General features: G+C 40.3%; 2 protein-coding genes and 1 pseudogene across 3 annotated transcripts; all 3 read left to right on the top strand.

The window, feature by feature from the left end:
• Nucleotides 1–4,253: 4,253 nt before the first annotated feature.
• On the top strand, nucleotides 4,254–4,732 carry LOC142173686 (ubiquitin-conjugating enzyme E2 20-like; annotated as a pseudogene).
• Nucleotides 4,733–29,503: 24,771 nt separating this feature from the next.
• On the top strand, nucleotides 29,504–29,881 carry LOC142173685 (uncharacterized). The gene has a single exon (XM_075239304.1). It carries the CDS (start codon nucleotides 29,504–29,506, stop codon nucleotides 29,879–29,881), a length of 378 nt encoding a protein of 125 aa, XP_075095405.1.
• A 7,909-nt stretch (nucleotides 29,882–37,790) lies between these two features.
• On the top strand, nucleotides 37,791–40,846 carry LOC107787025 (acetylajmalan esterase 2-like). 2 transcript variants are annotated; one of them, XM_016608543.2, is made up of 5 exons: nucleotides 37,791–38,171; nucleotides 38,822–38,950; nucleotides 39,043–39,191; nucleotides 39,967–40,240; nucleotides 40,493–40,846. In XM_016608543.2, the coding sequence occupies exons 1-5, from the start codon at nucleotides 37,868–37,870 to the stop codon at nucleotides 40,708–40,710; spliced, it is 1,074 nt and encodes a 357-aa protein (XP_016464029.1). In that variant the 5' UTR covers nucleotides 37,791–37,867; the 3' UTR covers nucleotides 40,711–40,846. The 2 variants fall into 2 exon arrangements, with proteins under 2 accessions (XP_016464029.1, XP_016464028.1); XM_016608542.2 differs by having other exon boundaries at nucleotides 37,792–38,171; nucleotides 38,744–38,950.
• The last annotated feature ends 31,243 nt before the right edge of the window (nucleotides 40,847–72,089 follow it).

The raw sequence follows: 72,089 nt of genomic DNA, 5'->3' as shown, positions 1-72,089 counted from the left end.
AACATATAGCCACTAGTGGAGCTAACTTCATCATTGTCAGTAATCCAGTTTACATCACAAAAATCTTCTAAAACAACAGAAAATTTATTTAAATGCAAACACCAATCCATAGTACCTCTCAAATACCTTAGCAAACTATGAAGAGCATTCCAGTGTTCACTACTAGGGTTGTGATTATATCTACTCAATCTACTAACAACATAAGCAATGTCATGTCATGTATAATTCATGAGAAATATTACACTACCAATTATCTTAGCATACTCAGTTTGAGAAATACTAGATTCCTTATTTTTTTCAAGTGTATGCTAGGATCATAAGGAGTTCTCACAGGTGCTACATCAAAACAATTAAATATTTTCAACATTTTCTCAATATAATGAGACTGAGACAATGAAAAACTATTTGAAGTTCTTTTGATTTTAACCCCTAAAATCACATCTGCTTCTTCAAGATCTTTCATTTCAAATTTAGAAGACAAAAAATTCTTAGTCTCATTAACGACATTCACATTAGGGCCAAAGATTAACATGTCATCCACATACAAACATATAATAACACAATCTGATCTTATCATCTTGGAATAAACACAAGTATCAGATGCATTAACAACAAAAATATTACCCACTAATGTGCTATTAAACTTTTCATACCATTACTTAGGTGTCTGCTTTAGACCATACAGAGACTTTCTCAATTTGCATACTTTATTCTCCTGTCCTTGGATCACAAATCCCTCAGGTTGAGAGATATAGATCTCTTCCTCTAAATAACTATTTAGGAAAGCCGGTTTAACATCCATTTGATGTATCACTAAATTATGAATAGCGGCTAAAGCAACAACAGTTCTAAAAGTCGCTATCTTAGTCACAGGAGAATAAGTGTCAAAGTAATCAATGTCTTCATTTTGATTAAAACCCCTAATAACAGGTCTAGCCTTATATTTCTCAATTGTACCATCATGTCTCAATTTCTTCTTAAATATCCACTTGCTACTTATGGGTTTACAATCTTTAGGAAAATCAGACAAGTCCCAAGTATGATTAGAAACTATAGAGTCTAATTCACTTTTAAAGGCCTCTTTCCAAAAACTAGAATCTATTGACCTCATTGCTTCATTATAAGTCTTAGGGTCTTCTTCTATTAAAATGATTAACACTAATTCATCACTCAAAACATCAAGTTCAATATTTTCAGTCAAGAAAGTAGTGATAAAGTCAAGACCAAAGCTAGCTTCAATTTTACGCCTCTTACTCCTTCTAAGTTCATTTTCATACTCATTAGCAGTAATACTAGAAGAATGTACAATATGAGAATTAACAGGCATAGATGTAGAAGCATTATTAAGCACATCACTAGGCACATTATTTTTCAATAGTAAAATATGCTCAAAAAATTCTACATCTCTAGATTCACAAATAGAATTGTCATTGAAAGACATAAATCTATATGCATCACTATGTTTAGCAATGAAAATAGCATCAAAACTCTTGGGTCCAACAGTTACTTGTTTAAAATCAGGTAGACCAACCTTAGTCAAACACCCCCACACTTTCAGAATTTTCAAGTTAGGGGCAAACCTTTTCCATAACTCATACGGGATTTTATCTAACTTCTTATGAGGGACCTTATTAAGAACATAGCATGCAGATAAAATAACTTCCCTCCACATATTATCAGATAAACCCAAACTCGAAAGCATAGAATTCATCATTTTCTTAAGGGTTCTATTTTTTCGTCCGGCTACACTATTTTGTTGGGTAGTATAGGGAGCACTAACCTCATGTATAATACCATTTTTCTCACAAAATACTTCTAGAGTATTAGTACTATATTCACCACGCCTGTTAAACATAAGTCTCTTGATTTTTCTGTATAATTGATTCTCTACTTCTGCCTTGTATTTCAAAAACATGCTTTCAGCCTCATCTTTTGACTTAAGAAGATATACCTTAGTGTATCTAGAAAAGTCATCTACAAAGGTGATGTAGTATTTCTTTCTACCCTTATTAACAGTGTTTTTGAAATCTGCTAAGTCTGAATGCACTAGTTCAAGCAATTCTGTCTTTCTACTAGTTACATTCTTAAAAGGCTTTTTGGTATGTTTTGCTTCTACACAAATAGGACACTTAGAAAAATTATCAACATTAACTGCAGGAATTAATTCTATTTTTCTAAGTCTTCTAATAGAAGCAATATTAATATGACCTAGTCTACTAAGCCACAAATCAATAGACTCAGCAATATAAGCAGAATTGAAAGTACTAGCATTATTAGTAATCTCTTGAGCGATTTTCAGTACAAATAAACCCCCACTAAGGTAACCCTTCCCAACAAAGTCTCCCCGACGAGAAATAACAACTTTATTAGATTTAAAAATAAGTTTAAGACCTGTTTTGTTGAGAAACGCACCAGAAACTAAGTTTCTACGAAGGGAGGGTACACACAGAATATTGTTCAAAGCTAAGGTTTTTCCAGAAGTTAACTTAAGGAGAATTTTTCCTTTATCCATAACTCCAATTGTAGTGGAGTTACCCATGTAGATACACTTGCCATCGGCAGATTCCTCAAAGTCATGAAACAACTCCTTATTGGCACAAAGGTGCCTTGAAGCGCCTGTGTCCAGTATCCAGTCAGTCTTGTTAGCCACCATGTTCGCCTCAACGACCACAGTAGCAATGACGTCATCACCCTCAGTAAGGTTAGCTTGGACTGGAGCTTTTCCTCCCTGCTTAGAGCTCTGTCCTTGTCTCTGGTTGCACTGAAAGGCCTTGTGACCAATTTTGTCGCAGACACAGCAAGGTCCTTTCGACTTTTGAATATGGTCCTCTGGCTTATTAAAGTAATTCTGCTTCTTCACATGTCCTTTCTTCTGTTTTTCTTTAAACCTGTCTTTCACAAAAGTACTAGAAGATTCCACAAGGTTATCTTTAGAAGAATTAAGAGAGAGAGATTTCATCTCACTACTACAAAAAAGGCCTTTGGCAAAAATAAAATATAGCATTGGTGGCAATAATAATGGCCGTTATATCATTTACCAGCAATTGGTGTTTAGCCGCTGAAGCCGGAGTCGGTAAAGCCTTTAGCCGCGTTTCTCACAAAAGCTAGTAAAGGGTATTATTTATTGTCGGTAAAACACATTTGATTTAGCGGCAAATATTTGCGGCAATTATGATGGCTGCTAAATCCAGTCTAAAAACGGCTAATCATGCTCCTTTAACGTCCATTTCTATAGCCGCTAAAGGTAAAACAATTGACGCTAAAAGTCCATACCTTTAGCGGTAATTATTTTATGGCAACAATATCTCTTCTAATAACGTATTATTATGCCCCCTTAGCATCCATTTTAACGGCTAGTAAATTAAATTAAATTGCCGCTAAAAGTCATCTTTAATAGCAATATAATAGCCACAATATTCCTGTATAAACGTCTTTATTTTTCCTTTTATCGTTCATTTTGTAGCCGGTATATCCTGTTAAATTGGCGCTAAAAGTCACAAGCTATAACGCTAAGTTTAGCCACCATGAATAATAGCTACTACATTCGATCAAAAACTAATGCAAATAACAAAACATATCAATAATAATTCATCAAACCATAATATATTTCGTTAAATCTTAACAAACAAAAGGAAGTACTTCCAAAATATTAATATCACAGTAACTTAAAAAATAAACTTAACTTGCTTGAACTAAATAGCTAATGTCGTCATATATAACTAATCTTAACGAATAACAATCTTCAAATGATTTCTGCAACTCTTAATCACATTGAAATCTTCCACCCGCTAAATTATCGAACGTCAGACTGTATGACCTGAAATTATAAAATAACTATGTCAATAGATGAAATACAATAATGCCGATCCAAGTAACCATTGTGTGATAATGGAGAAATAACTAGCAGGAGTAATTTATATGTTACCATCTCAAGAAAAAACTAGCAGGAGTTATTTTTGCTTTCTATCAGCCAAAGCATATATTTAACCATTTAAGCACTTCATAACACTACCGTAATGTTAGCGATCTTTGAGATATCACATAATTCTGATCTTGGCAATAGCTATGATGACTAATGCATAGTGACAATAAAATAAATTATACTTCTTCTATGGTTTTCATCTCCAAATATATACTTCCATTTTTATCAATTTATTTATAACTCTTTTGTTTACTGAGCGTCAGTTTAACTAGTTCATTTTCTGTTATATAAAAAAAGATATTCTTGAAATTAGAAAACATTAAAATTTTACATGGCTACAATGAACAATGGAAACAACAATACTCCAGCAACTGCTTAAGTTATGTTTTCACCTAAACAAACTTTGCCTACTCGAAAAACTGTCGATACACTATTTGTTCTTAAAAGGTTGTAATCTGAATTGACGACTCTAATGATAAGTGGTGATTCTGGGATATATATCTACATTTCCTAAAGAAGACAACATATTTGTTTGGAAAGGGACAATATCTGGTATCAAGGATAAAACTTTTGAAGGAACAAAATACAAGCCTATCTTTCATTTCCTCCTGATTACCTTTTCAGACCCTCATCTGCTTAGACATTTTTCAGTCATCTGCTTATGACGTGAGGACTATACTTATTTCAATTCAGAGTTTGTTTGGAGAGCCAAACATAATCTCACCTATAAATACTCAAGTTGCTGCTCTTAGGATCAATCCGGAAGAATATAGATAGATGGTTGAGAAGCTATGCAAGCCTAGTGCCTAGAGTTAGCTACTAGTGCATCAGATTTATGAAAGGACAGGATATTTTCAAGATGATGTCTGATGAGTTTGGAATAGAGCCTAGGCTAGAGCATTTTGCGTGCATGGTAGATAAGTTCGATCGTGCTGGAAAACTCTATGAAGAAAAAGAGTTTATCGAGTCAGTAGCAAATCGTGTTGATCATGGTCTGTGTTTGTGGCGTATCTTGCTAAATTCTTACAGGAACTATAGAAACTATGAATTAGGTGCATATACAGGAGAGAAGTTAATGGAATTGGAGCCGACTGCGCGTTGTTTTTTCTATTTTTTTGTGTTGAGAAGCGACCGAGGGCCGATATGTGTTTGTTTGATCGTAATTGATCATGACCTTTCATTAAATCGCGGCCGAGGGCCGGTAGATGTTTGTTCGAGTGGGTTCGATCATAACCTTTTATTAGTTTTGCGACTGAAGGCCGATAGGTGTTTGTTCGAGCGGGGTCGAACGTAACCTTTTGTTAGTTTGCGGTCGAAGGCCGATAGTTGTTTGTTCGAGTGGGGTCCATCATAACTTTTTATTAGTTTTGTGGCCGAAGGCCGATAGATGTTTGTTCGAGCGGGGTCGAACGTAACCTTTCATTAGTATTGCGACCGAGGGCCTAGAGGTGTTTGTTCGAACGGGGTCGAACGCAACCTTAACATGTAGAAGGCGTGCTGATAAGCATAAATTTCTTATTGCTTTGACATTGTTGCTTTGGTGACATGCTTGGAGAAATATACAGATTTTTAGGTGTTGGCCGGCGTTCCAGTCCCAGTCTATCTAGTTCCTTCATTGGTTGACCTGGAGAGTACTGAGAGGTCGAGCAATGAAATAGCAATCACGACCCTGCCTTTGCATACTTCGACTCGAAGTGTTCCCTTCAACACCTTGTTAAAAACCTTATTGAGAAAATCCAACTAGGACAAAACTCAAGTGAGGGAAAAAAGAGTACGACTTGAGGAACGCTTTTTCTCTTAGAAGTTGAAGTATTTGAGGTGGTTGATATTCCAGTTATTTGGTAGTAGCTTTCCTTCCATTGTTTCTAGTTGGAATGAACCCTTATTTGTTTTTGCTGTGATTTTGTACTCACCGTCCCAGTTCGTTCCTAGCTTGCCTTCTCGGGGATCTTTGCTCGCTAGAGTTTTGGCTTTTAGTATGTAGTCCCCCACTTTAAGCGGCCTGACCTTTGTTTTTTTGTTGTAATAGCGTTATGTTTGTTGTTTTTGGGTATCCATTCTTATGTAGGCCATATCTCTTTGCTCGCTGGAGTATCTTAGGCTGGGTTCTCTGACCTCAACTGCTATTACTGCCTCGGTCCCATAGACCAAAGAGTATGGTGTCTCTCATATGCTTGTTTTCAGAGTGGTTCGGTAGGCCCATAATGCTTTTGGTAGTATTTTCGGCCACTTTCCCTTGGCGTCTTTGAGCTTCTGCTTCATGATGTTTAGTAACGACTTGTTGGAGGACTCTGCTTGTCCGTTACCTGCGGGATGATACGGGGTCGAGAGTATCCTCTTGATATGCCATTTTTGAAGAACCCATCGGTTTTCTTTCATGTGAACTGGGGTCCGTTTTCGCAGTTGATTTCTTTGGGAAGGCTAAACCGGCATATGATGTTTCTCTATATAAAGGTGATTACCTCCTGTTCCCGCATTTGGGCGAATGCTCGTTCTTTCACCCACTTAGAGTAATAGTCAGTTAAAACCAAAAGGAATCGTACGTTACCTCGCCCTGCTGGGAGGGGGCCTACGATATCCATTCTACATTTGATGAATGGCCAAGGTGAGGTGACCGAGTGTAGATGTTCGCCCGCTTGGTGAATCATTGGGGCGTACTTTTAGCACTGGTCGCATCTCCTCACAAAGTCGACATCCTTCTTCATGGTAGGCCAGTGATATCCCGCTCGTATGAGGCATCTGACCAGTGCTTGATTGCCAGAGTGAGCCCCGCAATGGTCTTCGTGGACCTCTTTGAGGAGGCGCTGAGTTTGGTTTGGGCCCAGGCACTTCGCTAAAGGGCCACTGTAAGTCCTCTTATATAGGTCGTTATGGAGGATACTATATCTGGCCGCTTCCATTCTTAGTTTCTTGGCCTCTTTTTTATCGCCAGAGAGTGTGCCGTCCTGAAAGTATGTGATAATACGATTGTGCCGGTCCAAGTTAATTTTATGGTTCTTACCTCGACTTGGTCTAGTTTTTGTGCTCGTGGGATTTAGTCGAGCTGACATTTGTTGAACTCAGGCAGTAGCTTGCAGATTTCGGTCTAGTATTTTTTAAATCTATCCTTGATTTGGAAAGTCCGTGTGACTTGGTTGACTACGAGATGGGAATCACAACGTAGTTTTAATCGTTTTGCTCCATATTTGAGCGCTAGTTTTAAACCTGCAATTATGGCCTCATACTCGGCCTCGTTGTTAGTCATATTCGGGAACCTTATGGATTAGCGAATCACTTCGCCTGTCGGGACTTCGAGTACGAGTCCCAGTACGAACCCCGACGCGTTGGATGTGCCATCAGTATATAGGACCCAAAGGTCTTGCGTTTGGAGGGAAGTTTTGATGGCTTCCCTTTTGACTTGAGGCATTATTTTTGCGTTGATGTCGGCAACGAAGCTAGCGAGCACTTGCGACTTTATCGTAGTTCATGGCTGGTACGTGATATTATGCTCACTCAGCTCGATGGCCCATTTGGCCAGCCTTCCTGACAGCTCGGGTTTATGTAAAATGCTTCTTAGGGGGGAAAGTTGTGATGACCGAGATGGGGTGACACTGGAAATATGGTCTAAGCTTTCGTGAAGCTACGACTAAGGCCAAAGCTAAATTTTCAAGGTGCGGGTACCTCATCTCGGCATTGACGAGTGTTTTGCTAATGTAATAGATGGGAGATTTTTTGAGGTGCGGGTACCTCGTCTCTGCGCTTACATCTACCTCGGATACGGCCAGGTAGACGAGGAGACACTCCCCCCGGCTCGTGTTTTGAAAGCAAGGGCGACGATGACAGGTATGGCTTTAGTTCTCACAGAGCCTGGACGCACTCGGAAGTCCATTCAAGGCCGTTGTCTTTCTTGAGTATGCCAAAGAATTTATGGCACTTATCCGATGACCGCGAGATAAACCTTGATAGGGCGACAATGCGACCAGTCAACCTTTAGACTTGTTTTTTGGTGGTCAAGAGTTCCGGTATCCTTTCGATGGCTTTGATTTGGTCTAGGTTGACCTTGATCCCTCGCTGTGATACCAGAAAATCCAGGAACTTACCCGAGGCTACGCCGAATGCGCATTTCTCCTGGTTCAGCTTCATTCCGTACCGTCTGAGTATGTCGAAGGTCTCTTTTAGATGATCGATGTGATATTCTCCCCTTTTGGACTTGACCACCATGTCGTCTATATATACTTCCATTATTTTGCCGAGCTTGTCCTTGAACATATTTATTACCAACCTTTGATAAGTAGCTCTTGAGTTCTTTATTCCAAAAGGCATAACCCTCTAGCAATACGTTCCTTGGTGGGTGATGAACGTGGTTTTCTCCTGATCCTCTTCTTCCATTAGGATCTGATTACAACCTGAGTAAGCGTCCAAGAAACTTAGTAGCTCATGTCCGGCCGTTGTGTCTATGAGTTGGTCGATATAAGGAAACGAGATCGAATCCTTCGGACATGCTTTGTTTAAATCTGTGAAATCCACGCACATCCGCCATTCCCCATTCTTCTTTTTGACCATCATTACATTGGCAACCCACTTGGGGTACTTCGATTCCCTGATGGAACCATTTTCTAACAGTTTTCCACCTCCTCGCGCACTACGTCATTAATTGTGAAGTTGAATTAACGCCTGACCTGTCTCATTGGGGGGGGTGGAATGGGTCGACATTTAATTTGTGTGTGGCGATTTCCTTTGGGATGCCCGACATATCTGCATGGCGCAAAGCAAATAAATCTACGCTAGCTCTTAAGAATTGACTGAATTTACCTGGTTCCAGAAGCTTGCATTCGATATAGGCTTTCTTGCTGTGGTCGTTGGGGTCTAGTTGAATGGGTTCGAGGTGTTCTATGGCCGATCCTATAGCTTCAACCATGCCGGGGTCTTTGATACCGTCCCCGATCTCATCGCACTCCGACCTCAACCCTCCTCATTGCTATGCCTCTTTTTCTTTATCCTTTCTTTGCTGGGTGGCCGTGCTGTCTAAGGCAATGCGGTAGCATTCCCGGGAGGTACGATGTTCCCCTCGTATACTGAATATTCCCCATGGATTTGGGAATTTTATGACTTGGTATAAGCTGGAGGGGACGACCTTCATGGGGTGTATCCACGGCCATCCCACTATGGCATTTTATGTGGTGTCCTGGTCTATGATGTGGAATGTTGTTTCCAAAGTTACGCCGCTGGCCAAAACGGGGAGTGTAATTTCTCTGGATGTCCGTTCAACTGCATTGTTAAAACCAGTTAGGGTGATGAAGTGCGACGCTATCTTATCTTCGAGTCTCATTTGGGTAAGTACTCGGGGATGGATAATGCACGCATTGCTCCCGTCATCTACCATAATACGTTTAACATAGGTATCTAAAATTTGTAAAGAAATAATGAGGGCTTCATTATAAGGAAAAGTCAAACCGTCGGAATACAACTTGTTGAAGATGATACTTTCTCCGAGTTCGCAATACTGTTCGGGTGATAGATCGCTTGAGTTTGTGGGTGGTGATGAACTTTACATTTATTGGCCAATGATCATGCTAATGGTACGAGCCGGTGAGGGTGGCTTTGGCGGTACTTGGAGTTTGCATCCTATGGAAAAATTGGTTCTTCCTCTGTCGCTTAGCAACTCTTTGAGGTGCCCTTGTCGCAACATGTTTACGACTTCCCGCCTTAGGGTGATGCAATCTTTAGTTTTGTGCCCTTGTTCCTAGTGGAACTCACAGAGGGGGTCAGACTTTCTGGTGCTCGGGTCTATCTCATCTTTGGCGGCCACTTCAATTTTGGTCTGAGCTTCTCCAAAGCACAGACTATCTCTGTAGGTGACACACAAAAATTGTGAGCATATAATATGGGAGGCATACCTCTTTCGTTCCGATGAGTTCCTGTCCTTGGTATGGATAGGCCTTCTTCGTAGCGGGGGGAGGGCGCAACGACTGTTCTGACATATGGTTGATGTTTTTCCCTGTTAGATCGTGAAATTGCATAATCTATTCTGGCGTTGTCTCTTTGGTCTTTTCTGGATATGACTTGTACCGAGGCCAATCGATGAGTTGGCCCGTTGACGTTGTCCTTATCTGCTCGGACCTCGGCACAATAAGCATTGTGGATTTTGTACCAAGTGGTTGGTGGATACTTCATCAGTCGATTCAACAGTTTCCTAGTTACTCTTAAACCATCTCTATTCAGCCCGTTCTGAAAGGCTGCGACCGCCATCCCTTCTGATACATTTGGCAGAGTAATCCTTACTCGGTTGAACCGAGTGAGGAAGTCCTTCAATCCCTCTCCCAGGGACTGTTTAATAGCAACTATGTCATTCACTCTCGCCTCGATCTTCTTGGCTCTGGCGTGGGCCGTTATGAACTTGTCGACCATTTCTTCGAAAGTGTCTATGGAGCGTGATGGTAGCTGCGAATACCATGTTAATGACCCTCCTGTGAGGGTTTCGCTAAAATTCTTCAGTAAAATGGAGGATACTTATTCTTTAGAGAGGTCATTGCCTTTCACAGCGGTGACGTAATGAGTCACATGAGTCCCTGAGATAGGGCGACATTTTGAAGGTTTTTGGTATGGCATGCGGAGCTGCGTCATCACTGTACAGCTGCTCGACGAACCGGTCGGCGTCCCTTTTTGGCAGCAGCTTTGGAGCGCCTTATTTTTATTCTCCATTTCTTCCATCCTTTTTAGAATGGCTGCGAGGGTGTTGTCACTTGCACTATTAATGACATTGTGAGTTATCCCTATCATTAAAGGGTGGGGTTGGTTGCACTACTCATCTGTTTGTTTTATCGTGTAAGTCGTTCCTGGAGCGAGCTTGTTGAGGACGCTTTTTAGCGTGTCAGTTAGCCATGCCTCAAGGAGTTTCTTCACAGCTGGGGGCGTCCCTTCCTCTACAGACGTGGAGGCTCCTTTACCACGGGGTTTTGTTATGTTGCAGTGTGGAGGCGGTGATCCATCTCGCCTAGGGGATGCACTGGGCATCGTGTCTTCACCCACCGTTTCACAGCTTTTGTTGATGACATTCATGTGGTTGGTTGGGAAGTTATTTGTTATTCTCACCCTTTATTCTCGGTTACCTTCCATGTAGGGTTTTGTGCACACAGAGAACATAAGATATTGGATTTTTTTTCTTTACGTTAGTGACTTGCGTTAGTTGTAGATCTAGAGAAAACTAAAAATTTAACTAAGAAATCCCCACAGACGGTGCCAAATTGTTTGACCAAAAAGTATAAATCTTGGTTCAAATAATTACATTTATGTGAATAGAGTTCATTTTAGCTAACAATAATATTCTTAGATGGGGTCTTAAAATAGGCAATGACTATTGTGTAGATTTGGTTGAAAAGTGGTAATATCGCATAATAAATGTTCTAGAAATCAGGAGCAATAATGTAGCATTCAACAATAAATGGCATTCAAGTAAATTAATAAAGAATGGAATCGGTGGATCTTTCTCCTGACAGCGAATGATAGACAGATTCTTGAATATTCGAGTTATTCTCGGATCTAATGGAATAATCTCGACCAGAATCTTAGAGAAAAAAGTTATGTTTGTATGCTAGTAAGCGAGAGACGAATCTTTTAGTCAAAATGTCTTTTTTACAATGAATATCTCATGCCCCTATCATTCTCTCTTTTTCTATTTATATTGGACATATTCCTAAGAAACCCTACTAGTACAAGTGCAGAGAATATCTACTAGAATATTCTCTTTAATATCCTATCTTGAAAACTGGTCGTCACAGCTCTGTCAATGGTACCTGACCTTGAACTCGACCTCGACCCTTGCTGACATCTCTACTACGACTCTCGTGGACTTTTCGACCACAGGCTTCGCTGCTTCTTGGGCCATCTCGTCCAAAGACGAATTGGGAACTCTCCCTTTAGTATTATCTTGGCATAAATACTCTAAAGATATATTTTGACCCATACAGTATCATGCAAGCAATTCTAACTATCATTTAGGTAAACCGATTATCATTATTATTATTATTACTGTATATACTGTATTATTTATTTACTTAGTAGTATTATCATTAAAATATTTTAATCGTGAGCTTTCTGTAGGAAAAAAACTATACTAATAAACCTGTTATTTGAGATTGCATGTGTAGTATTTAGCCCGTAAATACTAGATTAGGAGACTTACCGGTTTCTCCTTAGCGGAAGGGTATCTGCAATAACCACGGGTTGTCTCACCAGTCGTCGAAAATCCTCACGAAACGGATGAATTTCTTCTGTCCATAGCCTACTATCCATCTCTAAGATGCAGAGAATCAATCCTAGTCGCTCCCCTCTTATTAATAAGTGAGTCTCCCCAACACCCAGTAGTGGTGTTTATATAAACTGCACTAATTGACACAACAAACAAACAATTGGTTGGCAAGATGGCTCATTGATGATATGTTACCCTAATTCATGAACTGCCACGTTTAAGTTTGAACTCTTCATTTCTTAGCAAAGTGCACATAATAAGGAACTAATCTACTTAAACATTCCAAGAGCGTTTTTCGATTAACTGATAGGTTTACCTTCAACGTTTTTTTTTATAGATTTTACTTCTCAGGGTTAAGGAGTTGCTTCTGGAAAAGTATTCATCTTTCATAAAGAGTGTGCAAACCGCCATTAAGTTCAGCCTATATTTCACGTTGCGAAATTTTAAGGGGTTCATGTCAAAAGTTCAGATGTGATTAGAAATCAAAGTTCAGTTAGTTTTTTTATTTATTTTATCTCTTGGATATAGCTAGCCTTTTTTCTTGATCTATCTAGTTTTATAGAAACAACAACAACATCCTAGTATAATCCCACAAGTAGGGTATGGGCAGGGTAGTGTGTACGCAGACCTTACCCCTACCCTAGGGTAGAGAGGTTGTTTCCGATAGACCCTCGGTACAAGAAGATGAAATGCGACAATAGAATAATAACAACAACATAACCAGAAAGATACTACCAGCGAGCTAAGAATTAGAAAATATACCTGAAAAAGCAATATCAATAATCAGTGCAGTGACAAGGTCCTAGAAAATAGTACGAGCACAACATGTACCACTAGCATACTAAAATACGACAGAGACCGACTAGACTTACACACAGAGCGGAGTAAAAAAATGCTTAGCTACCTACTAACCTTCAACTCTAATGCTCTCCCTCCATACCTTCCTATCAAGGGCCATGTCCTCGGTGAGCTGGAGTCGCGCCATGTCCTGTCTAATCACCTCTCCCCAATACTTCTTAGGCCGCCCTCTACCTCTTCTTATACCCGTCAGAGCCAACTGCTCGCACCTCCTAACCGGGGCATCTAGGCTTCTCCTCTGCACGTGCTCAAACTATCTAAGCCTTACTTCTCGTATTTTGTCTTCCATGGGAGCGACGTGCACCCTTGCCCGAATATTTTCATTCTTAATCTTACCCAACATCATGTGCTCGCACATCTATCTCAACATCCTTATTTCTTCTACTTTCATCTTCTGCATATGGGCAATATTGAGTGGGCCAACATTCTGCCCTATACAACATGTCCGGTCTAACCACCATTTTGTAGAACTTGCCTTTAAGTTCCAGGGGTACCTTCTTGTCACAGAAAACGCTAGATGCTAACCTCCATTTCATCTAATTTGCCCCTATACAATGTGTGACATCTTCGTCGATCTCCTCGTTCCCCTGGATAATCGACCCAAGGCACTTAAAACTTTCTTTCTTGGGGATGACTTGCGAATCAAGCCTCACGTCGCTGTCCACTCCCCCCGTGACATCGTTGAACTTGCACTCCAAGTACTCAGTCTTAGTCCTGCTCAACTTGAAACCTTTAGACTCAAGGGTCTGTCTCCAAATCTTTAGCCTGTCGCCAACACCTCCTCGCGTCTCATCAATCAGAACTATATCATCAAATAATATAAATCATGGCACCTCCCCTTGAATATGGTGCATCAGTGCATCATCAGCAAATCAGTTCGCTTGTCTATAAATCACGTAACAAATTCAACAGTACCGTTTTACAGGTAAATAGTTAAGCACCCATCGTGGGGCTTAGACAATTTCGTATTTGCTTTGATCCTTACGTTTATTACTAACTTGTTTTCATCCTTTCCTTAGTGAAAAAAGAAATGGTAGATAATGATGTCAACATTGCTTATAACGTTGAGGGGTACGAAGAATCGTCCCAACATGATGATTCAATCAATGACACCCGTAATGAGGGCAATGAAACAATCACGGTTCGTGAAGGACTATAATCTCAGTATATGCAGGATCCAACTACTGATGATGCGAAGGAGGAACATGTCGCGAAAACAATAAAAATCTTAAGAGAACGGCAAAAAGCAATCATGAAGCACCTCCCAAGGCAGGATCGGGTGATGACAGAGTTGAAAGAATCTTTGTCAGGTGACTCCAATAACGCAAATGAAAGGGTCCTGGTTCCTCCTAGTACTCCTGCAAACCAAATGGCTTAGAGAGTCAACAACAACACTCCAAAAGGTGAAGACAGTTTCGGTTAAGCCAGAGGGACTGGTAGCGGAGTTGGGAACAACAACGGGAGTGATCCCTTCAAAATCGAGCTCATGAGGTTTATGAGGGAAATGAACGAACGATGGATCAAAATGTGAAGGAGTTTCACGCTCGCGTGGATCAGATTCTAGGTGCACCACCAATATTAAAAGGCCTAGATTCAAACAAATACACAATTTCCATTTAAACCGAGCGTAACACCAGAGTTAATTTCGAAAAGGTTCAAGATATTGGACATACAAAAATACGATGGGACTTCGGATCCACATGAGCATATTACAACCTACACCACAGGTGTGAAAGGGAACGATTTGGCTCAACATGAGATCGAATCGGTCTTACTAAAGAAGTTTGGTGAAACCCTCACAAAATGGGCCTTGACATGGTATTCTCTCTTACCCAAGCATTCGATTATCCCTTTTGAGATGCTTGCAGATTCATTCATTAAGGGCCATGCTGGGAGAAGGAAGGTCCAAGCCAGAAAGGCATACATATTCAAGATTGCACAAAGTGAGTCCGAACTGCTGCGAGAATTCATGATCTGGTTCCATAAAGAAAGGATATTGCTACCGGTTGTACCGAATGAGTAGGGAACGGAGGCGTTCATAAAGGGTTTGAATCCACGAAGCTCTGACGTGTCTCAGAAGTTGAAAGAAAGCCTTCTCAAATTCCAAGTAACCACATGGGCAGATGCCCATAACCATTATAAGTCTAAAATAAGGATAAAGGATGATCAGCTTGGGTTCTGGTATCAACCAAGGGACAAGATCAAGACAAAAATCAGGATAAAGTTAAAAGCGACTTTGATGCGGATCGACGATATTCTAGAGGTCATTTTTTGATGTATGAAAGAAGTGAGGGTCGCAGCAGCAAAGGGTTTTGGTCCTCGGATAGGTTCGCTCTCAATAGAAAAACTGATTGGGGCTGGAACAACAGGTCATTGCAAGAGAATGAGGTACCAGCAGCCTAGGACTCCACGTATCCGAGGTTATTAGATTACAACTTCAACAATAGCTTGGTAGAGTTGGTATCGATAATGAGGAATATTAAAGAAGCACGATTTTCGAAGATGATTAGATTCGATCCAATCCATAGGGACCCGGTTTATGGTGTGAATACCATTGGACTGACGACCATAGAACTAGGGACTGCCGACATTTACGTGAATAGGTGGATATATTATTAAATAATGGTCACCTCAAGAAATTCCTAAGTAATCGAGTCAAGAACAATTACCGAAGTCGGGACAATGTCGAGCCTTCGAAGGGAATAGAAGGCTCCCCTCGGTTGACTATCAACATGATTTTTAGGGAGAATGAAGTCAACGGTGTGACCTTCTCAATGGCCAAGAAAACAAAGATATTAGTAACTCACAACAAGAGACTACGGAAAGCCGCGGAAGATGATATCACCTTCACGGAGAAAGATGCTGACGGACTTCTCCTGCCACACAACAACGATGTGGTAATCTCTCTCAATGTTTTAGATTTCAAAATTAAACGTGTTTTGGTTGACCCAGGAAGCTCATCCAACATCATCCAATGGAGAGTGCTGGAGCAAACGAATATGACCGGAAGCATCATTCCAATGACAAAACTCTTAGCTGGATTCAACTTGACAAGTGTGACAACTCGATGAGATATTTTGTTGTCCACAAACGTTGAAGGAATGATCAAAACCACTCTCTTAAAAGTGGTAGATGGCAATATGGGTTACAATATAATCTTCGAAAGGCCATGGATACACGAGATGAAGGTTGTGCCCTCAATATATCACCAATTGTTGACATTCCCAAGGCCGAAAGGAGTTAAGCAAATAAGGGGAGATCAACAGGCAGCAAGGGAGATGAATGCGATAACTATTTCCAACAGCAAGAGAAAGGAGTCCACCAAATAGCAATTACAGGAACCGATGCATCCCCCCTTTTTGAACGAAAGCAATAAAGGCGAAGAGTCATCGGAATCCTATCAAGTTCCAAAATATTTCCAGGTATCGAAAAATATGGATGCGACCAAGTCGACCGCGGAAGAGCTCGAGAAAGTGGCCCTGTTCGAAGAGTTTTTGGAAAGGAAGTTTCACTTGGGAACATGACTCAATCCCAAACTCAAGTTAGAGTTTATAAATTTTCTTAAAGCTAACACAAATTGCTTTGCTTGGTCGCACTCGAATATTACAGGTATCCAAACTTCCCACCGGTGAGGCAAAAGAAATGCCCGATAGTCGAGGTCAGGAACAAGTTTGTTAAAGAAGAGGTAACCCAATTACTCAACATTGGTTCAATCCGAGAGGTAAAATATCCAGAATAGTTAGGCAACATAGTCGTAGTAGCTAAAAAGAATAACAAGTTTAGAATGTGCGTAGATTATAAGGACTTAAATAAAGCATGTCCTAAAGACTAGTTCTCGTTACCAAACATTGATCAAATGATTGATGCTATAGTCGGGCACGAGTTAATGAGTTTCCTCGATACTTACTCCGGGTACAATCAAAGCAAGATGAACCGGAGGATCAGGAAAAAGCTTCTTTCATAACAAACTTTGGTACATATTGCTATAATGTGAAGCTATTTGGGCTTAAGAATGCCAGAGCCACTTATCAAAGGCTCGTTAATAAAATATTTGAAAATGAGATAGGCAAAACAATGGAAGTTTAACATTGATGACATGTTAGACGAGTCTTTGAAGGCAGGAGATCATTTGAAACATGTCACTACCCAATTCTATTTTAGGTCGAGATGGCGCCCAACACCTTTGCTAGGCAAGCCAACCTTAAGCAATCTAGTGATTTCCCATTTTGATAAGTTTTTTTTTTCAAGAAAATAACTTTCCTTAATTTAAAAGATTTAATAAATAATAGATTTAGAATAATTAAAACAGAAGCAGCTAAATGCAGTCATAACCATAGAAATAAAGCCAAAACCACAAGTCTACTAGTGTGTACCAAGACCTGGTGTCACAAGTGTATGGACTACTAGTAGAATATAAAAAAGAGTACTATACAGATGTTTGAAACAAAATAGACAGAGAAATAAGGCAAAAAGAAGACTTCAACTGCTGCAGGACGGGCTCAGAAGACAACTCACCGCAAAGTCTCGCAGTAGTAATCAAGCGTGCGCGCTGGACTGATATCCAAAAGTACCTACCTCAGATCCTGCACATCAATGCAGAAGTGTAGCGTGAGTACATAAATAATATGTACCCAGTAAGTATCCAGTCTAACCTCGAAGAAGTAGTGACGAGGGGTCGACTTTGACCCTTACTGTGGGCTAAAAATAATATGCCAAAATTTACAATGAGCATGGATTTCGTGAATAATACTGAAAACCCAATAACAGGAAATCATAAATAATCCTTTCACAAGTACTAAGTCCCGAATTTATTTTTCATCATTTAAAAACTTATATCTCAAGCCAATAAAGCAATATCGATTATAAAAGAATCCAAAGATGTATCATGCGCAAATTATACCAAGGTCGTACGGCCCGATCCAACATAAATATTTAAAATGTGCACTGCCGAGGGTCGAACGGCTCGAACCATAGATGCATCTATCTACTACCGAGGCGTTCGGCCCGCTCCACAAAGAAAAATACTTTAAAGAAACACAAATTCCCAATAACAGTCAAGTATTCTATTCACAACTTCAAGTAAGAGAAATTTAACCTTTTTAATTTTTTTTTATAAGTTTCCAATCTAACTTAAGCAATTACATTAACATTTAAGGGTGCAAACATCTCAAGTATAACATGATATGGGTCCTAGACTACCCAGACAATAGCATAATTAGTAGCTATGTATGGACTCTCATCACCTCGTGCGTACGTAGCCCCCACAAATAGAAATACATGTTAATTAGTTCACCTATGGGGATAATTCCCTCTTACAAGGTTAGAAAAGAGACTTACCTCGTCTCAAAGCCTACTTTCCGGTCCAAGAATGTGTTCAAACCCTTAATTTAGTGCCAAACGACTCGAAACTATTCAATTATTATATAAAATGATCAATACATGTTCAAAACTTCATATATTAACTATCAAAGTGATTTCCCAAGCCTATTTGAAAAATCCCTAAAACTGACCCCCGGGCCCACGTGCCCAGATTCCGAAAATTTAGGAGAAAGTTGTTACCCATAACATTATGAACTCAAATATATGATTTTCACTAGATTCCATAACAAATTTTGTGGTTAAATCTCCTCTTTATCAAAACCTAGGTTTTCACCTAAACCCCAAGATTTTCACTAATTTGCATGTTATAATCTACCCATAAACTATGTATTTAATTCACATTTGATAGGAATTACTTACCTCAATTAGTTGATGAAAATCTCTTCTTTAACCAACTCCAAAATCTCCCCCAAGAAGTGTAAGAAGTGGGCAAAATGCCTAAGTCCCGTATCTAAAACAGCCCCACTGCCCATCGAATCTCGCACCTGCGAGGCCACTGCCGCACCTGCGGTGCCGCTTCTGTAGAGGAAATCTCGCAGGTGAGGTCCTCCCTCAGCCGGCCAACATTCGCATCTGTGGAGCTAGAGCCTCTCCTATACGACCGCTCCTGCGACCACTGACGCGCGCCTGCGGACATAGCCGTTTCTGCGGTTTCCCCCATTGCACCTGCGCGTTCGCAGGTGCGCAAACTCGCACGCATCTGTGATCCATGGCCAAATGCTCCTAGCCACTTCTGCGGCATGAACCACGCATCTGCGGGCTTGCACCTGCGGCCCAAGGCTCACAGGTGCGATTACACCAGAACGGGTGCAACCAGCAACCCTTTAAGGTTTAAAACTCAATTCGCGCATCGTCCGAACGGCATTCGGGGCCCCCGAGGCCCCATTCAAACATAACAACACATTTGGAATCATGAAATGGACTCGCTCAAACTTTCGGAATGTACAAACAAAATCAAAACTAAGAATCACACCCCAAACCAATTGAATCAAAATATAAACTTCAAGTTCTTTAATTTACTCCAACGTGCCGAAACGTACTTAAACTACTCGGAATGACACCAAATTTTGCGTGCAAGTCTTAAATGACGTTACGGAACTATTCCCAGTCTCAGAATTCTATTTGGACCATAATAACACCAAAACCTACTTCAAACCAAATTTAAAGAACTTCAAAAAAAACCTTCAAAGAACCAACTTTCATTATTAGGTGCCGAAATTCTCCCGGGTCATCCAAAACCTGATCCGAACATACGCCCAAGTCCAAAATCATCATACGAACCTATTGAAACCGTCAAAACCCGACTCCGAGGTCATTTATTCAAAATGTTAACCGAATTCAAACTTAGCCTCTTTGGCCAACCTTAAGGAACCAAGCGCTCTGATTTCAACCCGAACCCTTTCAAATCCTGAACTAACCATCCCCGCAAGCCATAAAATAGTAGAAGCACGTACGGGGAGTCTTATTTAGGGGAACGGGGTTCTAAAAAGTAAAATGACTGGTCGGGTCGTTACATTCTCCACCTCTTAAACAAACGTTCGTCCTCGAACAGGTTTAGAATCATACCTGGAGTGCCGAATAAGTGTGGATATATACTCCGCATGTCCTCCTCGGACTCCCAAGTCGCCTCCTTGACTGGTTGGCCCCTCCACTGAACCTTTACCGTGGAAATCCCCTTGGACCTCAACTGGCGAACCTATCTATCAATAATGGTAACTGATTTCTCCTCAAAACCTAGGTTCTCATCTAACTGAATCGTGCTGAACTCTAACACATGTGATAGGTCGACATGATACTTTCGAAGCATGGATACATGGAAAACAAGATGAACTCCTGATAGACTGGGCGGCAAAGCAAGCTTGTAACCAACCTCCCCAAATCGTTTCAACACCTCAAATGGGCCTAAAAACCTTGGGCTCAACTTGCCCTTCTTCCCGAACCTCATGATTCCCTTCATCAGCGAAACCTTCAAGAGTACTTTCTCACCCACCATAAATGATATATCATGCGCCTTCTGATCCGCGTAACTCTTTTGTCTGGACTGTGCCGTGCGAAGTCACTCTTGAATCAACTTTACTTTTTCCAAGGCATCCTTCACCAAATCAGTACTATATAAATTAGCCTCACCGGGCTCAAACCATCCGATGGGAGAACGACATCGCCGACCATATAAAGCCTCGAATGGAGCCATCTCGATGCTAGACTTATAACTGTTGTTGTAAGTAAACTCGGCCAAGGGCGAGAACCGATCCCACTGCCCTCCAAAGTCAAGCACACATGCTCTGAGCATGTCCTCCATGATTTGAACTGTCCGCTCCGATTGTCCATTGGTCTGTGGATGAAATGTTGTGTTGATCTCTACACGGGTCCCCAACTCACTCTGTACTTCTCTCCAGAAATATGAGGTGAACTGAGGGCCTCTGTCTTATATGATGGAAACAGGCACACCATGCAACAGAGCTATCTCCTGAATATAAATTTGGGCCAACCTCTATGAAGTATACGTAGTCACAACTGGGATGAAGTGCGCCGACTTGGTCAATCTGTCAACAATGACCCAAACTGCATCGAACTTCCGCAAAGTCCGCGGCAACCAAACTACGAAATTCATAGTAATGCGCTCCCACTTCCACTCAGGTATAGTCATCTGCTGAAGTAGGCCACCTGACCTCTGGTGCTCATACTTAACCTGCTGGCAATTTAGGCATTTAGATACATACTTGACTATGTCTTTCTTCATCCACCGCCACCAATAGTGTTGTATCAGGTCACGATACATCTTCGTAGCACCTAGATGAATGGAATACCAAGAGTTGTGTGCTTCCTCTATAATCGTCTTCCTCAATCTATCGATATTGGGAACACATAGATGACCCTGGAGTCGCAGAACACCATCATTGCCGATAGTAACCTCCTTGGCACCACCCTATAGTACCTTCTCTCTGAGAACCATTAAGTGCGGATCATCAAACTACCGGGCCCTAATACGCTACAATAGTGAAGATCGAGCAACGACATATACAAGAACTCAGCTGGGCTCTGAAATATCCAACCTCACCTGTCTGTTAGCCAAGGACTGAATGCCCAAAGCTAGTGGCCTCTCCTCTGCTGAAATGGATGCCAAGCTACCCATACTCTCTGCCTTTCTGCTCAAGGCATCCGCGACTACATTCACCTTGCCCGAATGATAAAGAATGGTGATATCATAGTCCTTCAGTAACTCAAGCCATCTGCGCTGCCTCAAATTGAGATCACTTTGCCTGAACAAATGCCGCAAGCTGTGATGATCAGTGTAAACCTCACAGGACACTCCATAAACATCCAGATCTTAAGAGCATGAACAATCGCGGCCAACTCCAAATCGTGCACAAGATAATTCTTCTCATGGAACTTTAGCTGACGCGAAGCATATGCAATAACTCACCCCTCATGCATCAATACACAACCCAAACCAATGCGTGAAGCATCGCAATATACAATATACATCCCCAAGCCGGAAGGTAACACTAGAACGGACGCGGTAGTAAAAGCTGTCTTGAGCTTCTAGAAGCTCACCTCACAATCATCAAACCAACGGAACGAAGCACCCTTCTGGGTCAATAATAGCATGCTAACCCCAAGAAGCTCCTGATCTCAGTCGCCATAGTAGTACGAGGCCAACTCTAAACTGCCTCAATCTTCTTAGGGTCCACCTTAATACCCTCGCCTGATACAACATGCCCCAGGAATGCTACATAATCTAGCCAAAACTCACATTTGGAGAACTTAGCATATAGCTTCTGCTCCCTCAAGGTCTGAAGCACCACTCTCAAATGTTGCTCGTGCTCCTCCATGCTATGTGAGTAAATCAAAATGTCATCAATAAAGACAATGACAAACGAATCAATGTAAGGCCTGAACACCCTGTTCATCAAATACATAAATGTCACTGGGGTATTAGTCAAGCCGAAGGACATCACTAGGAACTCATAATGGCCATATCTAGTACGGAAAACAGTCTTCGGAACATCCGAGTCCCGAATCTTCAACTGATGGTACCTTGATTTCAAGTCGATTTTAGAGAACACCCTAGTACCCTACAACTGGTCAAACAAATCATCAATACGCGGCAACAGGTACTTGTTCTTAATGGTGACTTTGTTCAACTGGCGGTAGTCAATGCACATCCGCATAGTCCCATCTTTCTTCTTCACAAACAGCACTGGTGCACCCCAAGGAAATACACCCGGCCTGACAAACCCATTTGCTAGCAACTTCTCAAGCTGCTCCTTCAACTCTTTCGGAGCCATACGGTATGGTAGGATAGATATAGGCTGGGTACCTGGAGCTAAATCAATATAGAAATCGATATCACAATCTGGTGGCATGCCTGGAAGGTCAGAAGGAAACACATCGGAGAACTCCCAAACTACTGGTACTTAATCAATCGCCGGAGACTCTGCGGTAGTATCCCGCACATAGGCTAGGTAAGCCAAATAACCCTTCTAGACCAAGTGTCGAGCCTTCATAAGAGATATGATCCGACTAGGTGTGCTGACGAGCAAACCTTTCCACTCCAATCTAGGCAACTCTGGCATCGCCAAGGTAACAGTCTTGGCATGGTAATCAAGGATGGCATGATACGGAGATAACCAGTCCATGCCCAGGATAACCTCAAAGTCGGTCATATCGAGCAACAGGAGATCCGCTCTAGTCTCATAACCACAGAATGTGACCACACAGGATTGATAGATCCGATCCACAACAACAGAATCGCCCACAGGAGTGGACACGTAAACAGGAGTACCCAAGGACTTACGAGGAATATCCAGGAAATGGGCAAACTGAGATGACACATATAAATAGGTAGATCCTAGATCAAACAATACTGAAGTTTCCCTACCACAGATGGAAATAGTACCTGTGATCACAGAATCTGAGGCCACTACATCTGGTTTGGCCGAAAAAGCATAGAACCTAGCTGGAGCGCCGACTGGCTGGCCTCCGCCTGTCTGAACAGTAGCTGGCTGACCTCCCCTTGCCTGGCCTCCACCTCTAGGATGGCCCCTACCCGCCTGCCCTCTGCCTCTAGGCGGCTGGACGGTTGGTGTTGTAACCATGGGTTGATGACCCTACTGTACTGCCTTGCCCCGAAGCTTGGGGCAGAACCTCCGTACATGACCGGGATCCCCGCACTCGAAACAACCTCTCGGTGCGGTGATCTGCTATCTTGAAGTCTGACCTTGATGGCCTGAATACCTACTGTAAGAAACCCTGAATGGTTAGTGGGCGGTAAGAACTCTCTGGCATGGCACTAAACTAGGAACTGGAAGAACCCTTAATAGCTGGTGGGCTGTAAGAACTCTCCGGCATGGCACTGAAATAGGGTCGCACTGGAGCACCCTGAGGAGGCGGTGGTGCTGGATATGTGGGCCTGCTGGGCTGACCCCTTATGAACTGACCTCTGCACCAAGTCGGGGCACCTCTAAACTCTCCGGAATAACGGAACCTCTTGTCCCGCTGCATCTGCTCTCTACCCCTCTAACGGTAACCCTCAATCCTCCGAGAAATCTCTACTACTAGCTGATAGGAAGTCCCTATCTCAACCTCCCGGGCCATAGTAGCCTGAATACCTGAGTGCAACCCCGCAACAAACCTCCGAACTCACTCCACCTCAGTTGGAAGTATCATAGGTGCAGGCGAGACAACTCAGAGAATCTTGACTCATAATCGGTCACTGACATCTAACCCTGCTGGAGCTGCTCAAACTGGAACCGCAATTCTTCCCTCTGAGAGGGTGGGATATACCTGTCCAATAATAGATGTGTAAACTGGTCCCATGTCATGGGAGGAGAACCTACTGGTCTGCTAAGAAGATAAGACTACCACCACCTACGGTCCCTGCCCTTCAGCTGGAAAGTAGTGAAATCCACCCCATGGGACTCCAATATCCTCATGTTGTGCAGTCTGTCCCTGCACCGATCAATGAAGTCTTTGGGATCCTTATGTCGCTCACCTCCGAATACATGAGGATGTAGCCTAGTCCATCTGTCAAATAGCTTCTACGGCTCGCCGGCCGCAGCTTGTCTAGGCTTAGCTGTCGCTGCTACAACTGGTTGGGCACCACCCACGGGTAGTGCACCTGGGGTCTGATATACGATAGCCGTATGCCCTGGAGCCTGAGCAGTAGGGGTCTATGCTCCCCCTCCGGCCTGAGATGTGGCTGGGTCAGCTGGAAATAAACCAGCCTGGGTCATAGTATCCATGAACCGTAGCATATGACCTATAACCTCCTGAAAGCCCGGTGCTGACATGAAATCTACCGGGGATGGCTCTGCTCAGCCACCCCACCCTGCTCCTCCACATTAAGATCCTCTACTAGATCTGCCGGTGGTGCAACTGGGGCAACTTTGGGACGTCCTCGTTCCCTACCTCGGGCAGGTGCCCTTCCCTGGCCTCTGTCTCAGCCTCTAGCAATATGGGAGCAGCCTCTCCCGGGCCAGGAACATCTTCCGTGCGCGTTCTCACCATCTGTGAGAGAATAAGATAAAGAAACTTAGTACACCATCAACTGCACGATAGAAGCTGAATAAAGAGTAATTTCCTAACACCCTACAGCCTCTCGAAGATAAGTACGGACGTCTCCGCACCGATCTTCAAGACTCTATTAGGCCTGCCCATAACTTGTGAGACTTACGTGAACCTAGTGCTCTGATACCATGTTGTCACGACCCAATTTTATTTTAGGTCGAGATGGCGCCCAACACCGTTGCTAGGCAAGCCAATCTTAAGCAATCTAGTGATTTTCCATTTTAATAAGTTTTTTTTCAAGTAAATAACTTTTCTTAATTTAAAAGATTTAATAAATAATAGATTTAGAATAATTAAAACAGAAGCAGCTAAATGCAGTCATAACCGTAGAAATACAGCCAAAACCATAAGTCTACTAGTGTATGCCAAGACCTGGTGTCACAAGTGTATGGGCTACTAGTAGAATATACAAAAGAGAACTATACAACTGTATGAAACAAAATAGACAGAGAAAAAAGGCAAAAAGAAGACTTCGGCTACTGCAGGACGGGCTCGGAAGACAACTCACCGTAAAGTCTCGTAGTAGCAATCAAGCGTGTGCATCAGACTGATATCCAAAAGTACCTACCTTAGATCATGCACATCAAGTACAGAAGTGTAGCGTGAGTACATAAACAACATGTACCCAGTAAGTATCCATTCTAACCTCGAATACGTAGTGACGAGGGGTCGACATTGACCCTTATTATGGGCTAAAACTAATATGCCAAAATTTACAATGGGAATGGATTTCGTGAATAATACTGAAAACCCAATAACAGGAAATCATAAATAATCCTCTCACAAGTACTAAGTCCCGAATTTATTTTTCATCATTTAACAACTTATATCTCAAGCCAATGAAGCAATATCGATTATAAAAGATTCCAAAGATGTATCATGCCCAAATTATACCAAGGTCATACGGCCCGATCCAAGGTTAATCAATTCACCTATGGGGATAATTCCCTCTTACAAGGTTAGAAAAGAGACTTACCTCATCTCAAAGCCTACTTTTCGGTCCAAGATTGTGCTCAAACACTCAATTTGGTGCCAAACGACTCGAAACTAGACAAATATTATATAAAATGATCAATACCTATTCAAAACTTCATATCTTAACTATCAAAGTGATCTCCCAAGCCTATTTTAAAAATCCCCAGAACTCACCGGGCCCACGTGCCCGAATTCTAAAATTTTTCGGAGCAAGCTGTTACCCATAATATTATGAACTCAAATATATGATTTTTACTAGATTCCATAACAAATTTCATGGTTAAATATCCTCTTTATCAAAACCTAGGTTTTCACCTAAACCCCAAGATTTTTACTAATTTAATTCACATTTGATAGGAATTACTTACCTAAATTAGTTTATGAAAATCCCCTCTTTAATCAGCTCCAAAATCGCCCCCAAGAAGTGTAAGAATTGGGCAAAATGCCTAAGTCCTATATTTAAAACAACCTCACTGCCCAGCGAATCTCGCATGCCATTTCCGCACCTGTGGTGCCGCTTCTGCGGAGGAAACCTCGCAGGTGCGGTCCTCTCCCAACCGTCCAATGATCGCATCTGTGGACCTAGATCCGCTCCTGCGCGACCGCTCTTTCGACCACCGACGCGCGCCTGCGGACATGGTCGCTTCTGCGGTTTCCCCTATCGCACATGCGCGTTCGCAGGTGCGCAAACTCGCACGCATCTATGGTCCATGTCCAAATTCTCCCAGCCACTTCTGCGGCACGAACCACGCATATGTGGGCTCGCACCTGCGGCTCAAGGCTCACAGGTGCGGTTACACCAGAACTGGTGCAACCAGCAACCTTCTTTAGTTTAAAACTCAATCTGCGCATTGTCTGAACGGCATCCGAGTCCCCCGAGGCCCCGTCCAAACATACCAACAAGTTTGGAATCATGAAATTGACTCGCTCAAACTCTCAGAACGTACAAAATAATATCAAAACTAAGGATCACACCTCAAACCAATTGAATCAAAATATGAACTTCAAGTTCTTTAATTTACTCCCAACGCGCCAAAATATACTTAAACTACTCGGAATGACACCAAATTTTGCGTGCAAGTCTTAAATGACATTACAGAACTATTCCCGATCTCAGAATTCCATTTTGACCCTGATAACACCAAAACCTAATTCAAACCAAATTTAAAGAACTTAAAAAACACCTTCAAAGAACCAACTTTCACTATTAAGCGTCGAAATGCTTCTGGGTCATCCAAAACCCGATCCGAACATACGTCCAAGTCCAAAATCATCATACAAACCTATTGGAATCATCAAATCCCGATTCTGGGGTCGTTTACTCAAAACCTTGACCGAAGTCAAACTTAGCCTCTTTAACCAACCTTAAGGAACCAAGCGTTCCGATTTCAACCCGAACCCTTCCAAATCCCGAACTAACCATCCCCGCAAGCCATAAAACAGTAAAAGCATGTTCATGGAGTCTTATTTAGGGGAACGGGGTTCTAAAAATCAAAATGACCATTCAGGTCATTACAAAACACCTCCAAGAGACTTTCGACGTCCTAAGAAAACATAACATGAATCTCAACAAAGAAAAATATGTGTTCGGGGTTAGTTCCGACAAGTTCTTAGGGTTCCTAGTCTCACAAAGAGGGATCGAGGTAAATCTCGACAAAATAAAAGCTATCAAGGACATTCCGGACCAGTTGACAAATGTAAATGAAGTACAGAGGCTGACTGTAGGTTAGCAGCTCTGAGCAAATTCATCTCAATATCATCAAAAAAGTGCTATCACTTATTCTCACTTTTAAAAAGGAAGAACAATATCATGTGGACTCCGGAATGCCAACAGGCTTTGAAAGACCTAAAAAGGTACTTATCAAGCCCCCCGTTTATGTAAATATATGGGGATGACAAACAGTTGATAATATATCTAGGGAAGAAGGTACGCAATTTCCCGTTTATTATGTTAGCAAAATATTATTGAGAGAGGAGACTCTCTAGCCGCACCTGGAAAATTTAGCCTTAGCTCTCATAGTCGCCTCTCGAAAGCTCAGGTCTTATTTTCAGTGCCACCCGATAGCCATTATGACAACCATTCCCTTAAGGAATGTCCTTCATAAGTCTAAGTTCTCAGGACGTTTGGATAAATGGGCAGTCAAAATTAGAGAGTTCGACACTGAGTACAAACCCAGGACTGCTATCAAGTCACGGGTTTTGGCCGACTTTATGGTCGATTTCAGTCCCGGGTTAATGCCCTTGGCTGCTAAGAAAGTAGTACTGGTGTCGGAAACGACATTAGGAGTTTGGACTTTGTTTACGGATGGAGATTCCAATGTAAAAGGGTACGGTCTCAGAATAGTTCTAATCACTCCCTCAGGAGAAAACCTGAGGCAAGCCATTAACACTGTTCTATTAACTAACAATGGAGTCGAGTATGAGGCTTTGGTTGTAGGACTTGAACTAGCCCAGGGACTCAGCTCTGAGATCATCGAGATACAGTGTGATTCCCAACCGGTGGTAAACCAATTAGTATATGGGATTTTTAACACAAAGGAAGAGCGCATGAACTGTATGTGAACAAGGTTCAGGCATTTCTTGCAATATTCAGGGAATGGACGATCATACACATTCCAAAGGAAGAAAAGGTGGAAGCAGATGCATTGGCCAATTTGGGGTCATCCTCGGAGATGAATGGGTCTGACTCCGATACCTTTGTTCAACTTATGCATTCGGTATTGGATGTGGACGTTTACTATGAAGTCAATTCAACCAACTTAGTTTGGGACTGGAGGAAAAAGTCTGTTGAGTATCTTCAGCATGGCAAATTATCCAAAGACCCGAAGATGTCTCGGGTGCTACGAACCAAAGAAACTCATTACTGCCTCATAGATGGGCAGTTGTACCGAAAATCATACCAAGGACCATTGGCTCGATGTGGGGAGGGGGACTCAGAGGCATATTACGTGATTGGGGAAGTCCACGAAGGAGCGTGGGGGAATCACGTCGGTGTAGATTTGTTAGTTCTAAAGTTGATCAGGGAAGGTTACTATTGGCCCCGGATGAAACATAACGCAAAGACGTTCGTTCAGAAGTGTGACAAATGTCAACGCCATATGCAATTGGTGCACCAACCAGCAGAACTCTTGCATTCAGTGTTGTCCCCATGGCCATTCATGAAATGGGGAATGGACATTGTCGACCCTCTGCCACCTGGTCCCAAAAAGGTAAGATTTCTTTTAGTTTTAACTGACTATTTTACTAAATGGGTTGAAATAGGTCCTTACCAAAAGATCGGTGAGCGCAAAGTGGTCGACTTCACAAGGGACCACATAATCTACCAATTCGGTCTACTGATTAAGATTGCATGTGACAATGTACCACAGTTCATAGTTTCTAAAGTCACAAAAATTTTGAATGATTTAAAAATCAAGAGAAATACATCTTCATCGTACCACTAAAGTGCTAACGGACAGGCAAAATCAACCAATAAGGTGATTATCCAAAACCTTATAAATAAGTTAGAAGTTGCTAACAGCAAATAGCCTGACGAGCTACTAGGTGTGCTATGGGCGTACCGAACAACGGCAATGTCGAGCACGGTAGAAACATCTTTCTCTCTCGTATATGGAGCTGAGGCTCTTATACCTGTGGAAGTAGGGGAACCAACTCTAAGGTTTTCCCGAACAAATGAAGAAACAAGCAATGAAGCATTGTTGGTGAGGCTGGACGTGTTAGACGAACACAATGACTTGGCGTACGTGAGGATGATGGTTCAAAAGCAAAGGATGAAAAGATATTATAATTGGAGGGCCAATTTCCGCTACTTCAAAGTAGGAGATTTGGTTTTGAGAAAGGTGACTCAGAGCACTCAGGAAGTCAACACCGGAAAGCTAGGACCAATATGGAAAAGTCCTTACCGGGTTTTAGCTATCACCAGTAAAGGGTCGTACGAGTTGGAGAATTAATATGGAGAGAAATTGCCCGACAACTGGAACATGACTTACTTCAAACGATATTATTGCTGATGGATGCTACCAAAACTGAAAGTATGGGCTGCACTCTCTTTTTTTCATCCAGTTTTTTTCCCAATCGGGTTTTTCTGGCAGGATTTTTAATGAGGCAGCAATAGAAAGCATACTACGAAGGGAGTGGCATCGGCAAAGGAAAGACCTTTAAATATCAAGGCACTAAAACTTTAACATAGATGGTAAACAGCTATGTGGATTTTTATTTTTGACTCGATGGCATGACTCGTCTTCCATTACAAAAAAAGGATTATTCAACAGTTCACAAGTTGTTTCCACCGGTAAGGCAAGACTTCCAGTGTTCGAATTTGCATACTTCGGATTCGAACACTGGGGATAATATCTGATACGGTACCAGGAATGCCACAAAAATCGAGAACTGCTAGAACCAAGATCAATAATGTCTCATCAGGACCGGGGACCGCATGATCAACCCCTAAGAAATAAGTTGTACGAGTTAGCCACATATTTTGGCAGTTGTATTCACTTTAGCAAACGAATGCTTATGTACTTCTAAAGATAGAAGGAATAAAATAAAATCCTATTATTTTTATTTTATTTATTGTCCGAATGATGAGTTAATTTTATCATTTGAAAGTTAACAAAAACTTCAAATGCTTGTGCCAGAATGAACAGGAGACGTCCTCTTCAAGAGCACCGTAAACATAAGAGGGCATAAGAGGGCCCTCTCTTATGAAACTCCCAGTGTAAATGGTTGATTCTGGAAGAATTTTATGCCCGGAATCAAAAGCTATCGGATGAAAATATACCTGAAGCTTTAATTAATTAAAAACAAAGGAAATATTTTTGTACAACACTTAAGCAAAAAATCTTTTATTTATCAAAATGCCAAATTCAGTGAAACGTTTGGCATAATTACAAAGTAGAAAAAAGAGAAAAAGAGAAAAAGAAACTATGTTTCATTTCCACCGGAACCCAAAGGGAGAGAGGGATCTACATTCCGTCGGTAGAGGAAGGCGGATCCACTACCGGTTCGGGGCCTTCATCTTCTTCAAATTCTCCTTCAATTCCCGAGTACTCAGAACCACTACTCGAAGAGTTAGTGTTAGTGGGTTAAGCAGGAAGATTTTCTTGAGTAGATAATTCCAGTTCCCGAGCCTGGGCAATACAATCGTCTATGTCGACGATGCACGCTTTAGACTCCTCCAAGATCTTCCTCTTCATATGGTATATGGCATATGTCTTCTCAAAGACTAGGGAATCTTTTTTATCTTGGAGTTTGGCCTGAAGTTTATAAATTTTATCGTGGAGATGCTCTTTCCGATTTCATAGCTCGGAGGCGGGTGTCGAGCTCAACATTCGTAGTTGAATGGAGCCTGTTTTGGTCCATAGATTGCTTAAGCCTCTCCTCCATTTTAGCCATCTTCTCCTCGACAGCATTAGCGTCCTCGGTTTTGGAGCTTAAATCTTCCTTCAAATTATCTTCCTTCAAATTATTTATTTGCTCCTCAATGGCAGACTCATGCTCAACAGTAGCAAGCACAGGGTCATAGAGCTCATCCCACTTAGCCTTAACCTCTTGAAGTTGTTCGTGTAATTGAGTGGCTTCTTGGATGTGGGCCATTTTATCTTGTTTGCTTTGCTGCAATCGGTCCTCAAGCTCACTCGCCTCAGTAACTTTTGCCTCTAACACTGGGAGGCGCACAACAAGTTGGTATTGTTTATCAAGTACTCCCCAGAAAGGGAGCGCATTTTCTTCCAGTTTTTCTCCAAAGCCAGCGATTTCAGGTAATTCGTAAGCTTCACCGGCTTGGACAAAAAATGACACTCCTTCGAATCCGAAAGTGGCACTTCTACTCCCTCGAGGATCTGGGGAAGGGATTGAATAATTGTACCCAAATTCCCGTGGTCGGGAGACTAAGGAGGAGAAACACCCCTTTCTGGCTCAGACAGTACCAACAGGGTAGTGGTAGTTGTTGTCGATGGCGAAGTAGTAATTGATGTCGATGGGCGTGAACCCATCGATGTAGAAGGTGAAGAAGAGACAATAGAAAAAGAATTATTGATTGTTATTGGCCTAGTGTTCGGAGATAGAAGAGGACCAGGGTCTGAACCCCCTGGACCGGAGGAAACAAAGGGGGCCAGGCAACGACAATCAGCATTCTCGATCAAGCTCATCTCGCCCCAAAGCGCGTCAACTTCATTTTATATTGGGTTTTGAGGCTCTCCCGACTGAGCGTCCGGTTGAGGTGGTGAAGATGTTTTCCTCCTTTGAAGGGGAACCTTTTCATCACTGGCTTTCCCTTCATCAATGAGTGCCACTACATTCGGCTCGGATGGTGTTTTCTTTATCCTCTTCTATTGAGTCCCAGCCAAGAAAGAGCGTCGCCTCTTTGGTTGTTTGTTCTCGAGATGGGGACTCCAAGAGGGGGCACCCTCACTGGTGGCTCGGGAGATTCCACGAGCTCTGCTTCGGGCAAGGGCACCTTGCAACACCCTTCTAGCCTCCTCGGGGTCCTCTAGAACATCGATTTCAGGGAAAACGACAAAGCCCATCGGAAGTCCTGAACCAAGCAAAAGGTGGAGTAAGCAACTTTTTCATGAGATTACTGGTGTTAATACAAAGATAAAAGAAGAAAGGGCTTGGTGTACCATAATGTTTGGCCTTCCACACGTATTTAAGGGATATTTCCTTCCACCAACGGGATTCTGGTAGTTTGATATTCAGAATTTTCTGAACCCATTGGTCTAGGCTTTGAACTCGTGGTGGTTTCCATTGAGTAAATAAAATGAAAGAAATAAGAGAATCGGTAACATCATGAAGCAATATTTTCACGGAGGAAAGGAGTAAATGACCAAAAACTTATGAAATCGATTCCACGACTTGGGAAAGGTTGGAGTTGTGGCTAGGATGATCTCCCTAGTAGCGATGATGATGAAACGTTTCATCCACCCATGATCATTGTCATCATCTGCACTGGTGAGAAGAGCTGGTGAACACGCTTGGTGAAGTTTATTACTCCCCCACGGAAAATTTTGGTGGAGTAAAGGTTCATCATGTGCGCAAGGGTCAGGGTTTCCCCGGTATCCATGCACAGTTGGCAAAGACAGGAGATGGGCCTACTTGTGCTAAGCAAACCTAATACCGATGGCGGAATTTCAGAATTATCGGGTCAAGCCCTTCACTCGATCGACCCCAGGGTAAATGGATCCAAGGTAAAGGGATACGTATAAACATACGTAAACCCCTCATTGGAGAAAGTAACCTATGCTATCATATTCGAAGAAAGGATTTCAAGATTGGGACAATTGCAGCCTTCCTTCATAGTTGAGATACTGGAAGGGCGAATGGAGGAGGGATACCTTTTAACTAGCCAAGTCAGAGAAGACGCAGAAGAAGCCTTTTCTTGAAAATCGTTCGCAATAGTGAGATGTTGTGATATTATGGTGCTAACAGTGGGAGGTTTGAAATTAATTTCGACCTCCTTATCTTTGTTTTTCTTTGGGATTCTACCGAAGAGAAGACCAGTATTTTCAAAAAAGGTAGTGAAAGAAGCCATGGTGATGAAAAATTAGTAAAACTTTTGCAGAGAAAGTTAGAGAAGATAGAAAAATTCCTAAGCATATATAGAGAGAAAGAAAGGCTTTTGAAAGTTGTAAAAGTGAAAAAGTAGAAATGTTGAGTAGCAAAGAAGTTTTAGACGGTAAAAATTATAGTCATGGTTACCTCGAAAACCCGTGAAAATATTTGCTGAATCGTGGAGCAACACGTATTCGGGGTATTAAATACGAGAAGACGTACGTCCTTTCAAGCGTCAGAACTGTTCAGGAATATTTTCGTCAAGAAAGGAATCTTCACCAACTTACCGATAACACAAAGATATGTCACCGAAAAGTAGGGGGACTATCTGTATGGGGTAAAATCGGTTTATAACAAATGGTCGAATGGTAACGTGACACGTGGAACCGAAGACAAATAAAGGGCAAGTCAAGGGATAACCAATTTCGAGTGCAACAAATGCAACCGACACCGGATAAATCTCGAATGAAGCATAGTCAACTAGAGAAGATCAAGTACCTCTCATCTGTCACGCCCCAAACTCGGGGAGGGGGCGACCGGCGCTCAACCGAGAGAACCCGGCCGAGCAAGCCTGTTAGATTTCCTTCTATCCAAACTCATCCATGAATAAAGAGGAGATGTACTCCATTAATCAATCACTGAAAAGATTTTATTAACAACTTCCTTTTCATTCCCATTAGCAGCTTCATTCATAATTTCCAAAATATTATGAGTTTATAGAATTAATGAAAAACATAATTTCCAAATACTAACATATCTAGTTCAGTTCCCAACATCAACCACAACCCACAACCTGTCTACGGAGCCTCTAAGTACAATAGAAGAGTAATACAGAAATGCCGATAACAAGGCCCCGGCTATACCTCAAAATATAGTACATGAGAAACAAATACATGACCCCGAAATCAAGTGGGGCTCACCAAATCAGCTGAAAAGAGTATACTGCTATCACTGATCAATGTCGCCTACTGTAGAACCACCTGTATCTATTAAAGATGCAGCGCCCCTGGCAAAAGGGACGTTAGTACTGTCAAATAGCACTAGTATGTATAGCTAAAAATCCTCTTTCAAAATAGAATGCCCATATAAGAAAAGGCAACATATAGAAATAGCAAGTCACAATCAACAATATCCAAATGTCCAATTAAAACATAATAATTTTTAAAATGCAAACTTCATATATAATTTTGGTTGGGAGATCATTAGCACCGATATACCATTGTTCACAATACCAATGTTCACACTACCTATGTTCACAATACCAGTGTTCGCAATACCAATATTCACAATACCAATGCCACCATACTTTTAGCACAGAGTCCGATCACGACTCGATCGGCTAGGCTATCTCATTAGAGAATCAACCACAATTACTATCAATACCAATACTACCGTAAATTTAGTACAGGGTCCGATCACGACCCGATCGACTAGGCTATCTCATTATAGAATCAACCATAATTACTGTCAATATTAATACTACCGTAAATTTAGTACGGAGTCCGATCACGACCCGATCGGCTAGGCCATCTCATTAGAGACATCAACCATAATTACTATTATTACCAATACCACCATAAGTTTAGCACGGAGTCCGATCATGACCCGATCGGCTAGGCTGTCTTATTTGAAGACATCAACCAAAATCTCAATTTCAATTAAGAGGAATAATTTTATCACATCAATCTCATCCTAAATAAGGAGAATAATTCAAAAAAATAACATAGGTGCAAATATATTTACCTAAACATCTTTCACATTGTATAAATCTCCACTAGTATTTTTAGTCATTCACAACGACAATATTTCCTTGGCTCTTTTGGCCATTCACAAGATTCTTTATTCAAGGCACGGTGGCCATATTTGATATTCCACACTTTCATTTCTTTCCTCTCATGTATCATCATCATAAATATCAACATACATATAATATTCCGGAAATCACAACTTTAAGTTCATTAGAAATGAACAATTTAAGCACAGTAAATTTCTTTCCGAGAAATAAAGTAACATAATTGGCAATTGATGCACAAGTTAAAATCATCAACAAGTAATACACTATTTATTCTTGAAATACTTTTCCCCAAAAAGGATAATACACAATTTCCACTCATGAATATGTAAGAATGCAAAACACATTGAAAATACTCACAATGCATAGTATTTGTTAAAACAGCCACTTATGGTATGACTTGAGTACGAAAGCTTTTAGGCAATTCTATTTTCGAAGTCATTTTAAAACATTTGAGTCGAGGCTCATTTCATAACCTTTCACATATCATTTCATTTCATTGGCACCATTGGCCACAAGTATAACTTTCACTCTTGCACATTGGCCACACTTTATATCCCAATTCACTTATTTCATTTCCAACCACCTTTATAGGTTATCAACAATAAGACATTTTCAATCCAGACTTTAGGTACACATATGAGCAATTTTGAGTCTTAAGAATATTGTGATTTTCTCACACAATTAGTATACTAGTTCTCATATTTTAATATGCAAACCATACTTTGAACATCTATCTTTCGACATAAGGCTCATTCAGAATAAACAGGTTTATAGGGAATAACCTGGAATATAGAAGTTAGGAATCTTGAGCCAATCATACTTGATCTTACGGAAATATTATGGATATATTCTACGAGAGAAAGTTTAGCCAACATACCTCGCTTTGAGCTTTCTTTAAATTACTACAACATTTCGGAAATTCTAGCAATCCCAATCTATTTTGAGACATAACAAAATTGAACCATAATTAGGAAGATATTCATGGTCTCAGCTCATTTGAGCATTTTATCAAACGCTAGGTGTGCAAATTTAACTACAAGGTTCTTCTACAAGATTTCCTTCACTCCACAACCCAATCTTTACTTATTCGAGCTCAACAATCTTCCCACAAACCTTATTAGTACAAGCATGTATAAATAATACTCTTATACCCAAGAATCATACTCCAATTCAATCATCTTTTACCCAAATTCGAAATTAAAAACTAGGGTATGAAACCTTACCTCTTAGATGAAGAACTTGTGGGTTTTCCTTGTTAAACTTCCAAGATTTGAGCAAGACTTGATGAATAATTAGCCGAGGGTTTCCTCTCTCTCTAAAACACTCTCCCTTCTCTCTAAAACATCGGATTTTTGCTCAAAAATGGCCCAAAGCGTGTATTTAATGAAGTAGGGTCGGGTTTTAAAAACTCAAAAATGGAGCTCCGGAACAGGTTCTGCGGTCGCATATGCGACCACATAATGGTTATGCGGACCGCATATCGGTCGCATAATTGGTGTCCAAAATGACCAAAAAAATCTGTTTGAGTGTGCGATCACTATGCGATCCGCATAACTGTTATGCGGTTGCATAATGCACCGCAGAACAGTTATGCGGTCACATAGTCGACCGCATAATTGCTCCCAAACTAATTATGCGGCCCGCAGAGTGATTATGCGGTCGCATAAATGCGCTTTCGCCAAAATTTTTTCTTTACTTTCCGGTGCATTGTTTAACCCAAAAAGTCTGAGCTCGCCGCGAAGAATTTCTAAAATCCTTAAACACGTATACCTACTCCGGCACCACGAAACCTTGAATTCATTTGCGAAATTGTACAGGGTTGTACACTTAAATACTTCAAAAATTTTTGAGGTATTACATCATCGCATAGCATTGAATGAGGAATATTCTCTAACATTAAATGAGCAACCGTTACAGAGAATATTTGCATTCATGACCTGCCGTTACATACTCATCAACGACTCTTTTATTATCATTTAAGAGGAGTTTGATTCTAGAATCTTGTTTCCCTATGCAAAATTATAAATAGCAGGCTTAGAAGCCATTGTAGACACACGAAATATTCTATACAAAAAGGCTATATTTTACTACTTTAGCTATGAATTAGAGAACTTTATTTATTCTTTATCATTGCTTTCATTTCTGTCCTCGGAGACGCTACGCCCGGAGCGAGGCGTGTCATCTTCTTCAATTTCAATTTCTAATCTCAATTTTAATCTTATTTCCTTATCATCTTTTGAATCAAATCAGTTCGTTTGTCTATAAATCACGTAACAAATTCAACTGTACCATTTTACGGGTAAACATACTATTTTTTATTAGGCATTTCACAAAAAATATATATTTACAAATAATTTATAATTAAACAGCAAAGAGAACAAAAGAGTTGACAGTTTAACCGTGTGTCACACAATACATTAAAAAATGTATGTTTGTAATAATTCAAGGAATCTAGCTAGCATTTAGGTGTACCTATTATTTATTTTTTATCCACTTGTATTATTAAAATATCTTCATCGTCTTCTGCAGGAAGTAAAGTATTGTTATTGATCATATTCATAAAGCTGAAGATTCAGCTAGTTTTCAGGCTATGGCACTGATAATAAGATCGCCACTGCTAGATTTCCTAGTTATTTCTTCTATTAGTTTGGTGGTTCTTCAACAGAAAAGCAATGCTGAAGATCAATTACTGATGCTTCAGAAACCACGATTAATGAAATGCAGATTTGATAAAATATTTCAATTGGGTGACTCACTCTCTGATACAGGCAACTGCATAAGAGAAAGTCTTTGTGCTCGTCGTCTTCTATGTGGAAGATTTCCTTATGGAATGAATTTTTTCCAGAATACTACTGGACGTTGTTCTAACGGCATGCTCATGATTGATTTCATAGGTATGTAAGAGACTTCATTACCTGTATCAGGAAAAGCACTAACACTTAGATCGATCTCTATTACCTTATGTTTCTCTTTTGTTTAGGTTATCTTATTAACATGTTTGTGTATGTTACTGCTTCTTGTTAGTGCTTTTCTTTCCATGTGGTTTTCCACAGTCTACCTCTACAAAGCAGGTTAAAGTTTACGTACATACTATCCTCATTATACCCTATTTGTGAGATTACTCAAGGTTTGTTGTTGTAAGAGACTTAGCTTTATTGTCTTTTCATGTTAATTTGTGTTTTTTGGATTAAACTAAAATAAATTTTCATAATAAGTAGAATTAGTTGCCTGAAAAATAAATAAAGCAGTCAACCGCTATAACAAATTAAATTATTATCCCATTAATTAGTAATCCTGTCAGCATATATAAGTTAACTTGAGGTGGCAAGCTAATTATCATTTTAACCAGGTTAGTAGCTTAATACTGATTATAAAAATATATTGTAATATAAGTGGCCTAATTATGTAAAATAAAGTTACAGTTTAGTACATATATAAAGATGTTCTTGTAATATTTTTGTTATAGCATTGGAATCTGGTCTACCTCTCCTAAATCCCTACAAGGATCAAAATGCAAATTTTAGACATGGTGCGAACTTTGCAGTAGCAGGAGCTACTGCTTTATCGACTGAAAATCTGGCAGAGGAAAAGATTGTTAATTCAGTAACCAATAGTTCAATGAGTGTGCAACTTGATTGGATGTCTACTCATTTCAAAAGCACCTACCCCACTGGTAATTAATTTAATTTGCTATCATATCCTTTGGTATCTTCCAATCGACAAGTTGCATTAACTATCATATATTTATTTATTTTCCTTTCCCAGATCGCCTCGCAAAATTGAAGAAAACCCTTTTCCTAGTTGGAGAAATAGGAGGAAATGAATTTAATTATGGCTTATTCAAAGGTAAAACGATAAAAGAGCTCCGAAGCATGGTGCCAAAAGTTGTTCAGACCATCATTCAAGGTGTTAGAGTAAGTTTTACTTTTTACCTTTAATTATATTTATCATTGGACGAGGGGGTGTGGGAATTAAGCTGGGGCATGGTTGCTGCCCTTTGAAATATGTTTGAGGTTAATAGTCTATGTAACCCAAATAGCCGTCTATATAACCACTTAAATAAAAAATAATTGATAAATATATAATATATGTATAATTATATACAATCAAAGTATAAATATGTATATCGACAAGAAAAAATAAACATTGAATACAATCTGTTATTTATGTAAAAATCCCAAAGGTTTATGCGTGTTACTAATAATGATATTGTAGTTTATCCTCTCTCCTTCTTTTAGTAGTATCTTATTTCAGTTTATTTTTGCTTTAAACATTCGATATCCAAACTTTACAGGTCTGATTAATCCCCATATGAGGGGGGATTAGCGTTTCCAATTGAACAAGACTCTATTTCCAAGATTTTGAATTCTAAATCTCTTATTAAGAGATGATCATAAACCTTTATCATTCCACTATATTATTTGATTGAAAAGAGGAAAAAGGGAAAAAGTGATAATATTTCTGTGATATTAGTTTTTCAAAAGAAAGCAATAATAGGTGACACGTTTTAACGGGCGACGGTGGGGTTTGGAGCTTGAGAGAACGAACAAATTAAATTAGCCCCCATCCCTTAATTCCCTCCAAACTAAATTTAAAAGCAAACTAAGTATTGATTAAGATACGCTTTTATTATCTTTTTTTTTTCCTTAGCTTGATTACCTTTCTTTGGTTGAAATTTGTTTCTTTTAGACAGTCATTAGTTTTGGGGCAACACGAATTGTTGTTCCAGGCAACTTCCCAATTGGTTGTATCCCAATATTCCTAACGCAATTCAGGACCAACGATTCAACTGCGTACGATGAGTACCATTGCTTGCAAGATTTAAATAATTTAGCAATCTTCTTCAATGATCATTTGAAACAAGCTATTCAAGAGCTTAAAGAACAGCATTCAAACATTGCACTCGTTTACGGTGACTACTACAATGCCTATCTGTGGCTTCTACAAAATGCCATGTTTATTGGTACGTGCTTAAAAATATCTATTATTCCTTATTTTTAATCGTAAGGTTCTTTCATTTTTCTGTTTTTCTTGTCCGGTAAAATTTTCAGTTTCATAAATTAAATTGTTTCCACTAGTGTTTTTAATTCCTTTTCCTCTAAATGCACCTATTTATCAAAAAATATATTATGACAAATTTTCAAACTAGATATTTATGTATATTTATCGAAAAGTACATGCATTTACAAACTTTTTTGATTGAAATATATTGCAGGATTTGACAAAAACTCTTTACTGAAAGCTTGTTGTGGAGTAGGAGGAGATTATAATTATGGCATACAAAATCAATGTGGAGCTATAGGAGTTCCAGTGTGCACTGACCCGAATACTTACATCAGTTGGGATGGAGTTCATTTAACAGAAAAGGCATACAGTTCGTTGGCAAGATGGCTAATTGATGACATGTTACCCAAATTGAACTGCCATGTTTAGGTTCAAATCAGGGCGGTACATAATTTGGTAAATACCGAATTATCGCACCGAAATCGAAAATTTTAGTATTTGGTATTCGATATTTTGGTAGTCTGTATGGTATTTGGTTTAAGGTTTAAAAAATATTGGTATTAGGTATGGTATTTGATATTTTAAAATAAAATACCAAACTACCAATATCGCACTGAAATATATATTATATTACACAATACACATATTATTAATTATAACATAAATATAAAAATCTAGAATTTTGCTTTTCTTTATTCTCTAAGTTCATCAATTAACTCTAAACAAGTAACAAGACATTTCTAATGTTCAAATTTATTCTTTTATGTACAGTTTTCCCTCTCTCAGTTGATATTTGCTAGTTTTGGACAAAATTTTTGTCAACAAATATTTTCCAGTTTTGTATTTTTAGTACTTTAATTAAGAATATTAGAGTGTATGTCTCTATGCACTAGTTAGTATTCAAACCGAAGTTATCAAACTGAATAAACCGAAACCGAAAGGAGAAAAATCGAACCATACCGAATTTAATTAGGTACGGTATTGGTATTGCATTTTAAGAAACCGAATACCGAAAATACCGAACCGAAATATCTAAATACAGTACCGACCGACGAACACCCTTAGTTCAAATTCTTAACTTTTTGCCAAAGTGCGCATAAGAAATCTTTAGTTAAATCTAGTCAAATATTCCAAGGAGTTGTTTTAATTGATAAATTTACCTTCTAACTTTTTATAGATTTACTTCGTCTCAAAGCCAATAAGGAGTTGCTTATGAAAAAGTACTCATCTTCAGAGGCGGATCTGTCACGACCCCAATTCTCCTCTGTAGGATGTCGTGACGGCACCTAATCTCTAAGACTTGGTAAGCCTAACAATATGCGAAAACGTCAAATAAAAAAAGTTAAAATTTCAAAACTTCAACAATTTCATCAATAGACTATAAGCTCAATACGTACAATTAGGGGTGTTCAAAACCGAACCGAAACCGAAATCGAAGCTTAATGGCTTATTGGTATCGGTTTAACGGTTTAATAGACGGGGAACAGATTAAAATTTTTTTTATTAACGGCTTATCAGTTTGGGGGCGGATTATTCAATTTTCTTAACAGATAATCCGTTAACCCGTTAAGAATATATATATATATATATATATATATATATATATATATATATATATATATATATATATATATATATATATATATATATATATATATATATTAAATAATCAAAAACCCTTCTTCCACTTCTAGTACTCTATCTATTACTAATTTACTATTAGACATTTAGTTATAATTTATTATTCCAGTTAGTTACTATTAGATAATTTTGATGTCATGTGTTATACTCAGTGTTCTCTTCTATTTCTTCTGATAGTTATAAATTGTTAATAGGCTCATCCCCAGAGATGATTCTACTGGGAAATACGCTGGAATGTAGCTCTATATTTCTTCTATTTAGCTCTCTTCTTAGGTGCCATATTCTATAGATTGGAATATAGTCTGATGAGCATAGGAATTTTATTTTGAGTCACAGCGGTCAGCAACCAATCCGATAAACCGCCCGATAACTGCCCAATAAGAGCTAAACCGATACCAATCCGTCTGATATCTTATCGGGTGGCTAGCGGATTAATACATTTAAAAGCCGATAACCGATAAGCCAAACCGTTAAGAGTAAATAATCGCCCAATCTGCCCGATAAGCAGCCCTACGTAAAATTTTCCAAAACCTGTTGAGATATAAGTCACAAGCTCTATATACAATGTTGAACAATCTTATACATCATTGTCTATCAAAAACATAAGGAAATAAGGAAATAACGGGATAGAAGGGCACTCTGAGGCCTGCAGGCGCGGGCAGGTGTACCTTGAAGTCTCCAAAACAGCAACACAACACACTAATATCGAGGCTGATAGGATGTACCTGGATCTGCACAAAACATGTGCAGAAGCGTAGTATGAGTACACCACAACGGTACCCAATAAATGCCAAGCCTAACCTCGGTAGAGTAGTGACGAGGTCAGGTCAAGGCCCTATTGGAGATAATAAGAAACAATATAGAAAATATATGACATAATGAAAATGACAAGAAAGTGAACAATAAAGAATTTACGGGAAACAACAACCCGGAATGAAGGAAAGCTAATACAACACAAAAGGAAAACAAGAATTTTACATGTTAAGGGAAAAAAACAAGAACCAAGCAATACAGCAAATAAAGAATATCAACAGGGGCACACCCGAGATACCGCCTCGTAGTCCCAAATCGTAAAAATAAATCACAGTCTTTCCTTATATCACTGCGGGAGACTTTATATTTGGTTTTTGAAAATCATTTTTCCGAAATAGCATCCCGTGTTTTAGCCCACCTTATCACACTACATGGCTTCTAGTAGTTCCCCTACTAGCCACGCGTATCAAGCCCACCTTATCACACCACATGAATTTCAATACCCAGACCTTATACCACCGCATGCGTATCAACAATAACAACTGCATGGCAGAAACTTCGTGCAAACAATAACAATCGCACTGCAGAAACTTCGTGCAAACAATAACAATCGCACTGCAGAAACCTCGTGCAAACACCCAAACAATCACCTCAACAATAACACGAAAGCCAAAACACAACAACTGAATAGATGATATTCCAAGGATAGAAACAACAACAACAACAACGACCCAATAAAATCCCACTAGTAGGGTCTAGGGAGGTTAATGTATACGCAGACCTTACTTCCACCCCGAAGGAGTAGAGAGACTATTTCCGAAAGACCCTCGGCTCAAGAAGACAAAAGGAGACAATATCAGTACCACCACAGAGATCATAGAAAAAATAATAACAACATGAAAACCAGAAGATTGATGCAAAGCAAAAGCGACAAAGATAGCAATTTCAAGTAAAGAATTTCCACAGTTAAGTAATGAATACAAAAATCAAGAAAAGCAAGTAATTCAACTAAACATGTGATACAAGTTGCAAATAGGAGATAAGACAAGTAGACATGTGACATTAGGCTATATATGATGACTATAACGTGCTAAAGTAATAGCCTGTTTGGCCAAGCTGAAAAAATCAGCTTATTTTGAGAGTATTTTTTTCAAAAGTATTTTTCAAAAAAGTACTTTTGGAGAAAAGCAGTTTGTGTTTGGCTAATCAATTTGAAAAGCACTTTTGAACAATAATTTGTGTTTGGCCAAGCTTTTCAAAAAGTGCTTTTATGTGTCAAATTACAAATAAGGACATTGATAGATTTGCTTAATAATTAATATTATATAAGTAGATAAATAATTATAAATTTTTATTATTAAAGATAATAATTAAGTTTTTTTATTTTATTTAAGTAAAATATAAAAATAAAATTGAAAAGTACTTTATTCTTTCAAGATAATTTAAATATATCAAAAATCATCCAATAAATATGAAAGTTCATCCCAAAAGTCATTTTATATTACTTAATAGTTTAAACTAAGTAAGGTTATTTTGGTATATATAATATTTTGCAAAGGGTATTTTTGGTAGGAAGAAAAGTCAAAACTGCTTCTGCTTCCGGAGAGAAGTTACTTTTTTCTGCTTTTTCAAAACTGCTTCTGCTTCTAGCCAAAAACACTTTTTTTTCAAAAAAAAGCTTGGCCAAACACCTCAAATTGAGGAAAAAAGCACTTTTTTGAAAAAAAAAGCACTTTTGGCATGCTAGAAGCTTGGCCAAACAGGCTATTAATGTGGGACATAATCACTTAAATAGGGTAAAACAAATACATGAATAACATAAATTAGTTAGTATCTTAAGGTATGTACTTGGAGCCTTTAGATATAAAATATTATCACCAAATTACCAAATCCTAAGGGAATCTACCCCACACAAGGTTGGACAAGTCACTTACCTCAAACCACGCTCAATCAATCAATTAGAAGGCATTTCCCTCGATTTTCCAACTACGAACGGCTCAAATCTAGCCAAAACAATTTCATACTATGAATATAACTATAGGAAACTAGTTTAAATAATGAAATAATAATTTTAGCTAAGAATTGAAAAATCGCTCCAAAAGGTCGACCCGGGCCCATATCTCGAAACCCGACCAAAATTATAAAAACCGAATACCCATTTGATATCGAGTCCAACCATATAAAAATTTCACAAATCCGAAACTAAAATCTCGCTCAAATCCCCAAAATTCGGCCTAAGAAGTTTCCTCCAATTTTCAACCCAAATCCCTAATTAAATGATAAAATCAATGATAGGTTAAGAGAATTTAATAAAAACGAGTTAAGAATTTTTACCCCAACACTTCATATGAAAATCCCTCAAAATCTCGCCTTAATCCGAGCTCTCAAAGTCTAGATGTGAAATAAGAGAATGAACCCTTGTTTTAAAATTTAAGTTTCTGCTGCCCAGTTATCCTTAATCGCGATCGCGATAGTGAAGCTCAACTTCGATGCCCAAAATTTTAACCCTACGCGAACGCATCAATCACCATGCGAACGCGAAGGACTGACTCCTCAATCTACGTGATCGAGAACTCACCCACGCGATTGCGAAGCACAACTGCGCGTGAACCTTCTCGCGTCTGCGATGACCTGAGACTCTCAAAGCTATGCGAACGCGGGCCTAATATCGTGATCGCGAAGAATAAATCACCACTTGCCAGCAACAACTCTTTGCGATTGCATCCCTTTCTTTGCGATCGCGAAAGACGAAACCAGATTCACAGACACCAGAAAACTTTAGCCAACCTCTAAATCCAAAATTGATCCGTTAACCATCCGAAACTCACCCGAGGCACCCGGGACCTTAACCAAACATACCAACAAGTCCCAAAATATCATACAAACTTAGTCGAACCTTCAAATCACATCAAACAACGCTAAAATCACGAATCGAGTATCGATTCAAGTCAAATGAACTTTTGAACTTCTAACTTTTACATTCGATGGCGAAACCTATCAAATCACGTCCGATTGACCTTAAATTTTTCACACAAGTCACAAATGACACCAAGGACATACTCCAACTCTCGGAATCAAAATCCGACCCTGATATCAAAAATTCACTCCCGGTCAAACTTTTCAAAAATCTTCCAACTTTCGCTAATTAACACCGAAATGACCTACGGACCTCCAAATCAACATCGGGACATGCCCCTAAAACTCAAATCATCATATGGAGCTATTAGAACTGCCAAAACTCTATTCCGGAGTTGTCATCACACAAGTCAAACTACGGTCAATTCCTACGATTTAAACTTCCAATTTAGAGACTATGTGTCCCATTCCACTCCGAACCTCTCCCGAACCCGACAACACGCACCCCGAAAAGTCACATAACCACAAAATGAAATAGAGGGAGCAATAAATAAGGGATCATGTATAATATTCTCAAAACGACCGGCCAGGTCGTTACAGGATTCAGGATTTAGAGCTTATGGGTTTCACGTAGCTTTGAACTTCCACGTATTGTTATTTATTCATCGAGATAAAGCAAATATTTTGTCGGTTTAAGTAACTTTGGACTTCGATTTGGGTTACTTATTTTTTTTATATATAATATAAATCGATTGGACAGAAAAAATATATACTATAGTTATGAAGAAAATGTTATTTTAACTTTGTGTGAAAAAAGCAAATACTTAACTAATAAGATACACAAAAAGAAAGTCAGCCAAAAGGTTCAAAAGCTATTGCCAGTGGGGTTTGATCCTTCACAACCAAGGTGGAATCTCATGCCTTTGTCACGGCAAGAACAATAAGCTTTCGGGTGGCATACCACCACGGGCCTTACTAGATCCACCCCTGCTCATCTTTTAGAACGAGTGTGTGTTCTCCTTTATGCTTTGTTGCTTTGCTGTTTCTAAATATTAATTAAGGGTTAATTTCACTGATGGTTATCTAACTTATTATTTATTTCACAAAAGTTACTTATCTATTTTTCAATACTTAAAAGTCACTCAACTTTATCTTTGTAACTTAAAAGTCATTATGGTTCAAAATCTATAAAATATCCTATAAAAAATATCATGGCTCTAAATTTAATATTTTTTTAATTATAATACCACATAAGCTTAGACAGACCATACCCAATTTAGACCTATTTTATCCACAATCCGATTTGACCCATTACCCAAATGAGTTATTAATATTTTGACCATCAGAAGGAGAAGACAAGAACAATTATGTTGTGCTAAAAATCTTCCTTTAAATATTTATTACAAATTTAATTGAAAAACATATTATATTGTCCAAATCCAATTTAGAAACAGGAGAGTCTATATCTATATCTATATATCTATCTATCTATCTATCTATATATCTATCTATCTATCTATATCTATATTATATTGTTATAAAAATACGAATAAATTATGTTAAATGTTGAACGACTAAAATATCCCTTAAACATTGACCGACTTTTATAATTTTAAAATTTTATATAATTTAAAAATATAATTATAAATTATCTAAGATTTGAAATTCTTTTTCGATTTAAACTACATCATACGCCGATCTTAAAAACTGAAGTCTCTTCCAAGTAACCATCGCAATGGGATTGAAACCTTTCATCAAACGTTTGATTCCTTGTGGGATTCTACCACAAATTATCTTAGTATTTAAAGGAAGATGGAAGTCAATGATTTTATAGAAAGGGCTCCATACGAATTGATGTCACACGATGATTGCTATTTTAATAAATTGTGTTTTTGCTTCTTGATAGGTACGTATTCCACAAAAGTAGTGGTTTCATATTTAGCTTATCAAGGCTAATTTTATTATATTAAATTCCATTCAAAGTACGCTCCTCTAATCTATTCTATTCTTCATGTTTTAGATTCTTAGGGTAACACATATTTTCTTCAGTGGTAAATTTACTATATGTCTCTATTAACTATTCTTGAAATTTAAAATTATGAGAACATTAACATTTGCAATATTTTGCCAAGTCTTTTAAATTATATATTACGTATGTTTCATGCTAATAGTGTAACGACCCGACCGGTCGTTTTGAGAGTTGTACCCATGTTCCCTTATTTACTGCTCCTTTTATGCTTTATAGTTGTTATGTGACTTGCCGGGGTAGTTGGTTCGGGCCCGTAGAGACTTCGGAATGAATTAAGACACTTAGTCTCAAAGTTGGAAGCTTAAGTTGAAAAGCTTGACTGGTTGTTGACTTATGAGTAAACGACTTCGGAATAGAGTTTTGCCGGTTCCATTAGCTCCGTTGGGTGATTTTGGCCTTAGGAGCGTGTTTAAATTGTGTTTTGGAGGTCCGTAGTTGAATTAGGCTTGAAACAGCGAAAGTTAGAAATTTGGAAGTTTGACCGAGAGTCGACTTTGTGGTTACCGGGATCGGATTGGAGTTCCGGGAGTTGGAGTAGGTCCGTTGTGTCATTTGTGACTTGTGTATAAAATTTGGAGTCAATCGGACGTGATTTGATAGGTTTCGACATCGTTTATAGAAGTTGGAATTTTCTTAGTTTCAATAGGCTTGAATTGGGATGCGATTCGTATTTTTGATGTTGTTTGATATGATTTGAGGGCTCGACTAAGTTCGTATTGTATTTTAGGACTTGTTGGTATGTTTGGTTGAGGTCCCGGGGGTCTCGGGTTAATTTCGGATCAAAGTTGGATCAAAGTGCGAGCTCGCAGAAGCGAGCTAGGAAGCGCAGAAGAGGAGGGTTGGACTGGGGACTGTGGAGCGCGGATGCGGAAGGTATTCCGCAGGTGCGGACTCGCATCTGCGCTTGGAGGGTCGCAGAAGTGGGAAAAAGAGTGGTAAGGCTGGTCCGCAGAAGCGGATTATTTGCGTAGATGCGCGCCCGCAGAAGCGGGGGTTTCAACCGCAAAAGTGGTTGGTCGGCTTAGTGGCCTCTGCAGATGCGGATCATGGACCGCAAAAGCTGTGCCACAGAAGCGAGAATGCTGGGCAGATTATTTAAAATGAGGGTTCGCGATTTTGCTTCATTTTAAACATTTTAAGCTCGGGTTTGGGCGATTCTTGAGAGGGTTTTCGAGAGGTTTCTTGATGTAAGTCCCTTGTGCTCATTTTTTATCAATAATCTTATTTCCCCATTGAATTTCCCACCTAGTCGGTATGTATTTAAGGTGTAAATTGGGAGTTTGAGGCTAGGGATTTGGAGAGTTGAATTTGGGGATTTGGGTGACGATTTGGTGTCGGAATTTGGTAAATTTGGTGTGGTTGGATTCGTGTTTGAATGGGCTTTCGGGTTTTGTGACTTTTAGCGGATTTCTAGACGTGGGCTTGGGGGCCGATTTTTAGTCGATTTTTGACTTTTGATTAATAACTTAGTATTTTTCTTCTGGAATTGATTCCTTTAGCCCGTGTTGATTATATCGAATTGTTTATGGCTAGATTCGAGGCATTCGCAGGCCGTTCCGCGAGGCAAGAGTGTGTTGGAGTAGAGTTTTGATCGAATTGAGGTAAGTAACAATTCTAAATTTGGTTTTGAGGGTATGAAACCCTGTATTATATGACATGTGTTTGGTTTTGAGGTGACAGACGTATGGGCGTGCACCGTAGGAATTGTGACTTGCTCAATTCCTTGGAATTGTGTAGTTGAATAATCTGTTGTTATCCATACATTCTCCACATATTAGAGAAGTTAAACTGCAAATCATGTTAGAAATCATGTTTAGACCATGTGTTGACACTGTAGGGACCTACAGAGGCCGTGTACATGTTGAATTATCTGCTAAATTATTGTTTTGTGCTCAGTCACAGTTTTATTTGCATATCATATCTCAGCCTCTATTGTTCCTTGTTGATATATTCTATCACTTCTATTTGGGCTATTTTCATGATTTCTGAGATCCCGAGAGACTGGAGAGGTTGATGACTGAGTGAGGCCGAGGGCCTGATTGTGAGGATATTTATGGGATCGGGCTGCACGCCGCAACATGTTTCATTGATTTATGCCATGATTAGCTTGTGATAGCGCTTGGGCTGAAGGAGTCCCTCCGGAGTCTGTACACACCCCTAGTGAGCGCAGGTACCTACTGAGTGCGAGTGCCGAGTGCTGAGTGATTGAGAGGAATAAGTGACTGTGAGGAATGAGTGATTGTGAGGTTGGAGTGAATGGGAGGACTGGGTAACTGTTGCTCTGAGAGGATGCATTTGACCTTCATTTCTTTTGCACATCAGCTGTCATATATCACCGTCTTGTAATTTCTGAGAGATATTATATTCCGTTTCACATGAACTTGACATGGATTAACTGTTGTGGCCTAAATTGTCGAACTTGAAAGCATGCCTACCTTCCTATGTTGAAATTTCTGTAATTGAACTATAACTGTGAAACTCGTCACTACTTTCAGTCCTTTATTTAATCTTGTTACTTACTAAGTTGGCTATACTCACACTATACCATGCACTTTGTGTGCAGATATATGTATTTCCGAACACGGTGGGTGTTGATTCCTTTGCACAGTTGATCGTGTGGAGATTTCAAGGTAGCTTCCCAGCGTTTTCGCAAATCTTGTTTCTCCTTCCCTATCTTTCCACTTTATATATTTAGTTTCAAACTATTATAGATAGTACTCCCAGATTTGTTATGTTTATACGCTCATGTACTCAGTGACACCCCGATGTTGGGAATTTATGTATTGGTTTTGACTTTCTATCCATTTTTAGAGTTTTGTTGATTAAAACATGTGTTATTCTAATTTTTCATTTAAAAATATGGAAGTATTTTGAAGTGTCGGCTTGCCTAGTACCACGTTAGGCTCTATCATGATAGGCTAAGTTTTGGGTCGTGACAGATAGGTTGCAAGAGACTCGAGTTACGAGGTGCTCGAAGATAGTATAATCGTAAATTTTTTATTCTTGATTGTTTAATTGTGTTATTCTAATACATTCTACTATTGGTTCTTGATGCGGATGTATTTGATACTTTTTGCTTTGATTGTATTGTAAATATCATTATGATAAGTTATAGACCAAAACAATATTTTCTCAATCACCAGTTTTAGAAATTTATTGGATATAATAAAGCAAGTTAAAAATGAATATAATTATAATATTCAATATACTACACAATTTTGTTTTCCGATTTAAACTACAAGTTTAGTTCTAATTATAATATGAGTTAAACATGCAGCAAACTCCTGCAAAGTTGCTTCACTTCTTATTTTGGTATGAATCAAATATAATTGATCAATTAACTTTAGATTTGATTACACCTATGAGACAATTCAAGAGCCTTAAAAACTTCTTCCTAATCTATATGGAATTATAATACCATTCAAGTGTTGTCACGACCCAAAATCTGACTAGTCGTGATGGCACCTAACCCACCCTCTAGGTAAGCCACTTAACCACTAATCAATTCTAATAATAATTAATAAAGTAATTTAAGTAAAGAATTATCTTAATCTTATACATTTCCCAAGAACTGGTAGTACAAATCATGAGCTTCTAAGAATAGAATTTACAAAACTGAAATGAAATAAATACATCGTTTGTTTGAAAAGTACATAAACAGAGTTTTATAGATCTAAAGCTACCACGAACAAGGGGCAGCTATAACCGGGACACAGGTACATCTTTAATCCAGCTCCTATCGAACACAGCAACATTCGCGACCAACATATGCACGCAAGGTGCAGAAGTGTAGTATGAGTACAACCGACCCCATGTACTCAATAAGTAACAAACCTAACCTTAGGTTGAAAGTAGTGACGAGCTTGTACCAAGGTCGGGTCCAAAACCAATAGTCCACAACAGTCCATAACAACGTAAAGCAAGTAATACAAGAAGTAACTCAGAGATAAAATGCTCAACAAAATCATGATTTCTGAAAATAGTTCTGCCTTTCAAGTATATCAGGGAAAACCCAAATCGTTTGCCGGAATTGCCAAAAATATGAATAAGTTTGAAAATAATAATTTTTCCAAAATCCTTTCAATAATAAATAAGTCATTTCATTTTCATTTCAGATAACCAGTGTAAAACAAATGCATCACTATGCCCATCTGTCAACATGTGTGAGAAATCATGAATGATATGATACTGTACAACATGAGAAAAAATACATCTCTATGTATGTATGTCATGTGTGTATGTCAATGCAATGTATCTCAGAGATGAACTCATGTACTCACACTCTCAGTGTACTCAATCTCACTTTCTCATACATTCCACTCATCATGCCCAATCACTCGGTACTGTATATGGCCAATACGGCCCAGGGAAGATCTATTCCGGAATATACATACCAACTGATCATCAGTCACTCAATACCGAGTAGGGCCAATCAAGCCCGTGGAGAAGATCCATCTCCAGGTATATAATACTTCGGACAAGATCCATGTCGAGGGAAGATCCATCCCTCAATAATATCAACAACGCTCACTGGGGGTGTACAAACTCCGGAGGGGATCCTTCAGCCCAAGCGCTATAAACCACACGGACAACTCACGTGCTATAGTAAAGCCTATAAGGCCTGCTGCAGGCGGTATATATATATATATATATATATATATATATATATATATATATAAAGCCAATATGGCTTGCTGTAGGCGGACATCCGCGATCCACATAATAATGTTCTCACAGTCAGGCTCTCGGCCTCCCTCGGTCATCAATCTCTCCAGTCTCTCTCTCATGGGCTCACAATGTCATGAACATAGCCCGAAAATGATGATATGATGTATCAATAAATAACAACAGAGACTGAGATATGATATGCAATGAATGAATATGACTGAGTATAAATTTTCAATTTAAAACAAATAATTCACAGCAATATGACCTCTGTGGGTCCCAATATTACTGGCACATAGCCTCAACATGATTTTTAATATGATTCTCAACTAAATTTCTTCAATATATAAAACTGCATAGAAAATGTCAAGCTTATTTGACTACAAAATTCCACGGAAACAGTTACGTCACAATTTCTATGGTGCACGCCCACACACCCGTCACCTAGCATGTGCGTCACCTACCAACAATTCACATAATACATATATTCAGGGTTCATACCCTCACCTCCAAGATTAGAAGAGTTACTTTCCTCGAACAAGACGAATCCAATGCCGAGCAAGCTAAACAATGCTCCAGAAATCCCATTCTGCGTGTATTGACTCCTGAACGACTTGAATCTAGCCACAATAAATTTGATTCAGTCCACACAATTTATAGGAATTAATTCCATATCAAAATACCAATATTTTTCCACAAAATCCGAAATTGTGTTCCAAAAATCACTCGTGGGGCCCATGTCTCAGAATCCGACAAAACTTACAAAATCCGACAAACCCATCCAATTACAAGTTCAACCATACTAATTTCACTCAAATCCGACTCCGAATCGGTGTTCAAATCTCGAAAATTTATTTTATGAAATTGTAGAAAAATCCTCCGATTTCTCTCGAAAAATCAATATTCTAACGCCGAAAACGAAGATTAATTCATGAAATATAATCACAAGGGAGTCAAGAACACGTACCCAAAGTTGTGTGAAAAACTTTCTCTCCAAAATCTCCCAAACCGAGCTCCAAAATCCGAAAATGGTGAAAAATAGCGAAACCCCAAACTTAAAGGGTTATGCCCAGCACCTTTGTAGATGCGGTCAAGAGGTCGCACTTGCGACCCCCACTTCTACGGAAAAGTGGGCGCATTTGTGAGCCAGGCCGCTGCTGTGGAAAGCCAAGCGCAGATGTGACTTCGCATCTGCGGAAAGAATTGTGCACCTGCGAGTTGTTTCCAAGCCATCAAATCACTTTTCATCAAATCAAATTACATTCTCCCCCACTTAAACATACGTTCGTCCACGAACGTGCGAAGAGTTGTTTCCAAGCCATCAAATCACTATTCCATCATACCATGCATGTACCCGGGGGTGATCCCACGTCACCCTATTCCATATAGGCCTGACAACGCAATACAACTGAAAATCCTCAATTTAACCTTAGACCAAAAACCTTAGAACTCAATTCCCAACCTTCAGAATTTTTTACCAGACTCGAATCTCACAGTTACACACTGTATAAGTCTGAACAAGCTGCATCGAGCCATGACCATAACCCCAAATATAATCACATAACATACTACACAACTCGCATGCTCGTAGCACCATTCCCGATTATAATAACTACTTCAGCTAACCCGGTACTAGTATTAAACCCCATATCAAATAAAACCTCATCCCAAAACCTTCGTACACTGTTGATAATAAAAGAAACACGCAGAAATCTTAGGACCCCTTATCAGAGCAATAAGTCATGGAGCTCTCTCGCCCCAACCAGAACCATAATCACTTTCTAAGCCGAATTTCAATATTATCCTCCAGAATATACCGTTTCAACCCTGATAGTACTCATTCTAGGTCCAATGACCTTATATTATTAAACACAACTATCCCACAGACATGCCACACCAATATAATTCAGAGCCACAAATCGTGCCATCTGTGCGCCAATACGCAACAATTCAAATGTACTAAGTCATGAGAAATGACTAAAGCATCTCTATGGCAAACTGGAACAATACATGTAATCACAGCATCAGATGATTCGGCCTCAGGCCTTGCTGGAAAAGCATAAAATTGGGGCTAGGCCCCACCACTCTAAATTACGTCACTAGGACGGCCTCTAACTGGTTGGCCTCCACCTCTAACGACCTGACCTCCACCTCTATCTGCTTGACCCCTACCTCTAACTGGCTGAGCAGGCGGTGAAGCAATCGATGCCGGTATGATGGCACAAGAATCCTGCCGAGATCTGTTACTCGACAACCTAGGGCAATACCTCCTGATGTGACCAATGTTCCCACAGTCATAACACCCATCCTGCTGTCGTGGCTGCTGAAGCTGAAGCTAGCCCGAACGGGTCGGATAACTGATGTAGTGACTCTGGAGTGGTAGTGCACTGATAGGAGCTGAATGTGCACTAAATGTTGGCTGCCCAGAGTAAGGCATAATAGGACCATGACTCCCTGAAGCACCGTGAGAAGCCTGAAGTACTGAATGAAATGGCTTGGGAGGATGACCCCTACCAAAATTACCCTTGCCTCCAGACGAGGCACCACTGAACCCACCGAACTGACGAGGCCTCTTATTAGAACCCTGCCCTCTCTCCTGTGCAAGAACCATCTTGATCCTCCTAGCGACATTAGCAATCGCCTGAAAGAAAATCTCACTTTCGGTCTCCTTGGCCATCTAAAGCCTGATAGGGTGAGTGAGTCCCTCAATAAACCTCCTCACTCTCTCTCCCTCAGTAGGTAGTAAAAAAAGAGCATAACGAGATAAACCCACAAAACGGGACTCATACTAAGTAACAGTCATACTGCCCTAGTATAGACGCTCAAATTGCATACGGTAATCCTCTCTCAATGTGATAGGGAGGAACTTCTCCAGAAATAGCCATGAGAACTGTACCCAGGTCAATGCAGGCGATCCAACTGGTCTGGTCAATGTATAATCTCTCCCCTACCTCTTGGCGGAACCCGTCATCTGAAATACAACAAAATCGACCCCACTGGTCTCAACTATACCCATGTTCTGCAGCACCTCATGGCAGCGGTCAACATACTCCTGTGGGTCCTCAGAAGGTGTACTACTGAAGTGAACTGGAAAGATCTTAGTAAACTTATCCAGTCCCAATAAGGCCTCAGAAGACATGGCGAGCCTATCACCGGCCTGTGCCGCAACCAGTGGCTGAACTACCCCAATTGGCGGGGCTGCTGGAGCCTGATACTGGGGATCCATCTACTCCGGAACTGTTGTAGTGGGAGTCTATGCTCCTCCCACCAACCTGTGAGACAACTGGTGCCACTAGAATTGAAACATTTCGGGCCACACCCTCCATAAGACTCACCAAACGGACTATGGTGTCGTGAAGCACTGAGTGGCTATGAATCCTTCCGGGACCTGAATTGGTCCAACCGGTACAGTCTAAACTGGAGCCTCCTCCTGAAGATCCATCTGAGGTTCTACAACAGGCACTGCTACTCGAGCTCTAGACTGAGCTCTACCTTTGCCTCTACATCTGCCTCTAGCGCGACCTCGGCCTCGACCTCTACCCCTGGCCATAGTTGCCACCGGGGGCTCTGGTCCCTGTCCGTCAGTAGATATATGACGTGTTCTCACCATCTACGAGAGAATAAGAATAGAATGGTTCAATCATCGATGATAGAATAAAATCGCATGACAGAATAAGAAAGAAGTGATATTCCCCCTGAAAGATAAGTACATACGTCTCTGTACCGATCCTTCAGACTCTTCTAAGCTTGCTCATGACTCGTGAGACCTATGTAACCTAGTGCTCTGGTACCAACTTGTCACGACCCAAAATTCCCACCTTCGGGGCCGTGATGGCGCCTAACATTTCACTTGCTAGGCAAGCCAACGTTAGAATATAATTAGCCATTTTAACAAAATTTTAAATTAATTAATATCAAAGAAACAAATGTTGAAATAAAGTTTGAAATAAAGTGAATAATCCATAATAAACGCGATATCTAAATACAATCCCAGAACTGAAGTCACAAGTGCATGAGCTTCTAGAGTAATACAAATAAGGGTCTGAATAAAATAAAGTTGTCTAAAAGAAAATACACAGCTAAAATAAAGTAGACGGGGACTTCAGAACTGCGGACGCTGTACAGTTATACCTCAAGTCTCCTCTGGGTAGCTGAAATCCGAGCAAGTCTATGGTACGCCGCTGGTACCAACTCCGAAATCTGCACAAAAAGTACATAGTCTAGTATGAATACAACCGACCCCATGTACTATGTAAGTGTCGATTCTAACCTCGACAAAGTAGTGACGAGGCTAAGGCAAGTAGCTTACATTAACCTGTACACAATAATAATAATAATAATAACAGGAATAGAAGTAAGACCGGTAAATCATATTAATATTTGAAGTCAATTCAGCAGTCATTAATTTCCGTTGAGGCGTGCAACCCGCTCCAACTTAAATAAATTTGTTGCGGCGTGCAACCCGATCCCCCAATATAAACTTAAAATAAATTTATTGCGGCGTGCAACCCGATCCACCAATATAAACTTTAAATAAATCTGTTGTGGCGTGCAACCCATTACCCACATATATTTTAACAACTCTTAAATGTAATAAAATTACTCCAATAAATACCACGTTCAATGAGAAACTATTAAGCATCAAGGCATACAGTAATTATAATTTATTTATGAAACAAACAATGACAAGTAGCAATTAATTGTGGAAATCAGGGAGAAAATAGGCAGTTTAATATTTAATATGCTAAATGTAGTAGCAATTAAGACACATAAATCAAATATGCATGTAACAATTATTACAGGAATTCAAGCATTAATATTTGACAAGGAATAGAAGAGAAACAATTATTATAACAATTAATTCATGTCTTAAAATAATTTAAGATGTTTAAATAATTAAGCAAACAATTAATTCGACAAAGTATAGGCACTCGTCACCTTGCCTATACATCGTTATACATAAAATTCACACAACAAATAATTCAAGGGTTCTATTCTCTCAAGTTGATGTAAACCACGACACTTACCTCGATTTGCAACCAATTGAAGAATCCAATAAACCTTTTCCTCGCGAATTCGTGTCCAAAATCCTCAAATCTAGTCATAAATAATTCAATATACTCAATACAAATAGTAGAAATTGATTCCATATGAATTCACTAATTTTTCAGATTAAAATCCGAAATTTATTTCAAAAATCGACAGCGGGACCCATGTCTCGAATCCCAAAAAAACTCACTAAATCCGAACATCTGTTCCGATACGAGTTCAACCATACAAAAATTATCGAATTCCGACATCGGATTGGCTTTCAAATCTTCATTTTATATTTTTGGAAAATTTTATAAAAATCTCATTTTTCTTTCATAAATTCACGGATTCATGATGTAAATGAGTATGGAATCATAAAATATAATCAATATAGGATAAAAAACACTTACTCCAATGTTTTCCCGTGAATGAGACGAAATCCAATTTCCAGAACTTAAGTTCTGCTGTCCAGGATTTTTTTTTTCGCGAACGCGATAGGACCCTAGCGTTCGCGAAGCACATTTTTGTGTTGCCCCAGATTTCTTCTTCGCGAAAGCGATGCCTTGCCAAACTTGACCTTCACGAACGCGGTGTCCCCTGCGTGAACGCGAACGCTTCCACGCGTTCACGATGTACACTGCCCTTTACCCCTTCGCGAACGCAGTCCCCTCTTCGTGAACGCGAAGAGTAAATTATGCCTGCCTCCAGTTCCTCTTCGCGAACGCGAAACCCCTATCGTGAACGCGAAGAAGGAAACCAGATAGTGCATCAAAAAAATTCCAGCAAAGTTCCAAGTCCAAATTTCAACCCGTTAACCATCTGAAACTCACCCGAGGCCCCCGAGACCTCAACCAAATACACCACAAAGTCCTAAAATATCATACAAACTTAGTCGAAACCTCAAATCACATCAAACAACGCTAAAAACACAAATCATAGCACAATTCAAGCTTAAGGAACTTAAATTTTTTCAACTTCTATATTCGATGTTGAAACCTATCAAATCAAGTCCGATTGACCTCAGATTTTACTCACAAGTCATAAATAACATAACAGACCTATTTCAATTTCTGGAATCGGATTCCGACTACCCAATATCAAAAAGTCAACTCTGTGGTCAAACTTGAAAATCTTTAGCCTTTAAAGTTCTAGTTTCCGTTAAATGGTCATAACTTGAGCTAGGGACCTCTAAATTAAATTCCAGGCATACGCCCAAGTCCCAAATCACGAGACGGACCTACCAAAACTATCAAAATACGTATCCAGGCCTGTTTACTAAAAATGTTGACCAAAGTCAACTTAATTGAGTTTTAAGACTCTATTTCACATTTTAATCAATTTTTCATATAAAAACTTTACGAAAAATTATACGGGCTGCACACGCAAGTCGAGGAATAATGCATTGTGCTTTTTGAGATCTTAGATAACAGAAATTATTATTAAATTTAAAAATGACCTTTTGGGTCGTCACAAATACGCAATCGATCATGCAATACCCAAATACTCATCTCGCTCGAATTCCGCCATAAGGCCCCCAATAGAACCGCACCATGTGTGCATAACCAATGAAACACAACTCCTCGTAGCATTAAAGAGTAACTCACAGATCATTTCAGAATATGAATAAGCTCAACATCAACCGAATGGCACATCCCTGAACAATAGCAGTATAGAGCCAACCAATCCGGCTCGGTGTAGAATACACATCCTAATTGGGTCTACCAATGGACCCCAAAATCAGCTCTGGTACCCACAAATACATAAATAACCCTCCAAAAATACTGAAATCATAATACATAATATCATCTGGCTGGCTTCGGCCACTACTTCACAGTCCACAACCATGAAACAATATGCTCCTAAAAACTCCCAGTCTTCAAATCCCTAGAACACACGAATCACCATTTCTGATCCAATCTCCATCGCCAGAATATCTAACATATCTCTAATATACGATCATACCACAAGGAATACTTCTAAAATTCTTCCGTGCCACCTAGCAAAATTTGAATATCAGCAGTGGATAAACCAGGAGAGTGCTGTAATACCAATGAAGTGCCCATAAATCAAAACACATTGCCCCTTCTGAAATGTATACTCTCATCAGGTCATACCGATTAGTAATATCATTTGCCTAGTCATCTGAAACCGTCCATGCTGCCTACAAATTTATGTCATTCCCTTCAAAACTGAACTGTGACCTTGCACAAGCAAATTCCAGTCCCACACAATACACCGCGTCTACCATGCCATCCTGCGAAGAGTACAAGAATCTCATAATCAACTCTGAGTCATAATCAAAATACATACCCGATCAGTCAGAAATCTTCCATTTGATCTCATCCCGGAGAAAATTCCAATACGTAACATATTCCTCATGCCGCTAGGAAATATACCCCTCGAACCATGGTAAAAACCATTGAGAACCCTTCGAAGTCCATTTGCACATAACCAAGCTATCAGAACCAAATCTCTCTAACTCAACCCAGCCACTCAGGTCGCCATAACCCAAGAGCATTGCCACGAAACACATGTGGAGACTAGCCATATCATAAGTACCTAAAGAACCGATTATATCCATTACTGTGCTAAAACAACTTACTACCACGCTGTCCTATTTCTCCAAGTCCCTTCCAAATTACCTTCAAATTGATACTTCTCCTTACTGGAATACCACGATCCTAAACCAAAATTCACTACACAAGAGACCCTAGTATAAAACCACAATGCCCTAAGGCCCATAAGCCGCTGACTTCCCTCTTAAGCACCCTAAAGCACCACAACCGCGACACACACTCTAAGGAGACCTTATGTGAACCTAAAATTGTTTCCTTCACCTTCTTGATGCTGAAATGCATAATCCACAATGGTATAAAAAATGCCACAAGTCTCGACGCCGTCCAATGGAAATATCTGATCCTAGCCATATACCAATCCGAAATTCCCAATTACTATATATAATTCTTGAATCCATTAAAACCATTCTCGAGAGTCATCCACTTTGCTCAAATCTCAATTGCCTCACCCAAAACAGGCCAAACGACTGGTGCCCTATTGGCACGATGACACCCAAAGGAGTAACCCTACCTTAACGCGACCAAGCAAATTCCTACTCCATGCACACTACATCTTTCACGAATAACCACTCAATCATTCCATGATTTCCATATACCCATAGAGTGTAATACAACACGTATCCCGAAATCCCCTTGCCCGAGTCATCCTCAATCTCAACCCCTGCAGTCATAACTGATTCACCAATATACCTCAAACCGAAAGCAGTACAACACATAGTCGTGCAATCAACTCGTCGATAGCAGACTCCCCCACTTGGCTTAAAGCCATATATCAAAACACATAATAACTCATAATGCCCATACTCTATTACTGCCAAAATACCGCACTGAAATTCAACTAAATCCTTCGTCTACTCATGCAACACAAACCATTTAGTACCTCAAATCATCTGCATATCTCGTGTTCATCCTCGTGATGGTTAAGCCAACTTCCACAAGCAATCCAAACTCAAATTGCAACATATATCATTCACTAGTAAAAGAGAACTCTCTACAAAATATCATAGGGAACACACAACCTCAGGACACCTCGCAGGAGATAACCCACTTGATTTACCTCAAACTGACATCTCTCTATACCCTTCCACAGTCACGTCTACTACGCAATCACTTAATCTTCACGATTTCGAATTCATCAACAAGACATGAGAATCTACTTCACTCCACAACTAAATAACATGAGAGATCCCTCAACACACCCATAACTCGAGACCATACGCCAAATCAAGACAGAAATCAGATACCCCATAGTCCTTAATACATCTCAAGTAAACTCTTCTCGTCATATTCGAACAATCTAAACACATATCGCAGTTACATCATACTCACCACATAGTCATCCAATCATAAATTCCACTAATAGGGACACCAACGGACCTTTAAGTCCCAAAAGCATGTGCTCACACAATCGAAATCTACGTGCTCAAGCTACAGTCAAAACCCGGCCTCAAGTCCTCCAGACTAGCCCATCATCAGCATGCCAAAATCACATCTCGCACCTCAACCATAGAATCACAAGCCATTGTTGCACAGTTGATACCGAGCGCTCATGTGCGCATACGAATGCGTTGAAGGAATTCAAAGAGTTACGCTTCAAGCTGAATCAATGCCGCACGATAAGGAAAGAAAGATGGGAAGTATGTCCTAAATGTCCTGTAGACTCTCGAAGATAGGTATGGACGTCATCATACTTATCCGCAAGACCCTACTAGGCACTTGCTCATGACTTGTAGAACCTATAAACCTAGAGCTCTGATACCACCTTGTCACGACCCAAAATCCGACTAGTCGTGATGGCACATAACCCACCCGCTAGGTAATCCACTTAACCACTAACCAATTCCAATAACAATTAATAAAGCAATTTAAGTAAAGAATTATCTTAATCTTATACATTCCCCAAGAACTGGTAGTACAAATCATGAGCTTCTAAGAATAGAATTTACAAAGCTGAAATGAAATAAATACATCGTCTGTTTGAAAAGTACATAAACAGAGTTTTATAAATCTAAAGCTACCACGAACAAGGGGCAACTACAACCGGGACGCATGTACATCTTCAATCCATCTCCCATAACACAGCAACATCAGTGACCAACATCTGCACACAAGGTGTAGAAGTGTAATATGAGTACAACCGACCCCATGTACTCAATAAGTAACAAACCTAACCTTAGGTTGAAAGTAGTGACGAGCTTGTACCAAGGTCGAGTCCAAAACCAATAGTCCACAACAATTCATAACAACGTAAAGCAAGTAATACAAGAAGTAACTCAGAGATAAAATGCTCAACAAAATCATGATTTCTGAAAATAGTTCTGCCTTTCAAGTATATCAGGGAAAACCCAAATCATTTACCGGAATTGCCAAAAAAATGAACAAGTTTGAAAATAATAATTTTCCCAAAATCCTTTCAATAATAAATAAGATGTTTCATTTTTTTCCCCAGATAAACAGTGAAAAACAAATACATCACTATGCCCATCTGTCAACATGTGTGAGAAATCATGAATGATGTGATACCGTACAGTATGAGGGAAAATACATCTCTATGCATGTATGTCATGTGTGCATGTCAATGCAATGTATCTCAGAGATGAACTCATGTACTCACACTCTCAAAGTACTTAATCTCACTTTCTCACACATTCCACTAGTCATGCCCAATCACTCGGTATTGTGTATGGACAATCTAGCCCAGGGAAGATCTATCCCAGAATATACACACCAACTGATCATCAGTCACACAATACCGAGTAGGGCCAATCCAGCCCGTGGAGAAGATCCATCTCCAGGTATATAATACTTCAGACAAGATCCATGTCCAGAGAAGATCCATCCCTCAATAATATCAACCACGCTCACTAGGGGTGTACAGACTCCGGAGGGGGTCCTTCAACCCAAGAGCTATAAACTGCACGGACAACTCATGTGCTATAGTAAAGCCTATATGGCCTGCTGCAGGCGGGCAGCCCCGATCCACATAATAATAATAATAATATATATACAACCAATATGGCCTGTTGCAGGCGGACAACCCCGATCCACATAATAATGTCCTCACAGTCAGGCTCTCGGCCTCCATCGGTCATCAATCTCTCCAGTCTCTCTCTCTTATGGGCTCGCAATGTCATGAACATAGCCCGAAAATGATGATATGATGTATCAATAAATAACAACAGAGATTGAGATATGATATGCAATGAAATGAATATGGCTGAATATAAATTTTCAATTAAAAACAAATAATTCACAGCAATATGACCTATGTGGGTCCCAATATTATTGGCACATAGCCTCAATATGATTTTTAATATGATTCTCAACTAAATTTCTTCAACATATATAACTGCATAGAAAATGCCAAGATTATTTGACCACAAAATTTCACGGAAATAATTACGTCACAATTTCTATGGTGCACGCCCACACGCCTGTCACCTAGCATGTGCGTCATCTCCCAACAATTCACATAATACATATATTCTATCACGACCCAAAATTTCCCACCGACGGGACCGTGATGGCGCCTAACATTTCACTTGCTAGGCAAGCCAACGTTAGAGAATCATTAAACTAATTCCTTATTCCTATTCAGTAATTAACAATAATTAACTAAGATAAAATATAATAAGTGCGGAATATCATAAAACTGTATTAATTACTACCACCCGGATCTGGAGTCACAATTCACGAGCATTCTAGAATTTACTATAAGTAATAATCTGAAAGATATACAACTGTCTGAATGAAAGAAACAATAGAACATAAAAGATAGATGGGGACTTCAAGGTCTGTGAGCGCCGACAGATCTACCCTGAGTCTCCGGACAGCGGACCAATAGCAAAATTTCGATCAACCCGAGCCGGTATCAAAACTTGCACAGAAAGTGCAGAGTGCAGTATCAGTACAATCGACCCCATGTACTGGTAAGTATTGAGCCTAAACTCGATGAAGTAGTGACGAGGCTAAGGCAAGGCACCTACAAATAACCATGTACAATTTAAGATTGTATATACAAATAACAGAAATGAAGAACTAAACAGAAAATGTCGGGAGTGGAATATACTGAGGGGAATACAAGATAAAGAACTACAACAGAATGATCGCCGAAGCAGTCAATATACCATGAATCAACAGGATTAGTGAATACAGTAAGGAAAAATGCACGGCATCACCCTTTGTGCTTTTACTCTCAATCTCACCATAAAATTAATAGAAACGGCACGGCATCACCCTTCGTGCATTAACTCTCATATCATGGCACGACATTACCCTTCGTGCATTAACACTCACAATATGGAATGGCATCACCTTTCGTGCATTAACACTCACAATATGGCACGACATCACCCTTCGTGCATTAACACTCTCCCTTACCATAATGCAATGTATAAATGACAACACGGAGATAGAATAAAAGTACAAACCTTACTTCAATATTTGGTTCTATAACATCAAGCTCAACTTTAAAATAAAAACTCAATTATCACCAGAAAATCCATAAACATGATAAGAATGATAAATTGAACAACACTAGTATAACATATAGCAATTAGGCATAGGAATGAGACAATACAAGAAAAACTGAGAAACATGGAAAAATAGGTAAATTGACGGCGCATAAGTACTCGTCACCTCACATATACACCGCTCATATGAATTTCACTTAGCAAGTAATCTAAGGTTCCTAATTTCCTCAAGTCAGGGTTAGACACAACACTTACCTCGCTCTGAAGGCCACTTAATTCTCAATCATAGCTTTTCCTTTGGAATTCACCTCCAAACCACTTGTATCTATTCAAAAATGACTCAATAATATCAAATATTGCTAAAGGAATCAATTATATTGCGTAAGTTTAATTTTCCCAAATGTTCCTCCAAAAAGTCGAAAGATCGACCCCGGGTCCGCTTAGTCAAAACCCAAGGTTCGGACAAAAATCCTTTTACCCATTCACCCTCGAGCCCGAATATGTAATTAGTTTTTTAATTTGACCTCAAATTGGGGTCTAAATCCTCAAATTTTGAAATTCCTAAGTTCTACCCAATAATCCTAATTTCACCATAAGAATTCTGGATTCTAGGTTGAAATCTTGTTATAAGATGTAAAAGATTGAAAGAAAAGAGTTAGGAATCACTTACCTATGATTTGGGGAAGATTTGGTCTTTGGAAAATCGCCTCTTAAGGTTTAGGGTTTTTAAAATATGAAGAATGAATGAAAAATCCCGTCTAAGTCCAAAGTTATCAGCTCCGGATGTCGCATTTGCATCCTGAGCTTCGCAATTGTGAAGCTCGCAAATGCGAGATCCTTCACATTTCTGTTGCCTTCGCATTTGCGAAGAATATGTCGCATTTACGGCAATTGGCCCATCACATTTGTGGGCAGAAATTCACATTTGCGAACATACCCTTCCCCATACCCCCATCGCAATTGCGAAGAAAATCTCGCAATTGCGAGAACATGCTGGCTCAGGCCTTCTTCGCAATTGCGATAGATACCTTGCAATTGCCAGGCCTGCTTTGTTCGCATTTGTGAAGCCTGATCTCGCAATTGCGAGATCAGAGGCCTGCTACATACACCAGGTACACCAGCAATTCTCTAAGTTCTAAAATCACTCCGTAGCCTATCCGAAACTCACTCGAGCCCTCGGGGCTCCAAACCAAACATGCACACAAGTCTAAAAACATCATATGAACTTGCTCGCGCGATCAGATCGCCAAAATAACACCTAGAACTACGAATTTAGCACCAAATCAACTGAAATTTTCAAGAACACTTTAAAATTCATATCTTCTCAACTGGACATCCGAATCACGTCAAATCAACTCCGTTTCTCAACAAATTTCACAGACAAGTCTTAAATATCATAATGAACCTGTACCAAGCTTCGAAACCAGAATACGGACCCGGCACTAACAATGCCAAACATCAATCAATTCTTAAAAATAATTAATTTAAAGACTTTTAATTTTCATAAAAAATTCATAACTTGAGCTAGGGACCTCCGAATTCGATTCCGGGAATACGCCTAGGTCCCATAATTCGATACGAACCCACCAGGACCGTCATAAAATGGATCCGGGCCCGTTTACCAAAAATATTGACCGAAGTCAACTAAAATCAACTTTTAAGGCATAAATTCTTATTTTCATCAATTTTCAACATAAAAGCTTTCCGGAAACCTGCCCGGAATGCGCACACAAATCTAGGAGGGTAAAAAAAATGAGATTTTTAAGGCTTAAGAGCGCAGATTCGAGTTCTAAAACGTAAGATGACCTTTTGGGCCATCACATTTTCCACCTCTAAAACAACCGTTCGTCCTCGAACGGACATAGAAAAGTACCTGGGCTGGTGAAAAGGTAGGGATATCTACTCCGCATATCGGACTCGGACTCCCAAGTAGCTGCCTCAATAGGCTAACCTCTCCATTGGACTCGAACTGAAGGGTGACTCTTTGATCTCAACTGGCGAACTTACCGGGCTAGAATTGCCACCGGCTCCTCCTCGTAAGTCAAATCCTTGTCCAACTGGACAGAGCTAAAATCTAACACATGGGACGGATCATCGTGATACTTTCAAAGAACTGACACATGGAATACTGGATGAACAACTGCTAAACTAGGTGGCAACGCAAGCCTGTAAGCTACCTCCCCCACTCTCTCGAGGATCTCAAATGGCCCGCTATACCTAGGGATCAACTTGCCTTTCTTCTCGAATCTCATAACACCCTTCATGGGCGATATCCGAAGTAATATCCTCTCTCCGACCATGAATGCCACATCATGAACTCTACAGTCGACATAACTCTTTTGCTAGGACTGAGCTGTACGAAGTTGATCCTGTATAATCTTGACCTTGTCCAAGGCCTCCTGAACTAAATCTGTACCCAATAACCGAGCCTCCCCTGGCTCAAACCACCCAACTGACAACCTACACCGTCTACCATATAATGCCTCATAGGGAGCCATCTGAATGCTCAACTGGTAGCTGTTATTGTAGGCAAACTCCGCTAACAGCAAAAACTGATCCCAAGAACCTCCAAAGTCAATAACACAAGCGCAAAGCATATCTTCCAAGATCTGAATAGTACGCTCGAACTATCCGTCCGTCTGAGGATGGAATGTTGTTCTCAACTCAACCCGCCTACCTAACTCACGCTGTATTGCCCTCCAAAAGTGCGAGGTAAACTGCGTACCTCAATCAGAAATAATAGACACGAGGACACCATGAAGACGGACGATTTCACGAATGTAAATCTCTGCCAACCGCTCCGAGGAATAGGTAACTACCACAGGAATGAAATGCACTGACTTACTCAGCCTGTCCACACTAACCCAAACTACATCGAACTTCCTTTTAAGTCCGTGGGAATCCAACAACAAAATACATAGTGATAAGCTCCCATTTCCACTCAGGAATATCTAACCACCGAAGTAAACCACTAGGTCTCTGATGCTCACACTTTACCTGCTGGCAATTTAAGCATCGAGCTACATAGGCAACTATATCCTTTTTCATTCTCCTCCACCAATAATGTTGTCGCAAATCTTGATACATTTTGACGGTACCTGGATAAATAGAATACCTGGAATTGTGTGCTTCTTCAAGAATTAATTCACGAAGTCCATCCACACTAGGCACACAAATACGACCCTATATCCTCAAAACTTTGTCATCTCTAACAGTAACCTGCTTGGCACCACAGAGCCGCACTGTGTCTCTAAGGACAAGTAAATGAGGATCGTCATCCTGCCGACCTCTGATGTGCTCAAACAAAAAAGATCGAGCAATTGTACAAGCTAGAACACGGCTAGGCTCAGAAACATCCAACCTCACAAACTGGTTGGCTAAGGCCTGAACATCCAATGCAAGCGGTCTCTCACCAACTGGAATATTTGCAAGGCTACCCATACTGACTGACTTTCTACTCAAAACCTCAGCCACCACATTGGCCTTCCCGGGATGATACAATATGGTGATATCATAGTCTTTCAATAGCTCCAGCCACCTCCTCTACCTCAAATTGAGTTCCTTCTGCTTGAACAAATACTGCAAGCTCCTATAATCAGTGAATACCTCACATGGCACGCCGTAAAGATAGTGCCTCCAAATGTTCAGCTCGTGAACAATGGCTGCCAGCTCTAGATCATGAACATGGTAATTCTTCTCGTGAACCTTCAGCTGCCGCGAAGCATATGCAATAACCTTGCCACCCCGCATCAACACTGCACCAAGACCAATACGAGATGCATCACAATATACTGTATAAGATCCTGAACCTGTGGGTAACACCAATACCGGTGCCATAGTCAAAGCAGTTTTGAGCTTCTGAAAGCTCACTTCAAACTCGTCTGACCACCTGAACGGGGAACCCTTCTGGGTTAATCTGGTCAACGGGGATGCAATGGATAAAAAACCCCTCCACAAATCGACGATAATAGCCCGCCAAACCCAGGAAACTACGAATCTATGTAGCTGATGTGGGTCTAGGCCAGTTCTGAACTGCCTCAGTTTTTGTAGGATCCACCTGAATACCCTCTGCTGATATAACGTGACCCAAGAAAGCAACTGAACTTAATCAAAACTCGTATTTTGAGAACTTAGCATATAACTGGCTGTCTTTTAGAGTCTGAAGAATGATCTGAAGGTACTGCTCATGCTCCTCTTGACTGTCGGAGTAGATCAAGATATCATGAATAAACACAACCACAAAGGAATCTAAGTAGGGTTTGAACACCCGGTTCATCAATTCCATGAATGCTGATAGGGCATTTATCAGCCCAAATTACATCACTAGAAACTCATAATGCCTATACGGAGTCTGAAAAGTTGTCTTAGGAACATCGGATGCCCTAATCCTCAACTTATGGTAGCCAGACCTCAAATCAATCTTTGAAAACACCTTGCCACCTTGAAGCTGATCAAATAAATCATCAATCCTCGGCAATGGATACTTGTTCTTGTTGGTGACTTTGTTCAACTGCCGATATCTACACACATCCTTATCTATCCATCTTTCTTCTTCACAAACAACACGGGTGTACCCCAGGGCGATACACTAGGTCTAATGAAGCCATTATCAAGAAAATCTTGCAACTGCTCCTTCAATTATTTCAACTCTGGCGGGGCCATGCGATATGGTGGAATGGAAATAGGCTGAGTGCCCGGAGCCAAATCAATGTAGAAATCAATATCCCTATCGGGTGGCATCCCCGACAGGTCTGTAGGAAACACCTCAGGAAACTCACGAACAACCGACACTGAATCTATGGAAGGAACCTCCACACTAGAATCGCGGACATAAGCCAAATAAGCTAGGCACCCCTTCTCGACCATATGCCGAGCCTTCACATAAGAGATAACCCTGCTGGCAGAATGACCAAGATTTCCTCTCCACTTTAATGGAGGCAACTCCTGTAAGGCTAAGGTCACCTTATTGGCGTGATAATCTAATATAGCATGATAAGGTGATAGCCAATCCATACCCAGTATGAAATCAAAATCAACCATGTCAAGAAGTAGAAGATCTACACGATTCTCAAGACTCCTAGTGGTGACCACACACGAACGAAAAACACAATCTACAACAATAGCATCTCCCACTAGTGTGGACACATACAGAGGAGCACTCAAAGAATCATGGGGCACAACTAAATAGGAAGCAAAATAGGATGACATATAAGAGTAATTAGATCCGAGATCAAATAGAACTGAAGCATCTCTACTGCAAACTGAAACAGTACCTGTGATAACAGCGTCAGATGACTCAGCCTCAGGCCTGGCTGGGAAAGCATAATACCGAGGTTGGGCCCCACCACCTTGAACTGCGTCCCTGGGACGACCTCTAACTGGCTGGTCTCCACCTTTAACGGCCTAACCTCCACCTCTAACAGTCTGGCCTCTACCTCTGGCTGCCTGACCCCTGCATCTGGCTGGCTGAGCAGGTGGTGCAGCAACTGGTGCCAAAACCATGGCAAGAGAACTCTGATGCTCTGAGCTGCCCATTGCCCGAGGGAAAAATCTAGCAATGTGCCTCGGATCACCACAAGTATAACATAACCTCGGTTGCGGTGACTGCTGACCCTGAAACTGAACCTATCGACCCGAATAACCACCCTGATAACTCTGGAGTGGAGGTGCACTAATAGGATCTGGTGGTGCACTATAGGCTAGCTGGTCGGAATAATGCATCTGAGGGCCACGACCACATGAGGCACCGTGGGATGCCTGAAGCGCTGAATGAAACGGCCTGGGAGGATGGCCTCTACCAAAAGTACTCCTGCCTCTAGATGGGACACCGCTGAACTCATCGGAATGACGAGGTCTCTTGTCAGACCCCTGACCTCCCTGAGTAAGAACCATTTCTACCCGTCTGGCGACATTAGCAGCCGCCAGAAAAGAAATCTCACTCCCAGTCTCCTTAGCCATCTACAATCTGATTGGCTGAGCAATTCCATCAATAAACCTCCTCACCCTCTCTCTCTCGGTGGGAAGCAGAAGAATGGAAAGACGAGCCAAATCCAAAAAATGGGTCTCATGCTGAGTAACAGTCATACTGCCCTACTGGAAACGCTCAAACTGACGATGACACTCCTCTCTCAATGTAATAGGTAGAAACTTCTCTATGAAGAGCTGAGAGAACTGGTCCCAAGTAAGAACATGCCACTCAGCTGGTTTGGTCAATAAGTAATCTCTCCACCATTTCTTGGGGGAACCAGTCATCTGAAATGCAGCAAAATAGACCCCATTGGTTTCCACTATACCCATGTTCCGTAAAACCTCGTGACAGCTGTCAAGATAGTCATGGGAATCCTCTGAAGGAGCACCACTGAAGTGAACATGAAAGAGCTTGGTAAACCTATCCAATCTCCATAAAGTCTCAGAAGACATAGCTAGGCCATCTACGACCTGTGCTATAATAACCGGCTGAACTAATCTAACTGGCTGAGCTGTTGGAGCCTGATATTGGGGAGCTATCTGCTCCAGAGCGGGAGTGGTAGGAGTCTGGGATCCTCCTCCAGCCTCAGAGATTACTAGTGCCATGATAAATACGCCAGTATGGGCCACACTCTCCATAAGGCCCACCAAACGGACCAAAGCGCCCTGAAGTACTGGGGTAGCAATGAACCCCTATGGAACCTGATCTAGTCTGGCAGGAATAGTCTGGGCTGGAACCTCCTCGTCAAGCTCTATCTGAGGCTCCACTACTGGGGCTACTGCTCGGGCTCTAGGCTGAGCCCTGCCCCTACCTCGTCCTCTGGCACGGCCTCGGCCTCGACCTCTGCCCTGCGTAGGAGCTGTCACTGGAGGCTCTGGCTGCTGCTCAATTGAGGAAGCGGTGCGTGTTCTCACCATCTGCGAGAGAATAAGAGTAGAAGAGTTCAATCAGTATTGAGAAAGGAAATTCGCACGACAGAGAAGAATAGAAGTGAAACTTGTTCCTAAACTTCATAGCCTATGGAAGATAAGCGCAGACGTCTCCATACCGATCTTCCGGACTCTACTATGCTTACTCGTGAATCGTGAGACCTAGGCAACCTAGTGCTCTGATACCAACTGTCACGACCTGAAATTTTTCACCGATGGGACCGTGATGGCGCCTAACATTTCACTTGCTAGGCAAGCCAACGTTAGAGAATCATTAAACCAATTCTTTATTCCCATTCAGTAATTAACATTAATTAACTAAGATGAAATATAATAAGTGCAGAATATCATAAAACTGTATTAATTACTACCACCCGGATCTGGAGTCATAATTCACGAGCATTCTAGAATTTACTATAAGTAATAGTCTGAAAGAAATACAACTGTCTGAATGAAAGAAACAATAGAACAAAAAAAATTGATAGGGACTTCAAGGTCTGTGAACGCCGACAGATCTACCATGAGTCTCCGGACAGCGGACCAATAGCAAAATCTCGATCAACCCGAGCCGGTATCAAAATCTACACAGAAAGTGCAGAGTGCAGTATCAGTACAATCGAACCCATGTACTGGTAAGTGTCGAGCCTAACCTCGACGAAATAGTGACGAGGCTAAGGCAAGGCACCTACAAATCAACATGTACAATTTAACATTGTATATACAAATAACATAAATGAAGAACTAAACAGGAAATGTCGGGAGGTGAACACACTGAGGGGAATACAAGATAAAGAATTACAACATAATGATCAGCGGAGCAGTCAATATACCATGAATCAACAGGAATAGTGAATAAAATAAGGAAAAATGCACGACATCACCCTTCGT

This window comes from Nicotiana tabacum, chromosome 19 (genome assembly GCF_000715075.1).
Source record: "Nicotiana tabacum cultivar K326 chromosome 19, ASM71507v2, whole genome shotgun sequence".
In the NCBI taxonomy this organism is placed as follows: Eukaryota; Viridiplantae; Streptophyta; class Magnoliopsida; order Solanales; family Solanaceae; genus Nicotiana; species Nicotiana tabacum.
The sequence above is the reverse complement of the archived record's forward strand: the minus strand, read 5'-3'. Positions and strand labels throughout refer to the sequence as shown.

What these genes read in the sequence shown, in the direction of transcription:
- LOC142173685 (XM_075239304.1), top strand. Translation starts at nt 29,504, where the DNA reads ATGTCGAGCACGGTAGAAACATCTTTCTCTCTCGTATATGGAGCTGAG.
- LOC107787025 (XM_016608542.2), top strand. Translation starts at nt 37,868, where the DNA reads ATGGCACTGATAATAAGATCGCCACTGCTAGATTTCCTAGTTATTTCT. An exon ending in CAAAAGCACCTACCCCACTG is followed by an intron (nt 38,951 to 39,042) that starts GTAATTAATTTA and finishes TTCCTTTCCCAG; the next exon opens with ATCGCCTCGCAAAATTGAAG. An exon ending in CCATCATTCAAGGTGTTAGA is followed by an intron (nt 39,192 to 39,966) that starts GTAAGTTTTACT and finishes TGTTTCTTTTAG; the next exon opens with ACAGTCATTAGTTTTGGGGC.